The sequence below is a fragment of the Dipodomys merriami genome, unplaced genomic scaffold, assembly GCF_024711535.1.
Source record: "Dipodomys merriami isolate MVZ:Mamm:240054 unplaced genomic scaffold, mDipMer1.0.p SCAF_13, whole genome shotgun sequence".
Classification (NCBI taxonomy): Eukaryota; Metazoa; Chordata; class Mammalia; order Rodentia; family Heteromyidae; genus Dipodomys; species Dipodomys merriami.
In genome coordinates, this window is record NW_027202604.1 from 6,855,120 (window position 1) to 6,916,067 (window position 60,948).

At 43.9% G+C, this 60,948-nt stretch overlaps 1 long non-coding RNA gene and 1 pseudogene across 1 annotated transcript; one reads left to right on the forward strand and one right to left on the reverse strand.

Moving 5' to 3' along the window:
* Nucleotides 1–36,713: 36,713 nt before the first annotated feature.
* Nucleotides 36,714–38,016, reverse strand: LOC138824519 (isocitrate dehydrogenase [NADP], mitochondrial pseudogene; annotated as a pseudogene).
* A 322-nt stretch (nt 38,017–38,338) lies between these two features.
* Nucleotides 38,339–55,156, forward strand: LOC138824520 (uncharacterized). The gene is made up of 3 exons (XR_011371108.1): nt 38,339–38,410; nt 50,015–50,114; nt 54,770–55,156. It is a non-coding gene; the product is annotated as an uncharacterized lncRNA (long non-coding RNA).
* The last annotated feature ends 5,792 nt before the right edge of the window (nt 55,157–60,948 follow it).

Consider the following 60,948-nt stretch of genomic DNA (forward strand, 5'->3'; position numbering starts at 1 on the left):
TAAATAAAACAACTGGCATGTGATACTGTGGATCACGCCTGCAATCTCATCTACTCCAAAGGTAAAGCTCAGGAAGATCAGCAGTTGAAACTTGAGTGAGCAAAAAGTTTGCAAGACTCTCACCCCCATCTCAACCAATAAAAAGCTGGATGTGGTAGAACACACCTGTTCTCTTAGCTACACAGGAACCTGTATCAGGGGGATCACAGTCCTGGCTAGCCTGGACAAAAAGTGACTAAAGCAAAAAATGACTGGAAGTGTGGCTCAAATGGTGAGTGCATGCCTCGTATGTGAAAAGCCCTGAGTTCAAACCCCTCTCCTATAAAAACAAAACAGAAAAAAACACAATAACAAAAAAACCTACTACTAGGCTGCTAAAATAAAATTATACAACTGCCCCAAATTATTTTTTAAGATGAATATTTAATTTCAAAACTCACTGAACAAATCTAAATTGTGTCACCAATACCATTTTCTTCAGAAATTCTACTCAGAAGTAGAAGAATGGGTGGGTACCCTGAGTGACACTTGTAATCCCAGCAACACAAGAGGCTGAGGTCAGAAAAACATCGTTCTAAGCCAGTCTTGGCAAACAAATCCAAGAGACTCTTTAACTAGCTAGCAAAAAGCCAGAAGTAGAGCTGTGGCTCCAGTGGTACAGCACCAGCACAGAGAGAGAGAGAGAGAGAGAGAGAGAGAGAGAGAGAGAGAGAGAGAGAGAGAGAGAGAGAGAGAGAGAGAGAGAGAGAGAGAGAGAGAGAGAGAGAGAGAGAGAGAGAGAGAGAGAGAGAGAGAGAGAGAGAGAGAGACAGACAGACAGACAGACAGACAGACAGACAGACAGACAGACAGACAGACAGAGACAGACAGAGAGAGTAAGGGGGACAAGGACTTCAATTCTAGACAAGGAAAAGGGGTTTCCCATGGCAAAGAACTTAGAAAAGTTGTCATGAATTCTTCCTATAAATATGCAATATCAGAGTTTTTTACTTTTCCTGTTAGTAACCCCTAAACCATAGTGCCAATGTTTGCAGGTAAAGGTTGTATGGATCAACTTGAGAAAGTCCCAGATTGCAATGTAAATAAGGCCTGGAGAGAGGCTGCTGGCCAGATGGGGGAACAAAATCTCCCAGGTGATATAAAATGAACCACCTCTAAACCACTGTACCTGCTTATTTTAAAAACTTGGAGACAGGATGTTCTAGCCTTATAAAACTCTTGTAAAATAATTTGACTTGTTACCAAAGTGAAAAAGATAAAAGTGCGAACAATTTTGCAGGAACAACTGGTTGATATTAGGGATCGTGGAAGCATTTAAAATGATTTATTTGATATTTATATTTCACTTAAGATTTTAGAGGTGTAGAATTTGTCCTGGTAGCATCAGTGTCCCCGGGAGCTGGTTAGGAACATGGATTCTCATGCACATCCCAGCCCTCACTATCTGCTTTGACTGAAATGAGGAATCATCTGTGTGAACTGGCATTTGTCTAAGCCCAGTCGGGGGCTGATAAAGCCCCTTACCTTTGGCAGATGAGCAGGTAATGAGGGTGGTCTGCCCTTCAGGTTGGTGTTTTGTTTTGTTTGTGTGTGCGTGTGCCATACTGGGACGTGAACTCAAGGCCTGGGCACTGTCCCTGAGCTTTTGTGCTCAAGGCTCTCACTCTACTACTTGAGTCATAACTCCACTTCTGGCCTTTTGGTGTTTACTTGGACTTAGGAATCTCATGGACTTTCCTGCCCAGGCTGGCTTCAAACTATGCTCTTTATATCACAACCTCCTGAGTAGCCAGGATTACAGGTGTGAGCCATCAGTGTCCAGCCTGGTTGTAGATGTTGAAGACTAGAGTAATTCCTGGCATTTCAAAATATATTTATGTTAAATCAGATTTCTTGGAGTTGATGGAGCCCTTTTTTCATCTAATTCCCAACCCTACTTCATGATATCCCTGGCTAGCAGACACATGCTAGTAGTTAGACATATTCTAAGAAGGTTCTCAAAGGTAAAGATGTTAGAACTTGATGCTCAGTGTGGTGGCATTGGAAGGTAGAACCTTTAAGAAGTGAGCCTAGTGGAGGACCTGGGGTCACATGGGTACTGCCCATGGCAGGGACTAAGATACTTCTTACAGATCCCTGGATCTCTCTCTCTCTCTCTCTCTCTCTCTCTCTCTCTCTCTCTCTCTCTCTCTCTCTCTCTCTCTTTCTCTCTCTCTCTTTCTCCTTCCTTTCTTATGTAGTGCTTGTATCAGGGCTTGAACTCAAGGCCTCAAGCTCTTGCTCAGCTTTCTTGCTCACAGCTGGCAGTCTACCACTTGGGCCATACCTCTATTCTGGTATTTTGCTACTTAATTGGTATCTAATAGACTTTTCTGCCAGGTTGGCTTTGAACTGTAATACATAGATCTCAGCCTCCTGAGTAGCTAGGATAACAGGCATGAGCTACTGGAGCCTGGCTTAAGTAGTTTTATGATAACAACAACAACAATAGATCAGATGCAAGTGGCTCATACCTATAGTCCTAGCTAATTCAGGAGGCTGAAACATGAGGATTGTGGTTTGAAGCCAGCTGGTGCAGAAAAATCAATGAGACTTATTTCTAATTATCCAGCAATAAGCCAGAAGCAGAGGTATGGCTCAAGTGGTAGAGCACTAGCCTTGAGTGGAAAAATACTAAGGGAGAGCATGAGGCTCCGAGTTTAAGCCCCAGTACTGGTGTACACACACACACACACACACACACACACACACACACACACACACACACACACACACACACACACACACACACACACACACACACACACAGATGAAAATGGATGAATACATTAAGTAGCACAAAGCGATTACTACATGCCAGCAATTATCCCGGATTCTCCTGAGTTCATTCACTCAATCCTTCTGCAAGCCTGGGAGGTGGATCTACTATTACACACAGCTTACAGATAGGGAGGATGAGATCCAGAGAGGTTATTTGCTGTAAGGCACAATGCTAATAAGTAGCAAAGCCAAAACTTGGACCTTAGCCAGACTAGCTCTAGATCCTGAGCTCTCAGCCATTATGTTGCCCCTCTGGGGTATAAAATGTGCTCATCCATCCACCTATATGAAGGATGCATGCTCAAGCACTTTTATTTATGGGAACACGGTGAAAGAGTGTAGGGCTCATTAGCTTGGGAGATAAATTGAAGTGCTATGGTGCTAATCTGATCTACCCAGTTTTTCTGGGCCCCACTTCTTGGTCTCCCACGTTGAAACCTTGGTTCTGAACTCTGTCATCTTGGCCTAGCATCCAAGCAGCTCCCTGCAGTACACGTGCCACAAGACATCCCCTTCCTCTCCTTCCTGTTCTTCCCAGCCCAGTTCAGGGGTTGCTGGCCCTTTCTTGGCTATCTGACCTTTCCTGTCCCAGGACTATCACAGAGGGGCCCAGATACATGTGTTTTCTGCAGTCTTCTTCAGGAGGTGAGTCCCTAGTTTTGTAATCCGCTGATTACTTGTCTACTTCTCTTGAAGGTAGTGCTGCCTTCCATCTCATTTGTAACCTAGGCTGGCCACAGACTCTCAATCCTCCAGTATTAGCCTCCCAAGTGTTGGGACTACAGGCATGAACTACCACACTTGGCTTATCCTCTTTGTTTTTGTACATCCTGGTGCAGAGCATGGCACTTATTAGGTGGTTTGAATGAATGAATGAATGAATGAATGAATGAATGATGAGAGAAAGCAAACATTGGTGTTATTTGTGGAGCAGCCACCAGAGGGGGGCAGATGAACAGGTCCTGGGAACAGCATTCTTGTAGATCTCCTGCTCATGGATTTCTAGAATTCATCCAAGGATGCAAGAGATCAGTGGTCACACAGGCCACTATTACACATAAGGATTTAAAAAAAATCCTTCCAGTGAAGCACAGTGACACCTAAATTCTTAATTTTAAAAATATGCCTTTTGAATCTAGATAGAGTTCAAGTCAGAAAAGTTAGATCCTGTTTCTAGTTCTAACATTATTTGAGCTTATTTGATCTCAGACAAGATTCTGGAGTTTTTGAGGCTTATTTCCAAATGGGTACATGATGCATTTTGTCTACCAGGAGTGTTTGAGACTCACAGAGATTAATGCACACAAAAATGACCAGGCAACCAGTAAAGTATAATTAGAATCAAGGAGCTAAGCAAAAATGCCCTCAACCTTCCTTTTTCAAAGTTAGTTTTTTTTTTTCATGAGAATTGAAAAATGAGAGATCTTTCTAGATCAATGCTCATGAAGCTGTTGGGAAGGTAGGGCCGAGCTGAGGTTCCTAGCTATGCAGGGTTGGGGCATCTCATCCATTTGTCTCCAACGGGCAATCACAGACACATCTGCATCCTCATGCTGGTGACCCATACCTCACTCCATGCCTAGCTTTTCTTTACAAATGAGCATGGATGTCAGCACAAAATTACAATACAAATTCATATAAAAACATTTTTAATTTCTAGCCACATGACATTTTTTTGTTTGTTTGTTTCTATCAGTAGTGGGGCTTGAAATCAGGACCTTCTGTTCTTGCTTGGCATTTTCTCTCACAGTTGGTAGCTCAAGGTTGGTGCTGTACCATTTAAGCCATGCCTCCAGTCTGATTCATGCTGGCTAAGTGGAGATAAGAGTCTTTCTGTGGCCCAAAGAAGCATAGGTCCCATGGTTTCCCTTATTTGCAATATCTAGTATAGGTATGAGTCAAGCAGAAAAGGTCAGATAATGTGATGTTAGGAAAATGAACCCTTAAATATGTATTTTAATGTTTTCGTTTCCTTCATGCATATGTTTCTAACGCATTTATAAGATTATTTCTTTGTTGCTTTGTATGTCCCTCCCCCACAGTGTAACCCCCGCTTTCACTATATTTGATGTCAGTATAACATGTGGAGGAGATGGGGGCAAACAAGTCGTTTAAGGATTCAGGTGGACCTGTTGCAACAATGAGAAGTACAAAATGTCATGTCAAAACCAGCTTTACAATGTCGGTGTGGGGGGGGAGGGGGGTATAATTGGGTGGGGGAGGGGGGAGGCTGGGAAGGGAGGTGAAGGGTAAACAAAGGAGGAGGCTGCAATGCTTGGTAAGAAATGTATGCATTAATGCTTGGTAAGAAATGTATGCATTATTCTGCCCATGTAATTGTAGCCCCTCTGTACAGTATGTTCTCAAATAAAATAAAATACAATTAAAAAAAAAAAAATAAAAAAAAAAAAAAGAAATGTATGCATTATCCTGCCCATGTAATTGTAGCCCCTCTGTACAGTATGTTCTCAAATAAAATAAAATAATATTTTATAAAAAAAAAAAAAAAAGAGTCTTTCTGTGGACTGGGAAGGTGGTTCAGTGGTAGAGCGCTTGCTTTGCATGCGTGAGGCCCTGGGTTCGATTCCTCAGCACCACATAAGCAGAAAAAGCCGGAAGTGGTGCTATGGCTCCAGTGGTAGAGCACTAGCCTTGAGCTGAAGAGCTGAGGGACAGCGCCCAGGCCCAGAGTTCAAGCCCCATGACCGGCAAAAAAAAAAAAAAAGAATCTTTCTGATTTGTCTGCCCAAGCTAATTCAAACCAAGATCCTCAAGTCTCAGCCTTCAGAGTAGCCAGGACTCCTTTCTTCCTTCGTTTCCTTCCTTCGTTTCCTTCCTTCATTTCCTTCCTTCATTTCCTTCCTTCATTCCTTCCTTCATTCGTTCGTTCATTCGTTCGTTCGTTCGTTCGTTCCTTCCTTCCTTCCTTCCTTCCTTCCTTCCTGTATAGGAGTTTGGACTTAGGACTTTGCAGGCGCTAGGCTGGTGCTTTACTACTTGAGCCATACCTTTAGTGTGGCTTTTTGTTGGTCATTCTGGAGCTGGAGTCTTGTTGACGTTTTTGCCAGGCTGGCTGTAAACCACGATCTTCTGCATCTCAGCATCCTGAGTAGCGATAATTACAGGTGTAAGCCACTAGCACTAGCTTCAGTTCCTTTTTTATTTTTTCAACAAGGTCTTGCTATGTAGAATCCTTCTGCCTCAGTCTCTCACGTGCTGGAATTAGAGGTGTCTGGCTTTTAAGAGAATGTGTGTGTGTGTGTGTGTGTGTGTGTGTGTGTGTGTGTGTGTGTGTGTGTGTGTGTGTGTGTGTGTATTCTTGAGGATCAGACCCAGGGCCTTATGAATGCTAGGCAAGTGCTCTACCACAGAGCTATACCCCAAACCCTCCATTCTTTTTCAGGATGTGAATTTGAAGGGACGTCCACGCCACTTTAAACCTTGGTCTGGGCAACTGGGGGTATATCAGGTAGCTTCCAGAAAGCCACTGGTGCTTGCTTTCCTTCCTCCGAAACACTAGCCAGATGCATCCTCTCCCCTAATGTTACCTTGCCCTCTGACCTAGCTTTTGAGCTTCCTTTTCCTCTTGGCTGAGGCCAGCCTCTCTTGGCACTCTTGGCCTCTTTTCCTTGAAGTCCAGAAGACAATATTGGGGAGTGGGAGGGGTTGTTCCCTTGGGGAGCAGTCATGGCAGCTGTAGGCATGCGTGGCCAGCAGGACTAACTACTCACCCACCCACTCACTTGCTCAACTGGCATGCTTGAAGTGCTGTCCAGAGCAGGCTCCTCCTACCTGGTGGGTGAAAATGTTTTCTGTGAGGGTGGAGAGTGTGCAGCTTTGGACCTTTCCATCACAAGCCCTGAAAGAGACCACATTAGCGTTATCAGCTCTCCAAAATGCTGAGCAGCTTGAAAAACTGAGCAAGATACTATCAAAAATAGTGGCTTCCATGACTGTGGGTGGCTCAAGCTTTGATGGGTAGATTTTTTTTATTCCAAGGAGAACTTCTCCACACAGAGGGTTCATAGACACCAGAAGAGGCTGCGAAAAAATCTACTTTGGGGGGCTTTAAAAAAACAGCATGACTGGGCTTGGAAGGTGGCTCAGTGGTAGAGTGCTTGCCTTGCATGCATGAGGCCCTGGGTTTGATTCCTCAGCACCACATAAGCAAAAAGAAAAAAAAAAGCCAGAAGTGGCGCTGTGACTCAAGTGGTAGAGCGCTAGCCTTGAGCTGAAGAGCTGAGGGACAGCACCTAGGCTCAGAGTTCAGGCCCCACGACCGGACCCCCCAAAAAAACAGCATAACTTCTCTTTACTCTGAAATTGTCTGGAATGATATCCTGAACACAAAACAAAAACCCAAAACATGACAACCAGGAAGCTCTTCATTTATACCTGCCCATGATTCGAAGCTGTTTTAGATTTGCTAGAAGTTCCCACATTCTTCAACTGCCTGCACAATAAATACTAAACACATATGAAGATGCTTTGCCACATGCAGAAGCTCCAGTGTAGAGGACGGACAGAGGCATCTAGTGGGGAGATGGCTTGTGTGGAAAACAGAAATGGAGGCTCACACTCATTTAGGATCTCTCTCTCTCTCTCTCTCTCTCTCTCTCTCTCTCTCTCTCTCTCTCTCTCTCTCTCTCTCTTCTCTCTCTCTGTCTTTCGTGCATTGGTACTAGAGCTTAAACTCAGGGCCTCATGCTCTTGCTTGGCTTTTTCATTCAAGGCTTTTGCTCTACCACTTGAGTCACATCACCACACTTAGTTTGTTGTTGTTGCTGGCTAATTGAAGATAAGAGTGTTATGGACTTTCCTACCTTGGTTGTCTTCAAACCTTGATCTGCAGCTTTCAGCCTTCTTAGTAGATGGGATTATAGGCATGAGCCACTGGTTTCTGGCTGAGTTTTCTCCTGGTAAGAAGTGGTTGGTGCTCTACCAGTTGGGCTGTATCTCCATTTACAGCTTTTTGTGAGTATTGGACATAAAAGTCTCCCAGATTTGTCTGCCCAGGCTGGCATCAAACCTCAATTCTCAGATCTCAACCTCTTGTGTATCTAGGATTACAGGCATGAGCCTTGACTGCCTGGCTTATGAGAATTATTAATATTTTTATTATTATTATTGTTGGGAGTCATGGGGCTTGAACTCTGGGCCTGGGCGCTGTCCCTGTGCTGTTCAGCTCAAGGTGAGCGCTCTACCGCTTGAGCCACAGCACCACTTCTGGTTTTCTAGTAGTTTATTGGTGATAAGAGTCTCATGGACTTTTCTGCCTGGGCTGGCTTTGAACTGTGATCCTCAGATCTCAGCCTCCTGAGTAGCTAGGATTACAGGCATGAGCCACCGGTGCCCGGCCTATGAGAATTATTTTTAAAATGTGTGTTTGTCATTAGTGTTAGACACTGAGCAAACCAGGCACCTTTAGGGGCACCTAAATTAACAAATCTTCACAATGTCTTTTCTTCTAAAAGCTTTTTAGAGGAAGTTACACCTGTCAGAGATGCTCCTTCCATCATTATGAATGTAAGCAGAGCATGCCCAAAATGTTCCTTTCTGCCATTCTAACCTTCAAACACATGCTTCATGACCTTGAGCTAAACATGCCTTAAGATGTGTCTGCAGCAGTATTTCTTTCTTGATCTAGAAACTTCAACTGAGCATGCTCGGCAATGTGCTGGTCCCTGAAGTGCTTTTCTATCTGAATATATATGTGATCAAGAAAATCCCTATACTTCCATTCCTTTGCTTCAGAAATAACTGATGGAAGTTATTTATTAGCTGCTGCAGATAGCAAGTATCTCCCCACTCTTGATTTCTTGTTTTTGGCTTTGCATTCACCAAGAAGGGAAAGAAGGAATCCTGTGCATTTGGTTATAGTTGTGGAAGTCTGTGTGGTGAGCGGCTAATGCAAGGAAGGTCATGGCTATCTTCTTTGGGTGTGACTGGAAAGTATCCAATAATGCTATTTAAGGGGAACATATATCCTTAAGTTTGCCTTCAATTAGGGGGAATAAGGACATTTATATTGTGTTGCAATTAGGGAGCTCACATACTCAATAATGTTTCTCCACTGATGGACTCTGCCTCTGGACCACCTCCACTTGAATGGAGTATGATGGTTCCATTAGCAGAAATCTATGCAGGGCCTTTCCTGACTGTGGGCGACATTCCCAATGCAGGAAGAATAGAGGGGGGAATACTCAGATGAACTTTGGCAATGGGGGATTCATTGTAAGACTATAATGGAAACGAGAAGACACAGAACATAATCTCAGCAATCATTTCCTGAGTACTGACTATGTACAAGGCAGTGTTCTAGATTCTGGGGACTTTAGTAGGGGAACAAGAGACAAGATCCCTGCTTATATCCATGTGAGAGAGGGTGGATAGAATACAAGCAAAGGGCACTGATGAACAGGCCAAATACAGAGGGTGGTGTGGGAAGAAGATACCCGAGGGTGGAGGTGGGGCACTTGTTAAAGCTGGATGAGCAAGGGTACCATAAACTGGGCGGTCCTGGGAGAGCTCTGAGCAGGGAGCATGGTAAGAAGTCCTGAAGGCCTGGAGGAGGCAGCTGGGAAAACATGGGGGCGGGGCAGATACAACGAACAGCTGATGCAAGGTCCATTAACCACAACACAGGTGACTTGTGGGAGCACAGAGGTGACCAGTGGGTCAGGAGTACCCAGAACAGGATGAGAGTTAAGAGCTCAGAGAAACTGACCCCTCATGCTAAGTATGGCTCTATTCTTCCTAGTGCTGTACTCCATTTCCTCCCATCCTTTTGAATCTGTCAACCTCATGACTCCAATTTTCTTTCCCTCCTTCCTTCCTTCCTTCCTCCCTCCCTCCCTCCCTCCCTCCCTCCCTCCCTCCCGCCCTTCCTGCCTCCCTCCCTCCCTCTCTTCCTTCCTTCCTTCCTTCCTTCCTTCCTCCCTTTCTCCCTTCCTCCCTTCCTCTTTCTTCCTTGCGAGACTTTGAACTCAGGGTCTGGGAAATTTCTCTGAGCTTTTTTTTACTCAAGACTGTCACTCGACCACTTGAGCCACACCTCCAATTCCTGCTATTTGGTGGTTAATTGGAGCTACGAGTCTTGGATTTTCCTGAAAATTCAAGCTTCAAACCTCAATTTTCAGATGTCTGCCTCCTGAGTAGCTAGGATTGCAGGCATGAGCCACCTGTGCCTGGCTTTTTCCTGAGCTTCTCTTTCTGTTCCATCTCCATCCAATCTCAGTTCACTTTGTGCCAGAAATTCCCAAGAGTGGGGTCTGTGTGTGTTGGTTCATCATTCAGGAAGAAGAGGTCCTACCGGGTGCGGTTTGTACTAGGCGTCCTTATGGCCACTGGTCTCCCCACGTCTGGCTTCTCTGCCTGGACTCCTTTCCTTAGAATCAGGTTGTGCTCTGAGCCAAAATGAAATAGAACAACAGACATTTACAGAAGTGGTATTTATGGCCATGCAGGCAACAAACTGGATGGGGTTCTTAACACCTGGCTTAGTTCTTAGACTCACTGAAGCTCCCCAGGGAGCACTGAGTCAAACCCTTTACCAGCCACATGTAAAAGCTCTCCAAGGCCATCTCTCCCAACTGATTCTCCTCTTCTTCCTCCCCTCCTCCTTCCTCCCCTCCCCTCTCCTGTTCTCCTCCTTCCTCTTCCTCTCCCCTTCTCTTTCTTCTTCCTCCCCTCCCCCCTCTCTTCTCTCCCTTTCCTCTCCCTTATCCTTCCTCTCTGCTTCCCTTCCCTCTTCCTCTTCCCTCCCCACCCCTTCCCCTCTCTCCCACTTCCCTTCTCTGCCCTTCCCGCTTCCTCTCCTCTTCCTTTCTCTCTTCCTTCCCTTCGCTACCCCTTCCCTTCCCGTCTCCCTCTCCCTTTCCCTCCTCTTCTCCTCTCCTCTCTTTTCCTCTCCTGTCCTTTCCCCTTTCCTCTCTACCTTTCCTTCCCATTTCCTTCTTCTTTTTTCCTTTCTTTCTTTTTTCTTTTTTCTCTTCTCTCCTTCCTTCCTTCCCTTCCCTTCCTCTTCCCCTTTCCCTTCCCTTTTTCTTCCCTTCCCTTTTCCCTTTCCTTCCTTCCTTCCTCCCTCCCTCCCTCCCTCCCTCCCTCCCTCCCTCCCTCCCTCCCTTCCTTCCTTCCTTCCTTCCTTCCTTCCTTCCTTCCTTCCTTCCTTCCTTCTTCCTTCCTTCCTTCCTTCCTTCCTGGTCTTGCTATGTAATGAAGGCTATCCCAGTCCTCATAATCCTCCTTCCTTAGCCCCCTGGGTGCTGGGATTACAGCCATATGCCACCATGTCCAGAGTGCCTGATTGGTTTTCTTTCTGCCATAGATGGTCTCAAACTCTCATCCCACATGCTCTTCTGCATTGTGTCCCTGTGATCCCCACTCTTTGTATCCAGACTGGCTTTGTGACTGTCTTTAACCCGCAGAACACAGCAGCAGAAGTATTCTATGAAAGAGAACTGCTCCCACTTTGCCCATTGGATCCCCCTTATTGGACTTGAGCTCCTATGCTGTGAGGTCAGCTAGCTTTTCAGTGTGAGAGGAAAAGGGGGCCTTCAGCTCCCAGCAGAGCACCCTGCGGACACCAGCACCCATCCCAGCCATGGGAGCAAAGCCACCCCAACACCCAGCAGCCCAGCCAACACCTGAGGGGGCAGCATTTGAATGCCTAGTGAACCCACAGAATTAGGAGAGAGAAAATTGTTTGGTTTTCTGCTTCATTTTGTCTTTAAAATAAAAAAACAACAAAGCTCCCAAATTTCAAGGTAGTTTTATTCAGTAACCATTTACGTTATGTGAGGACATTGAACAGGTTATACACAAAGCTTCCTGCTTGCCCAGATAGAGTGTCAGAGACAGGTGCAGGTGACTGGGACTAGAGACCTGCAGCACGGGAACAGGATGTCACTTTGCTTGTCATGGCTTCTCTTTGGAGGATCACTAGGGAAGAATTCCTTTTGATGATGTGGCAAGCCACTCAGGCCACCCTGGCCTTGTCCTGATAGTGATGGTGATTTAGGGGGAGCCTGCAGGGAGAGCAAGGAAGGGAGAAAGGGGGTAGGAGGTATTCAGGTGTAGCTGGGTCACTCTAGTTTTTGACATTTCCCTCTGAAGACTCAAGAATTTGACCACATTGTTTCCTACTGGGTAAGCAAAGCACATGAATGATATTTTATGATTCAGCTGCTAATTTTTTGTGTGGTACAATGAGACCCTCTCGTCTCTCTCTTTCCTCCTCCTCCTCCTCCTCCCTTCCTGCTTTTCCTTCTCCGCCTCCTTCTAGAAGAAACAACAAAGAAACTAAGATGTCTAAACCCTGTTATTGAAATTCCAGCCTGAAGTTTAACTTTTGGGCTTTGCCCAAAGTCAATATTTTGGGAGAATTTTGAACTAAGCCATTCATACAAACTTGGATTTCAAGTATAAAAAAAATCCCTACAATTTTCTAATTAAGAAGAAATAAAAAGCCTTCAAACTATGTACCAAAAAGCTATCAAATGTTGGAAGCTGTCTGCCTAGCTTGGCTGGATAAAATGATTACCAGATGAGAAAATTCAAATCAAGCAGCCACGCTTGTAATGTGGTAAGGGCAGGTAGCCCAGAGCATGCGCAGAGCATGGATAGTAGACATCTTGGACCACCACCAATGGTCACTGAGTAGGGAGGGTCTCTAGTTGTCCAAGTACATGCCTAGAGAGACTGACCCCCCCAATCTCTTGTATAGATGGTTGTGGTAGTCCCATAACTAGCTTCCCTAATTTGTGTCTTTTTTTTTTTTGTACTGGTCCTGGGGCTTTAGGTCACAGCTTAGGTGCTGTCCCTGAGTTTTCCTCCCACCCCCTGCCCCATCTCAAAGCTAATGCTCTACTCCTTGAGCCACAGCTCCACTTCCGCTTATTTGGAGATAAGAGACTCACAGGCTTTCCTGCCTAATCTAGTTTCTAACCTCAACCCCCAGATTTTAGCTTTTGTGAGTAGCTAGGATTATAGCCCAAATGTTTTTAAATTACAAATTGAGCTGGTCGTTTCCATGGTTATGAACTTTCTATGTCTCTCCTTTGAACTCAGGACAAATCAACACTTCAAAACAGGCCTTAAGAATTGACTGGCCTGATCCAGCTCCCATGTTCTCTGCAGTCACATTTCTGGCCATGCCTGAATTCACTCCCCCTTCTAGTCTCGTTGTACTCCCCGGTGTTGCAAGAGTGCCCATTCTCTCCAGCCCAAGTCCTTGTACATGCTGTTCTTTCTGCTGGCTAGAACCACACCTCACTTCTAGCTCTTGTTTGTGCACCAAGAATCATAACACATCACCTCTTCCAGGAAGTACCTCTGGATTCCACAGTATTTGGGAATTTGTCATGCTGTATAATAGTCATCAGGTTACATGTATGTTCCTCCCACTAAACCGTGAACTCCCTAAATCTATATGGGACTTTTAATCCCTAAAATTTAACACATAGTGCCTGGCTTATGATAGGTGCTTAATAAATCATTGTTAATTTAAAAAGTAAATGTGTATCCATAAGCTCCCTCTATTTTTCCTTTTCTCTCTCTCTCTCTCTCTCTCTCTCTCTCTCTCTCTCTCTCTCTCTCTCTCTCTCTCTCTCTCTCTCTCTCTCTCTCTCTTCTTTCTTTCTTTCTCTCCCCCATCATGTGCTGGTCATGGGGCTTGAACTCAGGGCCTATGTGCTGTGTGCTGTCCCTTTTTTCATTCAAAGCTAGTGCTCTACTACTTGAGCCATAGTTACACTTCTGGATTTTTGCTGGTTACTGGAATAAGAATCTCACAAACTTTATCAGTCTGAATTGGCTTTAAACTGTGATCCTCCAATGTCAGCCTTCTGAGTAGATAGGATTATCGATGTGAACCACTGGTGCCTACCCTCCCTCTACATTTTTTATTGCAGAATAAAGTCAGAGAATTGTGGGGTAGTATGGTTTCAGGGGAGGGACTCATAGAATTGAGACTCATAGAGTTTTCCAAAGATAACCATACATCCACATCATAATTTTGCTTAGAATTAACTGATCCCTATAAAATAGATTCCATGTGAAGCTAAATCCTCACCAAGTCAGCATGAGTGTTCTTGTTTTTAGAAGTGCTTATGACACGATCTTTGTGTTATAGAGGTTTGGAATTGACTAATGAACAAAGATATTTTGAGCTCCAATTGAGCCAGGCCTTGTGTGTATTTAAACACAATGATGACATGCCTTGTTTTTCTCAAGGAGCTTGTAGTGGGGTGGGGAAATGGTCATGGGTTTGGCTTTGATTTGATGCTATTGTTGAGGGTAAGACTTCTAGAAGTTCTTTTAGGGAAGATCTGGAGAGCAGCCTCACTCACAGAGAACTCAGCCAACCAAGGCGAATTCTGTCCTAAGAAATGTTTTAGATATTTTTTCCTAAAGAAAAATAATACATAAAGCTCAGGCAAGAGATTAAATAGGGATGGCACCTCCCCAGTGGAAACAAAACATGCTTTTAAACAAATGACATATTAACAAATAAGAAGATCTGGTATACAGGCACTTAGAGCTTAAGAAATTGAAATTATGGGCTTCTGGCATATCTCCATCACAGAGAGGGGTACACGTTCTTAGAAGCATGCCTATAGGCATGACTTTCCCCAAATCCTTGATGATCATGGTCTGTATTATTAATTTTTTATGCTGTACTGGGGCTTAAAGCATCAGACTTAGCTTTTTGGCCCAAATCTGGTGCTTACCACTTGAGCCACAGCACTACTTCTGGCTTTTTGCTGGTTGACTGGAGATAAGAGTTTCTTGGATGTGTCTGCTTAGGCTGGTTTTGAAGTATGATCCTCACAGCTCAGCTTCCTAAGTGGCTAGGATTATAAGCCTGACCCACTGGTGCTCAGCTTCTTCCATGTATATTTGCCATGCATATTTGCTTGTACTTCCCTGACCTAGGCCTGTGCTTTGGCCAATGAAATGTGATAGAAATGGCAGTATGGCATATTTGAGTCTATGTCTGAAGAAGTAATACCCAATTCTGCTTGCTACTTCTGCACCTCTGCCATTACTATGAGAACAGCTCACTCTTAAGTAGCTTCTGCCTCCTTGCAACAGTGAATATACATGCATAAGACATAACCCCAAAATCAACAAGGAGCTAGCCCCAGCTGGATAGTCAGTTTGAACAGAGCCACCCAGTTGATGCCCGCCAAGACTATCAGACCATATACAACCCTAAGATACACAAACAAAAATTAATGATTGATCTTGAAGCCACTGAATTTCAGGTTGATTTGTTACACAGCAATAACTGACTGATACAGGCTTACTCTGGTTGGTATAAGGCAGCAGGGGGGTTCTAGCTTCTCAATGCCTTCCTGACTTTTTTGTGTAGTTTCTCTGAATCTTGACCAAGTGTCTGTGTAGCTCTGTGATGAAAGGCTCAGTTAGTGGGTCACCCACATGGAAGAGGTTGAGATGGTTGGGGGTTGAGATGGTTGGGGGTTGGGATTTGGGTTGCAGTTGGTCCTTATGAATTTCAGTTTCTGGGGCTGGGAAGGTGGCTCAGTGGTAGAGTGCTTGCCTCACATGCATGAGGCCCTGGGTTCAATTCCTCAGCACCACATAAGCAGAAAAACTGCAAGTGGCACTGTGGCTCAAGTGGCAGAGCACTAGCCTTGAGCTGAAGAGCTGAGGGACAGTACCCAGGCGAAGTTCAGGCTCCACAACTGACCAAAAATAGAAAAAAAGAATTTCAGTTTCTGTTACTGAATTCCTATTTGTCCTCATAGATTATAGATGTACTTGCTCTTCCCGACTTCATATCTAGATTCCCTTTAAACTGCCAGGTCTGCTGACCTATAGCATCTTCAGGACTAACCCTCTCTAACCCTCCTACTCTTCCATCCCCCCCCCCCCCCCCCCGATAATGCAGGGATGATAGCTTTAGCACAAACAGATTCATGAGCTACCCTTTCCCATTACTTAAGGCCCAATTCCTGTAGCAAACATGTTTTCTGTATCAGTCACTGTGCTAATGACTTCCTGATTGATTCATCCCTTTTCTGAATTCCAATTCATGAATTGGAAGGCAAGATGTTGTTTAGCATTGAAAGTTCAGGATACTTAGTCAAATTTTTATGTGTACCATTAACTCTAGACATTTTGGCTCCCAACCTCCAATATTCCTCCCCCACCATCTTCTCAGACCTTCCCTGTGGGAAGATTTCGAGCAAGAGGGATTGGTTATTGACTGCTGAAATAACCACAGGAAAAAAACATCTTAATTCCTGGCTTCAGAGAACCAATGGGTGGAGCTAACCATAGATTTCCATCTGACTTTAAATTCAAAGTCGTATATTTCCCTAAAAATATAAGGGAAAATACTTTTATATTACTGTTTTCATAACCTCCCAGAAAGAGTTGTAGAGAACAATACAAATGCTAGGGAGATAGACCCAAGTGCAATACAGAATCTTAATGTGAGGAGCCAAACTCAGAAAAGAGGCACTGCAGTACACTTTGAGACGGTTTTGCAGCATTGAAAACAAGCTTGGTGTTCATGTCAGATAAACAATCATAGTCATGGTTCTGGAGGTTTAGGGAGTGACTCATCTTCAGGAATGAAGAGAGTGAACACAGCAACCCTTTACCTCAGCCTTTGGCGGCTGACACAAACATTCTTTTTGCTTTGTGACTTGGCCACTGGTTGCTGCTGCTACAACCACATGTACCAGCATCCCCACTTCTACTGCACAGATGCTCCCCTCTCCTGTCCCATCATGCCTTGCCTTTTCTGCCTTCAGCCTCTCACTGTCTTCCAGAGTAGCCATTTTCTCAAATCAATACAGGCAGAGAAAAAGTACTTATGAAAGTCTCCCCTTGTAAGAAGGGCCCCTTGTTAGACACTTGGGTCTGAAATGCTATGGCAGAGTCCAGAGAACAAGCAAAAACAGTGGACCCACTGGGCACTGATGGCTTATGTCTGTAATCCTAGCTAGTCAGCAGGCTGAAATCTGTGGATCATGGTTTGAAACCAGCCTGAGTAGAAACATTATCTGTGAAACTCTCATATCTAATTAACCAAAATAAGCCAGAAGTGAAGGTGTGGTCATAGGCTTACATAGGCTTGACCTATGTAAGTGAAGCAAGAACACAAAGCCCTGCATTCAAGTCACAGTACTGGCACACACACACACACACACACACACACACACACACACACACACACACACACACACACACACACACACACACACACACACACACACACGACACTAACCCAAACCTGTTAACCAACAAAAGAAAAAAAGAACTAGAAAAGGAGATCAGACACTCTAACTGGAGAGAGGCTGCAGAGGAAGTCAGTGGGAGGAGCCTACAAACAGGAAGTAATGGCTCAGGGTCACAGTAGGATAGGGATGGAATCAGGCAGGAGAGTTGAGGATGAATTAATTTAGGTTGGTGCTGAGGCAGGCTTCATGTTCTGATACCATCCTTTCTCCTGTGTCTCAGAGTGGCTCGTTCCCAGGATTACCAGGAAGAAGGATGATGGTGGAGGCATGGCATCCAGAGAAACACATGCCCTTGTGTGCTGGACAACAGGGTTCCTAGCTGCATTTATTCACAACAGTTCAAGACAGGAGAGTAACCAAACTACCTCAGCTACATAACAGATCAGGAAATGCTGGCCTATTTGCTAGCAAATCATGGCTATAGAAGAATATTGTATTAGTTTCCTAGGACCACAAGCTAAGTAGGTTCAAACAGCAGGAATCGATTCTTTCATAATGCAAGAAGTATAAAATCCAAGGGTCAGCAACATGAGTCCTCCAGGAGTCTCTGAAGGAGAATTTGTCTCACGTCTCACTCTTCACTTCCAGTAGAAGCTGACAGTCCTTGGCATTCCTTCTCTGGGAGTTGCATCTGACATTCTCGACTTCTAACTTCACATGGTAGTCTCCCTGTTTATCTTTGTATTCATAAGGCCTTGTAATCAGTATAACAGTCAATAGATTTAGGGCCTCCCTAACATGACCTCATACTAACTTGCAAAGTCTCTGTTTCTAAATAAGTTTATGTTCTGAAGTTCTGGGTAGACATGAAATTTGAGGAGACACTCTTCGACTTAGTACAATACTATACAACCTTGGGACTGAATGAAGCTAGTTACAAAGACAACATGAATGACACAACATGCTAATTAGTGACAGAATTGAGATGGGAAAGAATCCAGTGTAATGTTATATCATAAAATTCAAAGTTAGTAAAAACCTAGATACAATGTTTAGGGTGCCTGCTTTGGAAATGAGATTATGAAAATCAGAGTCCCATCAAAGATCAGGTGTTGTTGGCTCACATCTGTAATCCTAGCTAGTCAGAAGGCTGAGATCTGAGGATCATGATTTGATTTTTAAAAAAAAATTTTTTTTGGGTCCGGTCGTGGGGCCTGAACTCTGGGCCTGGGCACTGTCCCTCAGCTCTTCAGCTCAAGGCTAGTGCTCTACCACTGGAGCCATAGCGCCACTTCCGGCTTTTTTCTTTTTGTTTATGTGGTGCTGAGGAATCGAACCCAGGGCCTCAGACATGTAAGGCAAGCACTCTACCACTGAGCCATATTCCCAGCCCAGGATCATGATTTGAAACCAGCCTGGACAGAGAAGTCTGTAAGACTCTTATTTCCAATTAATCAGCAAAAAGCCAGAAGTGAAGATGAGGCTTAAGTGGTAGACCATTGGCTTTGAGTAAAAAAGCCAAGTGCAAGAGCTAGGCGCGGATTTCAAGACCAAGTCCTTGCACAGGCAAAAAAGATTCCCATGAAGTTGGGATAAAAGTAGTCTCCTGGTGGGAGACAGGAAAAGAATCATGAAAGGGAGTGTCTGGGATGCTAGAATGTTCTGTGGTCTGGTGAGATTCACTTTTGAGTTTTCTTTAAGCTATTTTATTTTCTGTGTGCATACCTCTCTTCTTTCAGAGTAGGTAAGTTCCACATTTTGCCACTAGCTGTTGGTATTGGAATACGTAGTCGCTCAGGACTTCAATTTCCCTATCTTTAAAATGAGGATGTTGGACGTGATGATTTCTAAGGTCCTTCCCTAGATTTCCTTTCTGGAGGCATAACTCACTTGATTCTTTGAGGGGCAACATCACATGGGCAAGAAGAAGTGACGGAGAGAGGCTCCATGGCATCCTAATAAGAATTAGGAATTACCTACAAGTAGGAAGCCACTGGTCACTGCCACTTAGCTCACTTGGCAAAAGCTAAACAAATCAGATGAACCCAACACATTGTTCTTGAATACCTGTTGCACAGCCAAGCGTTTTCACATGTCATGGTTTCCTCTTATTTTTACCTCAATTCTGTGATGTCATTTACCTTTCTGAGTCTTTACTGACAATGAGACTGGGGTTAAGAGGGAAGGAGAAAGAAATATGGTCAAAATTGCTTGGTCCCTCTGGTGGCTTTGGGGACAGATTAGAGAAGAATGATGTCCATTAATAAAGGTCACAGCAAAGCAAGCCATAGAGGGCCCTGAGTCAGGACATAGAGGTCACAGGCAGGAACATAACAGTGTAGCTCCCTACCGTAATCAAGTCTTGAATGTTTGCAGCGTGAATGGTGATAGATGCTGTGGGTGGAGGATGTGAGGGCAGAGGGCAGAGAAGAGGGTTGGTGAGGTAGGCCGTCATGAGGGATCCATTCAAGGGGGTGGTGTGGAGATGGTCTTAGATGAGATTCCATTGGGTAAACAAGCCTCATTGTAGAACAATGTTGGGGAGGAGATGTCAGTCAACTGACACTGTGGGGAGAGTCTAGAAGAATGGAGCAAGGGCTGTGGGTAGAGCGAGGAGAATCAAAAGTCCAGCCTTGCTTCTGGCCCAGGATAGATGTGGGTCTCCCTGGAATCCCACTTTCCCCTGGAAAGCCATTAATACTTCCTGGTTAATGATGCCTCTGGGTTTTGCCTGTCCTGAAGCTAACCTGACAAGTAATTCCTCTACATGGCAGGACCCCAAAAGAATCAGTGCCTGAAAACCAACTACAAGTCAAGGCATCCTTTAGATCTAGCATTTCTCATTCTAAGGATCTTAAAAAGGCCATGCCAGAGACAATAAACACCTGGATTTGCCATATTCCAGTACTATTCACATCTTAGCATTCTGTCAGGAGAGGGAGGGGTACAGGAAAACCCTGAGCAATAGATAGCAGTGGAATAAGTTCAAAACGGGAAAGCCAGCCAGGTGCCAGTGTCTTGTACTTAAAATCATAGCTACTCAGGAGATTGAGCTCTAAGGATTACAGTTTGAAGCTAGCCTGAGCAGGGAAGTCTGTGAGACTCTTATCTCCAATTAACTGAAAAAAAAAAAGCCAGATGTGGAACTGTGGCTCAAGTGGTAGAACACTAGCCTTGGGAATAAAGACTCAAGGACAGTGTCCAGGCCCTGAGTTCAAGCTCCAGGACTGGTGTGCGCATGTGTGCGCGCACACATATGCGCGTGTGCATGCACATACACACACATACACAGAAGGCAGGATAGGGGTACAGGTAACAAACCTCACATACATCAACATCTGAATGTTCTCTTACTCCACAGACATCTCCCACCACATCTCATTGACTTACCTGACATCCCTGTGCCTCAGATTGCAATGCTGTTTATTTATTTATGCAAACAGAACAACCCATTTTACCACAAGAAAACTGTACCTCAAGGGGCCATTTGCTTATGCAACCAGTGATGCTAGCAGAAAATGATGGCAACACATCTGCAGTGATGGGCTCAAATCCCTAATTACTCTCTGGGTGGCTGTAGGAGACATAGTCCACCTCCTTCTGCAGCTGCTTTCTCTTTTTCCTCAGGTTGGGTAAAGGCTGAAGGGAAGATTCTCAAGAAGGGATCAGTGCACTGTAAATGCTAACAGTACAAAAGTCCTGTACATAAAAAGACCCTGTACATACAAAAGCCCTGAATGTACAAAGATGGAACAGGAAGTCTCTTGTGTGTGTGTGCATGTGCATGCATGTGCACATGCACACACACACACAGTCCCACTGGGATTGGTGGAATTGGCAGTTCTTGATTTTTTAAGTGTCTATCCTGAAGTCAGTAAGCACAAGAAGTTTTATTCTTTGGCTAAAGTCAGAGGGATGGCATCTTAGGAAGAGGGGCATGGAGATGAGGCTAGATTTGCAGAGCCTGGACTGAAGCCAGGCTTATGAACCCTGTACCAATGCCCAAGGAGGCCCAGCACCCCAGAACAGCAGGAACAGTGTCTAGAGCCAGAGAGCAAGCTGACCCGCCTAAGTCAGCTCCACCTGGGCATAGAAAGAAAGGCTAGTTGGCACCATCAGCAGTGAATTCTTCAGCAGCAAAACAGCCACCCCATTGACAAGGGGGCCAACTTTTTGCCAAATACTGGGGAGGTTTGGGGAACATTCCAGTCAATCCCACTGGCCCTGGGGCCGGCAGGTCTGGCTGGGTTCTGCTTATTTGGTTTTATAAAGCTGGAGGGGATCTAATCCAAAACTGGGTATCCACTTCTAGAGGTGTTATCAGGGGGATCAGCTAAAGGAGTCCACTAAAGAGTTTCCTTCATAGCTCTTTCCACAAAAATGGAATGAAAACGATGAGGTCATCTAGCCCCTGCTAGAGGCTTCAAGGCCACAAGGCAGGGCTCACATGGTCGATTAGCCTTCACACAACCTCCATATATATATATTTTTTTTTGGGTCCGGTTGTGGGGCCTGAACTCTGGGCCTGGGCGCTGTCACTCAGCTCTTCAGCTCAAGGCTAGCGCTCTACCACTTGAGCCACAGCGCCACTTCCGGCTTTTTTCATTTTGCTTTATGTGGTGCTGAGGAATCGAACCCAGGGCCTCAGGCATGCAAGGCAAGCGCTCTACCACTGAGCCATCTTCCCAGCCCCACAACCTCCATATTTTCTACATGTGTTGCTTCTGCTTGGATGCCCAGAATTTATAAAGCTCACTTCTGGGGACTGGGTTCAGAGACTTGGAGAGTTGTTCTTGGGGTCCAGCTGTGGGAGGGCCAGCACTTTCCTGGTGAAAGGACCTCCCTCTGTGCTTGGAGATGCCTCCTTTGCCCGGTCCTGACAGAGGTGTGCTTTCCTACCCATGCTTAGCGTGGCGTTAATTTTGTATTACTTGGTGAAATAGTATGCAAAGGAAAGATGAATAGAAAAATCTTAATTCCAACTGCCAGGAAAAAATTTCCCCCTGTCAATAAGACAGAAATGAATGCCAGTGAGTGGTTTGAAGAGGAGGCTCATCAGCCCTATGTGAGCTCAGCTTCTCTTTCTCCTAAGCAGGTCTTTTTATTTTATTTTATTTTATTTTCCACTAGGGGATTCTCACTTGATGTCCTGAAATAGTTCAGATCTGTTAGCAAGGGACCTTTATCCAGTGCTCATTTTGTGTAGGCCCTGAGCTGGCTGCTGTCTTTTTTAGAATAATTAATTAATTAACCTGTGCCAGTATTGGAGCTTGAATTCAAGTCCTTGTGCTCTTTTTCTCTTGGCTCTTTTGCTCAAGGCACTTCTGGTTCTTTTGCTGGTTAATTGGTGATCAGTCTTATGTTCAGACTGGCTTTGAATCTCTATCATCAGATCTCAGCTTCATGAGTAGATAGGATTACAGGTGGGCAGCCACTGGTACCTACAAGGAGTACTCATTAACTGTATTTGCTTATTTAGGTGGTACTGGGGTTTCAACTTGCTCTTTCCTTGCTTTTGTTAAGTAAGTACTCTACCACTTGGGCTCATCACTTTTTGCTTTAGGTATTTTTCTGCTTTGTAAGAAGTCCATAGTAACATTCTATTTTATTCGTGTATAAACAGTAAAGATGAAAAACACTGTTAGGCAACATGAAAATAATTCATTATTTCACTAATATAATATTAATATAATACAATGATTTGTGCTATACTTTGCTCTACGACTTGAGATACAACCTCCTTTTTTACTTTAGGGTTTTTTTTGTTTTCTGTTTTTGTTTTTGTCAGTCTTAGGGCTTGAACTTAATTAAAGTCTAATGTTTTGGTCCAGGCTGGCTTCAGATGGCAATCCTCATATTTATGCTTCTCATCATATAGCTGGAATCATAGACACATGCCACCACTCTAGGCTTGTATTTTGAAATGGCATCTCACTAACTTTTTGCTCAGATTCACCTTGAACAGTTATCCTCTAACTGTTATCTCGCTCTCCTGAATCACTGGAATTACAGGTATATACCACCGAACCCGGCTTTGGTTTATTTTAGTCTTTAATTCAGAGAGTCTCATCCTAGCGAGGGAGGAAGGAATTGAAGGTTCAGACATTTTGCTTGGCTGTGCATTTATCTGGGAACTGGTCCATAGCATTCATTTAATTCAAAAAGGGTTCATGACTCCAGAACACTTAAAAACCACTGCAGTCAAATTTGATTTTTGAATGTGGGTAAAAACTATTGAGCTAAGAATACATTAAGTATTCTCATGTTCCTGGAATCATATTAGGAGTGATTTGAACAAACACAACATTTTCCTTTTAGAAGTTCAAAATGTAAGTTTGGTCCAACTTGTGCATGGATGTCCTGTTGTATTATGCCATGGGACAGATGATGCTGGGTTTGGCCCCTGTGGAAGGATATGAGACATGATGTGGAGGGGCAGAACATGGACGTATCACAATAGCCTTTACTGAAAAAATTCTGGATTTCTGGAGTGATGAGTATATTATTGTACATGATTTCATGAAATGTGCAGATGATATCACCTTTGTAACCTTGTTTGATTTATTTCTTTGGTTTGTACTCTCATTAAAAGCATAATGTTCTATAAATAAAGAAATCACTTAACAGCATTAAAGATTCAATGTAAGTAGATATTTATTTTGTTTGTGTGAACTAAGGGTCTCAAGCCCCTGATTTGCTTTTTCCATTCAAGGCTAGCACTCTATCACTTAGGCCACAGCTCCATTTCCAGATTTTTTTTTTTGGTGGTTAATTTGAGATAAGAGACTTATAGATTTTTCTGCACTGACTGGCTTCCAATAGTGATCCTCATATCTCAGCCTCCTGAGTACTAGGATTATAAGCATGAACCAGCCACCAGTCAGTGCCCAACTATTCACTTTTTAATTCCATTTTAACTTTTCTCCCCAAAGAAAACCTAATATCCAACCATTTTGGAGTGTTTAGCCTGTACCTGGTGGTGGGTTGTTGTAAATGCTTTATCCAGTGGATCCTACATAGGGAGGACGTCCAGAGATAAGGCTCTATTTCTCTTAGGAGGAAGCTGTGATTCAGAGAGGTTGGATGACTTGCCCCAGGTTACACAACTAATAAATGGCTATTTTTAAAATCAGGGATTGTGCTGGAACTTGCCTTGGAAAGTGTCCTCATTCCTTTGGCACTTTCTTCAGCCCAGAGAAGAGCGCTTCAACTAAGATGCTAAGAGTGATAGCAATCCCTGCTTGAACTCTACTCTCTCTCTCTCTCTCTCTCTCTCTCTCTCTCTCTCTCTCTCTCTCTATATATATATATATATATATATATATATATATATATATATATTTATTTATTTATTTATATCTCTATCTATATATATGCATACATACTAAGATTTGAAAGGGCCTTATGCTTGCTAGGCAAATGCTCTACCACATGAGCCATGCCCTCAATCCTTTGAGCTGTATCTTATCAACAGGGAATATTATTTTGCCTTGTTAGTGAGACCAGAGGTTCAGTAGACCTCAAGTAGGACATGGGAAGGGGGAAGGGCTCTGCTCTTCCTCTCTGAGATACTCTTGGTCCTGTCACCTCCTCATGCTGACTTTGACCCAGGGACAAGCAGAATAGAGGTTGGAGGTCGTTGTTTGTTAGGCCCAGCCTTAGCAGTGTCTAGAGGAAGAGTTGGGAATGGCCCCTTCTTGAATCTAGGGGACATAGTTCTCAGAGACCCATGAAAATTCTTATTATATCTCCAAGGCAAGAACCAGACAGACTCTTGAACCAACAACTGCTAAGGGCTATATATTATTTGAATGTCCCCACCTCCGTGTGGGGTGGAAACTTAATCCTCTTACTATAGTATTGAAGGTAGAGTTTAATGATAGATGTTTAGTCCAAGAGGGCAGAGTTAATGGAATTATCATGAGCATAGGCTCATTATAGTGGAGGTAAATTTATTGTCAAAGAAGGAAGTCTATACCCTTATTCTCACCCCCCTTCCCTTTCTGTCTTTCTGCCATGTGATGCCTTCCATCTTGTTATGATGTAGAAGAAAGTACTTCACAAATGCTGGTCTCTCCATATTGGGTTTCTCAGTTTCTACAATGATAAGAAATACATTTCTGCTCATTACTAATTACCCAGCATCTGGTATTCTGTTACAGCAGCACAAAACACACAAAAGCAGCATGGAGTGTCTGTGCTGTGTTGACCTACCAATGGAGGTCTGATAGATGTTAGAGAGTTAACCTTTCAAATAGGCTCTTTTAAACAAGAAATTTGAGAAGAGGGCTGGGTTAGTTCCTTCAATTTTCCTGAATTGTACTTCAATTTCTTCATTTGTATAATAACCATAGTATCATGTCCCTCAGGGTTGTCCTAGGAGTGGTTGAGGTGGTAGTTGTCCAGATGATATTGCTATTGTATGGTAAAGTATTTGAATAGTTCCCTGAGGAACCTATGTCGTTTGGTAGAGCCCTCTATGATAAACCGGGGCATGTGACTCGGAATAAACCAGTTAGATCCTTTTATAAAAATTTGTATCTTTAATTGAAAGACTATGGAAATAGCAGGATCTGACTCACCATGAGGATGGCACACAAAGATTACCACCCCTCTATTTCTTCCCTGTACTTCCTAGAGTGGCCATGGGTCCTGTCCTCTTCCCAATGTCCTTTTGTCTTAGGTGGGATTTCTTAGAAATAGACCCCGAGGTGAGATTGTTTGTGAAGTCTTAAGGAAATGAGGGAGACAAGATAAGTAGAGAAAGAATTGAGTGGAGTTTATCTCAGCTGGCCTCTGACCTCAGCCCAGGAGACTGAGTATGAGTTGTACCTGAATAAGTTCTACCATTTGGCAGAGCTTCAATTTTTATCAAATGGGAAGTGGAAGATAATCTTCTAGGTGAGGGGTCCCTGTTGACAGCAACATTCTCAGTGGCTGGTAGAAGAGAGCACCGAAGGTAAAGAGGAACTAGGTGGAGAGATGATCTCATCTTCTACAATTCTCAGTGTCTTCCTTTTCTGCTTAAACTAGCCAAACCTAGTTTCTGTTGCTTGTGACCAAAATGCTCTAATGTGTTCTGTAAGATGAAGGCAGTTACTATGATCCCTGCTGATTATGCTTATTATTGTTATTGTTATTATTGTTATTATTATTATTATTATTTTGGTCAGTCGTAAGGCCTGAACTCTGGGCCTGGGCACTGTCATCAGCTCTTCAGCTCAAGGTTTATGCTCTACCACTTGAGCCACAGCACCACTTCCGTTTTTTTTTTTTTTTTTCTGCTTATGTGGTGCGGAGGAATTGTACCCAGGGCTTCATGCATGCAAGGCAAGCACTCTACCACAAGGCCACCTTCCCAGCCCTATGCTGACTATTATTGTTTTGAATGTCTATGCCCTAAATCTACCTGGTAAGGTAAATTACTTCTAAAGCGTGAGAGAAGGTTGCTGTACGTCATTCATTCGGCAACAGATCATTTTTGGAGAGAGACAGAGAGACAGAGACAGAGACAAACATCCACAGAGAAAGAGAGAGAGAGAAAGAAAGAGAGAGAGGGAAAAGTCCTGGAATTAGTCCCTCAAAATTTACTGATGTTTGATAAGGAAAATGGACATGAGAAAGGAAGCTGAGAAATCTTTGGCTCTGAAATAACCCCGTTCAAGCCTCTCTCCCATATACTGTATAGTTCAGTGATAGAATATACTCTTCCTTCACAGCAGAGAGTTGATATGTTTGAATTTTCAGGGGGTCAGAAATTAAAAAGCAAGTATTACTGTATTTAATGAATTCAGCTACTAATTCTTCTGCAAATATGTGTTTTGCAATTTCCTTACATCACTTTTTTCCTATTTGTGTGACTGCACTCTCCTTTTTCATTCACATATAACCTACATTTGGGTCTTTCTGCTAAGCAACGGAAGAGGAAGAGTTGAATCACTGTGACTTAGCAGTGATAAACTTACACGCTAGGAAAGAAAGTAACACCTGTACTACCTAAGAGAGATATAGGCCAAAGCCTCCAGAAGACTCCAGAGAAGGACTCGGAGAGGGCTTCCATTTTGTGCTGCCTCCACAACTAGTGGTGGCCACTTCCATGATAAGATAGCACTGAAAGCGGGGAAGGATCTAGAAATTGGAACCTTAGTGAGCATGTTTTGGTGTCCTGATTGTTAGGTCTGCCGGGGAGATCAGCTCTCCCCTCTTCATGAAGGAAAACACATAGTAGCCCTATCAGAAATCACCTGGCCTAAACTGGTAATCACATGTAACTATTAATCACCAGACCATATGTCAGCAAATGGACCCCATGCTCTGACTTCCCCATCTGATGCAGCCACACTTCCTCCTTGCTTTTCCTGACATAATCTCGCTCCTTCTCTGCCATCAGTTTGCAGGTTTACAACCATCAGGTTGCAGCGCACTATCACTATGCCCACACCCTATATTCTACACTCGGCACAACTACATCTGGAGCAGGCTAGCAGTTTGATTCTCCTAATAAACTCTCTTCCACTTGAACCACGTGGTAGTCTCCTTTCTGCAACTCTTTCACTAATAAACTTCTCTGAGCCATCAAGAGGAGATCACTCTAGAGGCACTGAGGTCTGAGGTAGGAGTGTAGCTACACCATTGAATCCATTAGAGCTAAAGAACTCTGGTATTTCACCTCAATAGAGAAGTTCCTTCTTCAAGAAACTCAGCCAGGGCTGGGTACTGATAGCTCATGTCTATAATTCTAGCTACTCAGGAGGCTGAGATCTGAGAATTATGGGTCAACATTAGCCTGAGGTGGAAAGTCTATGAGACTTTTATTGCCAATTAACCACCAGAAAACTGTAAGTGGAGCTGTGGCTCAAAGCAGTTGAGCACTAGCCTTAAGCAAAAGAGCTCGGGGACAGCATCAAGGCCCTGAGTTCCAGCCCCACGACCAAATACACACACACACACACACACACACACACACACACACACACACACAAAACAACCCAGCAGCCCAGCTTTACCTAGATGCCCAATGGAGTACCTTGAGCTCTTTTCTGTCTTCAATTGTACAAACTGACTATCTGAGAGAGCATGAGCAAGCTCTATGGCTTCTCAGTATCTCAGCCTCTCAGCTACAAGCCAGGTTAATAGGATGTACTTCAGAGAACTACTTTAAGAAATAAGTGCATTAGCCTAGGATGTACTTCAGAGAACTACTTTAAGAAACAAGTGCATTAGCCTATACAAGATGCTTAGCGCAGTGTGTGCCAGTCTCCCTATTATTAGGTTGTATCCACACTAAACTTAAGTGAGAACAAGTCAGAGTGACAGGGGGATGAGACCCATTTGCCAGGATGGAGCATCCTGGCGGCCACTGGAAACAGCCAGGCCCACTTGACACTTGGTGCTGGAGGGCAGAGGTCCCTTTACCAGCCAGAGCCTGAAGCTTCCCTATCAACATCCCATTTCAACTCTCATTTAAAAATCAAAGACGAAATTAATACATGCACGATCAAGTTCACATTCAGACTGCTCATCTCCACCAGACAAGCAAATGGAGTGGTTTTCTTGAAAGACTTTTTTAGACAGAAAAATCTCCTTGGAGGAGATATAAAATTTTAGACAGGGAAGTATGTGAAGTGGAAAGGTCTTAGTTTAAAAAAATCCTGGTTTGGGTACAGTATCCTCGGGGATACAGAGACCAATCATCCTCATGAATGCACTGTTAAAGGTCTCACTGTCTGAGTAGCTCCAGAAAAGCAGGCTCTGACATCATTAATGGAAAGTGAGAGAAAGTGAGAAGAGGGTACCCAGCGATGCTTTAAGATGAACATTTTTGCTGACTGTGGTTGACAGGATTGCTTCCAGCCTTGGAGCGTAGAATCACAAGACTTCAGAAATGCCTGAGCTTTGTTTTCCTGCAGGCTAGACACTGACCTACTTCTTATGGTCCATTCTCCTCCTGAGATATGGGCATGCTTTGGAACTGACATGTTCCTTTCCAGAGCTCTCTGGGGGGAGGGTGCATGGGGGCACAAATGCTCACGAAGTAAAAAGCATCTTCACTCTGCACATCTTATAGTAACATCTGTTATTATAAGGAATTGGTATTTGAATTCTCTCTCTCCCTCCCTCCCATCCTCACCCCCCTCTGTTATTGCAGGAGAGGCTGTAATTAAGAAGTCTTGTCCCCAGGCATGCAAAGTCTGACTTTGTAACAGTGGTCTTGGCCTTGATAATTACCAGTGCCCCCCTCCCTCCCTTTATCACATGACCTGGTGTCCTAGTTTGGGCCATAAATTATATGCTCATTTATTTGTCTAAGGAGACAGAGAAGAGAGAGAGAGAGAGAGAGAGAGAGAGAGAGAGAGAGAGAGAGAGAGAGAGAGAGAGAGAGAGAGAGAGAGAGAGAGAGAGAGAGAGAGATAAAGAGAGAGGGGGGGTTCAAGTATAAGTTATTTATTTGGAAGCACATGAAAATTCACTGCTAGGAGACAAGAGATACTAGAGAAGGAAAGGAACATTGCTAAGAAGGTGTGGGTATTCAGCCAGTAATCACAGTGGGTAACTGGACCTCAATTCAGGGAGGAGACTCTGGAAAAAAGGTACAAAATGCATGCCTGCTTCAGAGTCTAGGCAAGGAAGCCCAGGTATTTATACATCAACTCAAGAATCAGAGAGCTTCTCCTGAGGATTATTAATGATTATTAACTCTATTCTCTGTCTTGCTCTCTTCATGGGCAGAGTGGCCTTTTGTAGTTCTTATAAAAGAACTCTGGGAAGTGGAGCTGTGGCTCAAGTGGTAGAGCACTTGCCTTGAAGAGCTCAGAGACAGCGCCCAAGCCCAGAGTTCAAGCCCCATGACGGACAAAAAAAAATACAAAAGAACTCTGTAGAGAAGCAGAGTCCACACTGGAAAGTGAACAGGAACTCATGATGAATCCAAGGAATGTGGGTGGTCTCTGACAGCATCAGCTTCTTCACCATTCCTGTAATTTCCTTTCTCTCTAATGTTTATTTGGCATTCTTTCCATCTGTAAGTTCATTGATAACTTCTGGCTCCTCAAATTCAGTAGATTTTCTCTTCAACCTTTTTTTTATGCACTTCTGTCTTAATTCATTTTCTATTGCTATAATAGAAGACTTGAGACTAGGTGATTTATAAAGAAAAGAGGTTAAAAAAAAGAAAAAGAAAGGTTTTTGCGGGGGCTCCTAGATCTAGAGACCAGTCTCCTAAGAATGAGAATTTAGACTTGTGAGAAAAGTCATTCATGAGAACTAATTCATGAGAACCAATTCATCCTCATGGCCCAAACATATCCTTTTGGGCTCCACCTTCCAATACTACTACAATGGCCATCAAATTTGAATATGCATTTCAGAGGGGACAGTCACATTCCAACCACAGCAGCTTCTCTTCGACCCTGCTTGTTCTTAATTCTTTATTGTTCCTATTATCTTTAAATGATTGATCATGAGCATCTTGCAAAGGCTTTTCTTTTCCTTGATAATTTTCTGGATCCACAACTTTAACAGTTACTACCATGCAGATGCTCCCAAATGAATAATATTCTCTTAAACTCACACAAAAGCCCATTCTCTTTGGAGTCCTTCATCCTCATGCGTAGTGCCCTTACACTACCACTGCATTGGCCGTGATTTGTCCTGTGCATCTGCTTCCACAGTTTGGCTCTATTGATATGTCCTATTAACATCTCACATTCTAAAGGCTCAAAGCTTTGGTTCTGCTTCGCAGTTGAGCTATGCCAACCCTCAATGCCAGAAATATGCTTGTAAGTGACCTTGTAAGAGCCACCCTTGACCTCTGTTAGGAAAAGGAGAAGGTGCCTGGCTCATTGAATCAGCCTGCAGGGAAGGCAGAGACTACTGAGCTTCTGGTACAGCAGGGACCAAGTTCTCCTGTGTCATCAGCGCCCTCTTGCCCTGTCTGTCATCTCAGCTATCTTCTTTCAGATCACCTGCCTTTCCTCACACCTCATGCAAACAGGACAGCTTTTCCCCCCTTGTTCCAGTGTACCAGTTCTGGAGCTTGAATTTAGGACCTGGGTGCTGTCCCTGAACTTTTTTTTTTGTTCAAGGCTAATGCTCTATCACTTGAGCTATTGCTCCTCTTCTGGTTCTTTGGCAATTATTTGTAGATAAGAGTCTCATCCTCAGATCTCAACCTCCTGAGTTGCTTTTGGGATTACAGGTGTGAGCCACCACTGCTGGCTAACTTGATCATTTTCAGAAACCCCAGTTCCTCCACGGAGCTTTGTCCAGGAGTCTAGCTTAAATGTGTTTTCATCCTCTCAAAGGCTCCATATTTCCTGATATTGACCATGTTTCAGTCCCATACTGCCCTCCCTTGCCTTTTCTCTTATTCAAGGAAATGAGTACTTTACTATTTCATTTCTTTTTAACTGTGCAACTATTTAGATTATTTTGTCCTTACTATCACTGTTCTTGGACTATAAGACTGTTTTAGTTTATTTTTATCCCACAAAACACCCAGTTATAAACCTCTCTGAGACTGGGCTCAAAATCAGATTGTCTGAGCTATTCCTAATGGGCTGTCATGCATGCTAAACACATACAACCTGGGAGGTCTGGCGGAGAAAAGCCCTTGTGCTGAGAACCAGGAGACTTCCCTTCTGATTTCCACCTGAGCCAAGAGACATTTGGCCAAATAGCAACTCTGTTTCATAGATTTTCCATCTGGGAAATAATGATAGTAAAATGTGCCCTAACTCTTCAAGATTGTTGTGAGAACACACAAGGGAGCAATAAAAGGAAATATGCTACACGTTATATTGCTTTACATTGGTAATTCAAAGAAATGAGCTTCAATGTTACTAGTAAAGGTATTGTTTTCAGGTGCAATTCTTGCTACCAAGTTTGCATTTATACAACTATTTCTTTTCCTAGTTAAAACTACTCAATCTGCTAGAAACACATGAACTAGTGGTTAAGCTAACCATATAATTAACTTTAAAAAGCCTTGTGGAATTTTAGAAAAAAATCTAATAAGAAACTTTGGTTTTCCAAACTTTCTAATGGGAAAACTCATTTCTTTGGTCCCATCTGGGGATAAAAGTGTAAGCAGGACACACTGGTGCTTCAGTACCTCAGCCTGGTAGGTGGATAATGCACAGGGGCTAGGTTCACAGTTTATGGACACATCGGTCATCTGGTCACTTGGGCCAGCTTAGAGACAGCAGCTGTTTTCCAGCCATGATATGCACCAGTCAAAAGAGAAGAGTATCTCAGGCAGATCGCTAGCTGCCTCAGCCCCAAGTGGTATACTCTTTTCACAAGTGGTAAAAATGCAGTGATCAGGGTCACATAGCCAGTATGTGGAGAAACTAGACAGAAGCACAATCTGTTTGATCCAGTGCATGCTCCAATCAGGTGACAGGCTTCAGGCCATGGCAGGGCTCTAAAAGCAACATCTGCTCATTAAATGTGTTTTCCCCTAATCTAGCCAGTCTAAAAAGTTGGTTTTGCTGCTGCTTTAACTATCTGGCTTGATTTTCTTCCCAGCTCTTGGCTATGACTTAAGAACTAGCTTGCTAGTTTGCCATAACTTTCTCCTCCTCCAGATGTATCCTAGTACTGGATACAGTTCCCACTTAGTGACACAGAAAATAAAGAGCTGGGGTTAGAGTTTTCCTGACTGCTGCATGAATAGCAATTTACACCTATACACAATTATAACATTTTATGATTCTATTTTCCTCAGGCTAGTACATGGTTGGTGTTCACAGATAGATAAGGATCTTAGAGTTTGGACCCAGATGATGACTTAGGAGTTTGGTAATGGAATCTATTTTGTGAGCATGATTTGTTCACAGGCCTCTTTAGAAGCAACAAGACAAACATGTACAATGGACTCTTCATCTTTGAGTTTTGGATGAATCCAAGCCAAGAGCGGTGCTCACATTCATGCTGGCTAACATAGATATATTAAATGGTCTCCTCCATGAACCCCGACACACTGCATTCTAGTCACACTGGCTGCATAACAAATTTTCTCCAAGCTTAGAAGCTTAGCCATGCCACAGATGTGTAGACCAGGAATTCAGTGTTAGCCCTGTTGTGGTGGTTTGCATCTGTTTTCAGATTTCTAGAGCCTCATTGGAACCTCAGAAGCTGAGGGTTGGGGTCATGTGAAAGTTTATTTGCTAACGAATCTGATGGTTTGTAATGGCTACTGGTTGGGGGGCATCCGCTCTTCACATGGGCTTCCCAATCCTATCTCTCTAAATGGGCAAGTTGGGTTTCCTCACAAGCATAATGACCCAGTTGCAGGGATGAGCACTGAAACAGAGAGAGACAAAGAGACAGAGACATAGAAAGAGACACAAAGAAATCTGGAGCCATATTTCCAACCACCTTCAGAAGTCAGTCTTTAATGATGTGGTTACCAAGTCCTGCCCAGGCTCAAGGGGGAGGAGAGATACACTCTACCTCTTGAAGAGGAAGAACAGCATTCTGAGAGCATGAATAGGACTTGAAATATTGTGGTACATAGTGATCTTTGGAAAATCCAATGTCACATTTCAATTTCTTTCTGATCCTTCACTGAGACTTATAGAATAGCTGTCATGTTCTTGGTGTCTATGGATGAGGTACCTTGTATTCATCAAACCAATCCCTGACTCCAACTCTGCAAAGAGGCTCAACAAAGTAAACTAAATTACCAAAAGATATAGGGACAACAAATGGAAAAATCAAGTTGTTAGCTAGTCTAGTGGTTTGCAATGGTTACTAGACAGGCCAGGCTAGCTGTCTCCAGATCCCATTCACTTTCCCACAATAGTCCCTATATGATTCCCGACAGAGGTGACTCATTTCTTTATTGAAAGGAAAGCTTGGCCGGAGAAGCTGGATCAGTGGATAGGGGGTAAAGGGAAGTTCAGGCACTTTGAATTAATGGTAATTTCCATGAAAGTGCTTGTTCTCATAATTTCCAACCTTCCAGAATCCTCACCTTCTTAAAGCTCAAGTGAAGTGGACGTAATTCAAAACTTGTTCTGGTTTCCAAACAGCTGTTATACATTTAACTTTGATTCTCCCGCACATATAAAATATTACCCAAAGACCACAAGGCTGTATAATATTAATGGACAACGAATCCATCCTTCTATAGGCAGGCCAAAGAGAAACCCTGATCAGACTTTCCTAGGATGAAGAAAGTGTCCATTGTTCGAATCCACTTTTGAAAGTGAAGGGTGCTCTTAATATCTGCCCTGGAGGAATGCTTTCCATGATCTCTGTAGGGTAGTCACACAAGTAAAAATAATCATGCTGTAATCACAAAGATGTGTGCATTACTAATGTTAGTTATACCCCTGTCACAACAGCAATCTGGAACAAAAGAATAGTAACTATGCCAGGACCACAAGCATAAGCAAGTTTCTTATTGGGCAAACTGAGCCATATTGTCACCCCAGCTCTGACTCGTTCTCAAGCTGGCATCACTGGACCTGAACTAGGAGGTATTTATATTTAATAATGGTTGACTTTTTAAAGTCAAGGTATTTTAAATTTTAGCTGGGTGCTGGTAGTTCACACCTAAAGTGTTAGCTACTCAGGAGGCTGAGATCTGAGAATCAAGATTTAAAGCTAGCCTGAGTAGACAAATCTGAGAGACTCTTACCTCCAATTAACCACCAAAAAGCTAGAAGTGGAGGCATGGCTCAAGTAGTAGAGCACCAACCTTGATCAAAACAGCTAATAGAGAGTGCAGAAAGAGTGTCAGGCCCTGAGTTAAAGCTGCAGTCCTGGCACCAAATGTTAAACATTCCTAAAATTTCATCTTTAGATCTCATAGTAAATACTCATACAACACATATTCACCTACACTCTCGCATTCACACTCATATGCACTAAGTTTGCATATACATAGCATGTTGGCTGACACTCATTCCATATGCTTACATCCACACTCATATATCCTCCGCCACATTTTCACTCCCACTCCTCTTCACACTCAGACTCACACTACTGTCCTCCTCCCCCCAACCACATCCCCTCACACAACCTAGACTTATGCACTATGATTGATCACATGGTCTCATCACACTTCCCCGAGAGATTCTGACATTCACACGCACACTTCCGCTTACAAATTCACTTCTATGTATATACAATAGACATAGGCCCATCCCTCTTGCTCACACTGTTACCACATTCAGCCTCTTATGGAACTCACATTCCCATTTCCCTCACTCAGATGCTACCCCGCCTCTCCCCTTTATTTAGCTTTCTCAAGAAAACTCAGCTGGCATAAAAATGGGGCACACCAGAGCTATTTTCTCATGTTTTACTGCCTGGTTAGCTGGTTTAGTGAGTCTGTTGTTGCTCAATTATTTCCTTTATGCTTCAAAAGAACCCCCCCCCCCCAAGGCTTTTTGTTCCAAAGTAAAGATATTCAAATCAAGACATATATATTTATATTGCACATCATGTCTGCATAAGTACAGGAGGGACTTTTGCCAGATAAGCAAGTGACAACCTGTAAGCCATCCAAAACTCCTGTGCCCACCATGAGGTGCCTTTTCAACATGGGTACCTCATGTAGTAATGGTTCTCATAAGTCTGCAATTTTGATACTGGAGACTGAATGTTTTATAAAATAACAATTCCTCTTGGAACTTTGGCCTAACTTGAAAGTTGGACCTTAGGGACATGAGCATGTTTGGGGCCTTTTCTGGGTGCTCTCCCTTAGCTTTTTTGCTGAAGTCTGGTGCTCTACCACTTGACCCACTTCCAGCTGTTTGGTGGTTAATTGGAGATGAGAGTCTCATGGATCTCAGCCTCCAGAGTAGCTAGGATTACAGGCATGTGCCTGGTCTAGATCTTACTCCTTTTTAACCTGGAAATGCACCTCCAGGTTTAAAAGGAATCTATGTTTTGCAATGAATATCTATTTTAAAAATATTTATAAAAGCCTTCTTTCGCAATATGTTTTGTTGGAAGAGCTTCCTTTTGTGAACAAAGCCTCAGGTCTTCCTCAGGGAATTGATGCTGGGAGGTTCCTGCCAAGTCTGAAGACTGGAAGCAAGGTCATCATGAAGCAAGGGCTGCTGGGTAGGGCCAGATAGACAATGGGACAATTTTAGAAAGTAAGGGGACAGGGGGCTGGTTTTTTTTTTTTCCCAACTCCCATATGTATTAGGGTCACACTTCATGAGAGGAGACCAGGAAAGCCCAGAGTGCCTTTGAAGTAAAACACAACTGCTTAAGTCCAAAGGAAAAGGAAGAATCTTGCAAACAGTGAAGGGAAACAAGAGGGCAGGGAACGTGGGAAAGAGAACAGAGCTGCAGACCAGTACTGGGATTGAGAGCTGGGCTGCAGTCACTCAAGCCCTGCAATCCTGGCCAGCCACAGTTACAACCTGGGAGGAAAACAGATGCCAGAGACCAAGGAGTGGCCTTGTTATACCACTGGCTCTTTGGTTTCCTGAGCAGGCTGCGGCTAGTACCATCCTCCATGCAAACACCTCCTCTCTGAGTTTTCATGGAAGGTTATTTTTGTTGTTGTTGTTGTCTGTGAAGAGCTAAATATGACCCCATGGGTTCCAGATGCTAAAAATGGCAGGGTGTGGAGCACACTGGCTGAGGTAAAGCACACCACGGGGGACAGGCACTCCTACTTTTAAGAACATCTTATTGAAAACCAGTTGTCCCCTAGAAAGGCCTCCAGAGCTCGGCTGTGAGGCTGAGCCTTCCGCACAGGAGTGGAGGACCTGCGGCCCCGGGCTGGTCCACACCTCGCGGGCGGGCGCCTCCCTTAGAACTCCCCAGAGCTCTGTCCAGGTTGCTCAGGATGACGTCCAGGAAGTCGGTGGTGTTCAGGTAGTGTTCAATGAGCTTCACGTTGCTCAGACCGTGGATGCAGCCGGTCCTTGGTCATGGCTCCGCCCTCCACGGGCCCCACGCACACCTTCTCCAGGGTCCGGGTGAACATGACGAGGTCCCGGTTCCCGTCCAGCTTGCCCCGGTGCTCCAGGCCCCGCGTCCAGGCAAAGATGCTGGCGATGGGGTTGGCGCTGGCAGGCCGGTGCTCCCAGTAGTGGCGGGTGACCGTCCCGTGGGCAGCCTCGGCCTCCATCGTCCTCCCGTCGGGGCAGACAAGCACGGACGTCATCAGGCCGAGGAGCCAAAGCCCTGCGCCTAGATGTCCGACTGCACGTCCCCGTCGTAGTTCTTACAGGCCCACACGAAGCTGCCCGAGGACTTGGGGACCTGGGCCACCATGTCGTCGATGAGCCGGGGCTCGTGCCAGAGGCCGCTCGGGTGGAAGCTGTCCTGGATGAGGTCCTGGAAGCGGCCGTCGCGGGCCTTCAGGACGGTGCTCTCGGTGCTCACGGTCAGCGGCCACGTCCTGTGGAGCGCGCACTGGAAGCAGCTGTGCGCCAAGGCCGCGGCGGATGCGTCCGTGTTGTGCGTCCCAGGCCCACGCTGAAGGTGCCCGCCCGGCCCACCGCGAGGTCCGTGGCCCTGTGCTGGGCCCCGTGGGCGTGCCGGCCGATGGGGATGGGCCGGATCCAGCCCTGCGCCAGGCGGGGGATGTTTCTGCAGATGATGCGCTCTCGGAAGACCGTCCCCCACCAGCAGGTCCGGATGGTCGCGATCGGAATCGGCCACGCTGAACCTGCGCGTGGCCAGTGCGGCGCCGATGGTCACCTGGTCGTTGGTCTGGTTGCGGTTCGGAAGCCTGAGGTCGAAAGACTTGAGCTGGACATCCACGTGGGGCAGGATGAGCTGTTCCTTGATAAACTGCCAGATGATTCGGGGCATCTCCATCCATCTCCACCACCGGCTGCGCCACCTTGATCCTCTTTGTCCCCATTGGGTCGCCGCAGCTGCTCCAGCAGGCCGGCGGCAGCCGTGGTCAGGGCCTCTGGCCCCCAGCCAGGCCCGGACCCCGGGGCCCTGCGCAGCCCGCGGAGGACCCGCAGGCAGCCAGCCATCCCGAAGGGGCGACGAGGGACCAAGATCCGAGTTTTATGAGGGGGAAAACATGGAGGTAGGGGAGATGTGGGGAGGAATGAGATGGGCCACAAGGGACCCCAGCCTCCCTTAACGGCCTTGGGCCTCTCCGACCCGAGAACACAAGGCACAAGGAGACGGAGACAGGAGACAGGGGAGAGGGGGAAGGGACAGAACTCCAGGGACCTTCTCAGGGAGGCCCTGTGCACCCTGGGAGAACCAGGAAGGTGCCAATTGGGGGGGGGTGCTGTTTCCATAGTGACAGCTATGTTGTGACAGCAGCACCGGGTACCACTTTCCCATCTCCCTGTGGGGCTGTGGTGAGCCTTTCCTAGCGCACCCCAGGAAAGCTGTGCTGACGACGTCTTGTTACCAGAGATGAAACCCTACAGGTGTCATTTGGGCTGGGAAGAAAACAATATATTGGGTCTGACTTGATAATAGGATGGACACCAGAATGAAGGTCAAGTACAAATATGGGAGGAGATACGGAGTACATTTCACCATCAGGAAGGAGATGGGAGCTTGTATACTATCATTTTTCATTCTTCCCTACTCTTTATAACAGGAAAAGTACTCAACCTTGTCAGAGCCCATCCATATATCAGTCCTAGAATTATTCTTTCACTTATTCATTCAGTAATTACTGATTGATTACCTCCTATGTGGTGAGAAGTTGCTAGATGCTGGGCATATAATTGATTAATCATAAAAACCAGTATTTAAGCTGGGTGCCAGCTAATTAGCTAGCTAAACTTGGGGACAGATACAGGCGAACTGCAAGGTCTTGTGGTAGTAAGATGGGAGTTTCTCTGGCGATTGCTCCTTCTATTTTTCTCAGCAAAATATGAATCCCTATCTGAGACTAGAAAAGAGGAGGGGAGGTGGACAGTTTGAGGACAGAAAGGAGCCCACAAATGGTGTGTTGGAGAGTGGAGGCGCATACACTGTGGCAGAGCAGGCTCACCAGGCAAGGCCTGCTTGCTCAAGACTTGGGAGACCAGCCGGAACAGTTAGGATTATGCTTCTCAAGTGGAGGAATGGATGGGGTGAGTGATTAGATTTGAGTTGGAGTGAGGGTCAGGAAGGTGGGGAGGCTGCCAGGTAGTGAGGCAGTGGTGTCATAATGAATCATACCAAGTGGCGATTTTTGTCTTCCATGCCTAGGTCACCTCTCTCCCAAGTGGACCCATGTGCCTCCCCATAGGAAATACTTAGAACTGTCCACAGTTCTCCAGACATTGGTATAGTGTATGTGCATAGCACTGCGCACCTCCCTGGAGGATGGCTATCATCCATTACTAGTGGTGCATCCCTGAGTGCCCTTGCATGTCCATTTGACTTCCTCAAATGGTTCAGTCCTTCAGCCATAAAGACCTAGCCATGGGCCATCCCAGAAACTGACCTATTTTGGACAAAGGAAAGACACCTATGACTTGGAAATAATTGATATTAAAAGCTACCCTGTGGGGAAAATCTTCCTCCCAGAAAACATCTTTAACTGTGTGACCTCATTCTTAAGGATGGCTTTTATGCTTGCTTCTCTTTGTTTACTTTGAGACCCAAGGGAGTAGTAGTTACCACATCTGCTTTCCAGTCATAGGGGCTAGGAGTTCTAGACAGAGGGCCCTCAGACAAAGGGTTAGGGCTTGGGGCTTGGAGCTTGGGAAGAGAGACCTGAACAGGAGGCTGAAGCCCATGGCAGAGCCTCACTGCTGGAGGAAGCAGCAGAGGCAGCAGGACTGGGCAGCAAGCAGCAGGACTCCACTGGAACTCACCTGACATTCACTGGAACTTGCTGCTGACACCTTGGTTCTCATGTAGGGCAACTCATTGTGGGTAAGCTTTGGCTTTTGGGGTCAGATTGGCTGAACTCCAGTGGCTGAGCAAGGCTGATAAATCTAGAGGGATAAATAACTACTTCGCGTCTCTAGGGGTACATGACATCACTGTAACAGCTAACACAGTCCAGCCCAACTTTCCTAGAGTGCAGGGTGAAGTTGTCTCCCAGGTCAGGCAGCCTGGAAGGAATCAGGAAGGAGGTGTTTGGTGATGTGGTCAAGGCAGAGAATCTATGTGAGGAAGGGATAGTAGATGGTGACCTCTATGGTAATTTGTAAGCCCATTGGCTATGAGACGAGAGAAAGGTAACCCAGAGCCAAAATTCAGAAAACCCAGAGCAGGGAGATAGCAATAAAGTTCCTTGGGGATGCAAGAAGCAACCTGGTACCTATGTTTCCATGGCAACCTGTTTAATGTGGGAGGAGCCTCAGAAGATCATCATCCAGGTTTCTAGCTAGCTCAAGTCACCTAAAAGCCTTTCTCTTATTGGATTTGGAATCTGAAAGATCACATGTCCATCTTAAATCCATCTCCATCCTTATTCCCATCTCTATCTTCATCCCTCTTCTCATTTCTACTTCTACCCAATTTCCATCTCCATCCCCATCCTCCATCTCCATTCCACCCCCTTCTCCCCCATCTCCATTTCCCCATCCCCATTCCCCATCTTAATCTCCAGTGTAGTCCAGCATGTATGGCCCAACTCAAGTTTTTATATATCTTACAGGGTTCTTGAGAGAGGGAAAATGAGGCAAATAGTATAAAAATTCCATACTGAAGAGTTCTACAAAATTTGCATCTTATTTGTAGTCATTATTAGTGTCACAATTAGAATATGTTCTATTGTATTTAGTTTATAGTAAATAATCTCTATTATATGTTATCTTACAACTTTGTGCCTGAATCCACCTTATCTCCTCAGTCAGATGATGAACTGAGGGCTGGCACTCTGTTCTGTGTTAGTAAGTAATGTCCTACAAACACATTCCTAAGTAGGAGGTAACTGTGAGATTGATTGGCTGATTTCTACCCCTCAGCAAAACAACCCACTATTAGATTGTCTTGAGCTGACCATCTGGAGATAAATGTGGCTCTCAGATCTGTAATATCATTGGGCCTTTAATCTGAATACCACTGAATTTTCTTGATCCGACAGTGCTTCTGGTCTTATATGTGTAACTTATTCTTCCTAATAACTTGGCACAAGTCAGAGATAATTGCCTATCATGAAAAGTCTGTGCCAGGGGCTGGGAAGGTGGCTCAGTGGTAGAGCACTTGCCTTGCATGATCAAGGCCCTGGGTTCGATTCCCCAGCACCACATAAGAACAAAGCCGGAAGTGGCGCTGTGGCTCAAGTGTTAGAGTGCTAGCCTTAAGCTGAAGAGCTGAGGGACAGTGCCCAGGTCCAGAGTTCAGGCCCCACGACTGGACCCCCCCCAAAAAAAAAGAAAAGAAAACTCTGTGGCAGAATAAAGTATATTAATAACATTTTTTTCTTTGAAATTGTGGTGTGTGTGTGTGTGTGTGTGTGTGTGTGTGTGTGTGTGTGTGTGTGTGTGTGTGTGTGTGTGTGTGTGTGTGTGTGCACGCTAGTCCTGGGGATTGAACTCAAGGCATGGGTGCTATGACTGAGCTTTTTTTGCTAAAGACTAGCATTCTACCACTTGAGCTACAGCTCCACTATTTGCTTTTTGGTGGTTAATTGGAGATAAGAGTCTCATGGGGGACTTTCCTCTCTGGGCTGACTCTGAACTTCAATCCTCAGATCTCAGTCTTCTGAGTAGCTAGCGTTACAGGCATGAAGCACAGCACCTAGATTAAGCACTTTGAGTTAGTGTCTTGTTATGTTGCCTAGGCTGGCTTCAAAGTGGATAGTCAAAATATCCTAGAGGATTCTCTGGGACCTTAGGCTGATTTTAATGTTGTAATCTAGAAACAGGGTGTTTAGGACAGCAGACACCAATATAAGTCCTAGAAATGGAGACTTTTTAAAATAATAAATGACACTCTAGAGTTTATCAACATGTTTCTTTTTTTAATTTTTTTCTGGTTGTGGGGCCTGAACTCTGGGCCTGGGCGCTGTCCCTCAGCTCTTCAGTTCAAGGCCAGAGCTCTACTGCTTGAACCATTGTACCATTTCTGGCTTTTTCTGCTTATGTGGTACTAAGGAATCAAATCCAGGGCCTCATGCATGCAAGGCAAGCACTCTACCACTGAGCCATCTTCCTAGCCCCTCAACATGTTTCTTGTCCTGGCAGTTCTTATATGAACTGGCCTGCAGACCTCCTTAGTCGTATTTCATTCTGTCTTTATTCTAGCCACACTGACTTTTATTCTTGCCAAACCTACACATCTTGTAGCTGTCTTAAATTGCTGTTCCTTCTGACTGGACATCTTTGTCTCAATGTTTGCCTGAATGCACTGGTGTATTATAGTAAACTTGCCTTATTAATGGACTTAATACATGAGGTATTGACCAAGCTCAGTCAAAATCAGTCAGCCACCCAATCAAAATCTCAAAAGTGAGCTTTTGAAATTGCCACCAGCAATCCCATCAGTCCCAATTTATCTATCTACTACCATCTGTCTGTCTGCCTATCTATCTATCTATCTATCTATCTGTCTGTCTGTCTGTCTGTCTGTCTGTCTGTCTGTCTGTCTGTCTGTCTGTCTGTCTGTCTGTCTGTTTATCTATTTAGCTAGCTAGCTAGCTATATTTGCCAGTACTAGGGCTTGAACTTGGGGTCTAGATGCTGTCTCTGAGCTTTTTAACTGGTATCCTACCAGTTGAATTACCCCATCCACTTCTGGCTTTTGGTGATTAATTGGAGATAAGAGTCTGTTAGAGTTTCTTCCCCAGGCTACATTGAACCAGGATGCTCAGATCTCAGCCACCTGAGTAGCTAGTACTGCAGGCATGAACCAATAGTACCCTGTATTAGTTGTAGTTAAATCTTAAGTTGTGCCTCCCAGAAATTCAACCCTGCTCCAAGAGCAAGGGAATTGCTTAATTGAAGTGAAACAGTGAAGATTTTAGTTTTTTTAAAAGGGTGGAGTGAGTATATTTAACACAAGTTGGGTAGCTCTATGGGAGAGAGAACAAGCATCTGCAGTACAGTATGCATCCTAAGCATTTTCCTCCACTGTAATCTCTTTAGAACTGTAGACCTTTTGGTACCAAGTATATAGTACTGTGTTTAAGTCTGAGCCTAGATGTGGTTTTCCCTTAAGGGATAATCTCCTGCCACGAAGCCTCTCTTCCTGTCTTAGCCTCTCTTTATCTCAGCACAATGTTTCATTTTTTTATTCCTGGCCCTTATCAATATGTGAAATCATAGTTTGAAATTTATCTGTTTACTTTCTTCTTATCTATTCCCCTACCAAGGGTGGACAACTTTTTCCTGCCAAAGGCCATTTTTATAACATCATTGGAGAGCCAGATGTTCCCCACCTGTTTGAATTTTGTCTGCTTTGTTCAAGACTGTTGTCTTAGTCCATAAGATGATACTTGATAAGAGAACATGTTAAATACGTAAACTGAAGTTCTCACTCAAGCCTGTCATTAAATGGACTTTCCTGAAGTATCCCATATCCAGGGACAGAAGAAGGAGAATTAGAGATATAATCCTCATAAAGGCTGAAGAATGAGACCAAAGCCACATCTACAGGACAGTCTCTGAGTTTTGATCATTGTGATTGGAGGCAAGTGAGATGTCAATTAAATCTAAAACAAAAATCAAAGTAGCTATGTAAGACATGTGAAAGTCAGACATGGATTGTAACCTCCATATGATTATTTACTTCCCAATGGTTATTTACTGTGTTGGGTGAATCTGAGCCTATCTGTAGAAGCCACATGAATGGTCTGGATTTGATTCAGTCAAGCCATAATGGAGAGGTTTAGGGCTCAGGGCCAAGGGTCTGATGTCCATTTGGCTGTAAGCACCTCATTGCTTTGCCATTTACATTTCATGAGCTGATGTCTATCTTCTTGGAGTTGTGTGGAAGGAGTTGAACTCTGAGTTGGTTTCTACCATCTAATGGAGTGAGCTGCAAGATGGATCACCAAAGTTCTGAAGTACAGATTAACTTCAGATCAGAGTGTCTGGGCTGATGACATCTCAGCTTGTGTGTCCCTTGAGTGTGTTGGCTGGTGACGTGGCTACAAGCACTCTGCCTCTCAGCCCAAGAGTGTGAACAGTGCTCCTTGCTTGAAAAGTGGGGGATTTGGGGACAACAATGTCCACAACCTTAAGTCCTGCCTAATTCCTGAGTGACTTGGAAGACAAGAATGTCAACAATAATTTAGTCATTCTGGAGAACTTTCCTCAAAGAACTCTAGGTTCTTCAGAAATTTGACAAATGTTGGCTCGATCTTGATGGAAATGTGGAAGTTGACAATTCGAAGATTATCTCCTTCACTTTCTGCAGAGCAAGAATTCACTTACTTTGGAGATAGCCAAGATTGGGGAAAAGAAAGGGGAGGAGAGTTTGGGGCCTGGATCTCTGTTGATTTGAGTAATATCTTTCAGTGGAAGAGACTTAGACCACTGATAATTCCCCAGGCTGATGAAGCTTTACCAGAGATTGCCCGGTACCCCGAAGAGGAGTGCTTAAATAAGGGCAAAATTTTCTCTTAGGAATACTGAAGAAATTTTCAGCTACCTATTTCTGTTTCTTCATTTTAGTTTTTTTTTTTTTGGTTGTTTTTATGATCATGGGGCCTGAACTCTGGGCCTGGGCACTGTCCCTCAGCTCTTCAGCTCAAGGCTAGCACTCTACCACTTGAGCCACAATGCCACTTCTGGTTTTCTGAGTGGTTTATTGGAGACAAGAGTCTCACAGACTTTTCCTGCCCAGGCTAGCTTTGAACCAGGATCCTCAGTTCTCAGCCTCCTGAGTAACTAGGATTACAGGTGTGAGCCACCAGGGCCCAGCTTCATTTTAAATTTTTAAATGAAATTTTTATTGTTTAAAACGTTTTGTTGCCAGGCGCCAGTGGCTCATGCCTATAATCCCAGCTACTCAGGAGGCTGAGATCTGAGGATCGCCGTTCAAAGCCAGCCTGGGCAGGAAAGTCCATGAGACTCCTATCTCCAATAAACCACTAGAAAACTGGAAGTGGTGCTGTAGCTCAAGTGGTAGAGCGCTCGCCTTGAGCTGAAGAGCTGAGGGACAGTGCCCAAACCCAGAGTTCAAGCCCCATGACTGACCAAAAAAAAAAAACTTTTTGTTGAAGTGTAATGGACATATTGAAAAGTATATGTAAATATAATATATATATGTAAATATAATAAATATAATAATGATAGTTTTTCATAAACTGAATACATTCATATATGTTCAGTACTAGATCTAAAACCAGAATATTAGCACCTCAGAAGCTTACACCTTCCTCCTCCCACTCACTATCCCTGAGACTAACTGCTATCCAAACATCCAGCACCACATACTAATTCCTCCTTCTATTACTCTGCCTTCTTGTATATGGCATATATGAGACTCACTCATATGGTAAAATACAGCAGTAGTTTATTCATTTCCATCACTGTAGAGAATTCCATTGTGGAAAAAATACTGCCAGACTTTTGCGTCCCATCAGCTGAGTTGTGAGTTGCACTTGCTTTGTATGCCCAGACCCTCACTATTACCTGTCTTTTTCACGTTAGCAACCCTTGCAGGGAAGTAGTGGAAGCTGGGTTCATATTTTATATACTTGTCCTTTGGTCTTCTTTTTGTCGATTCCTCTGTAAACTGCCTTTCTCTGCTCCACTTGGAGGAAGCCAGAGTTTCACTTCCACTCCTGGTAGTTTATATTGAGTCTATCTCAAACCAGCCCAGCCAAGAAGATTTTTTTTTTTCTCAACCTCCAAGCAAAGGAAAGGGAACCTGATCTACCCACTTGGGTTCCATATTCAATCACATTCCAGTCCAGACTGAATTCCCTTCCCAACTCCAATTGATGTTTTAGTCCTAATCCCCACGGTGACTGTGTTTGGATATGAGGCCTTCAGGGTAGGTGGATGGGCATCTTTATGAGTGTGGGAGAACACTTCCGATCCTGACAGCATCTTGAGCTGGACTTCTAGTCTCCAGATTTGTGAGGACATAAATTATGTTGTTTAAGCTGTGCAGCTTGTGAGGCGTGGTTAATGTCTAATAAGTTTCTACCTCATTCTCTCAATTCTTCTCCAACTTCCAGGAAAAATGGGGGAAGTTCTTACTGCTTAGTGCAGTGTGTACAAAACGTTAAAGTTTATCACAAGCTTTGAGGAGACTGGGAGCTGTAGGGTCTCTTCTTCATGCCCCTTCCTAGTCCTTGCCTGTAGTTCCCTTGGAGGAGCAAAACATCATTGGAGATAGGCATTCTGGTTGAGTGTTGAACTTGCAGAGAGGGAAGTAGAAACATCTGGGAGAGCCAGGAATGTAGACTTCTGAGGTACAAAGAATAAGATAGACTGCAGTTGACTCCAGTTAAGAGACAGAAGCTCCTAATCCAGTGGAAGGACATCTTGTCCCACTTGTTCCCAAAGTATAGAGAAGATACCGAACATCTGTGCAGTGGATAGCGCTTCCAGACCAGCCCATTCACCCTTCTGGGCAGCGCTCTCCAGGTCCCGTATGTGGTAACACGGCAGACAGGAGAGCAGCCAAAGTCCTACACTGGTCAGAAGTGTACCCTCCTCTCCAAGACCTCACCTCCTGCTGGGAACTTCAGTGATGACTAAGTGAGGTACTACCTTCTTTCCCTGCTCTGGCCAACTTCTCTATCCACCACAAACCCCACACCTGGTATTTTATTCCCAGGATGCTTTGTCACAAATCTATATCATCTATATTCTCCACAAGATTGTCACTGAGCCCCCAAAAAGAGGCTTGGAAGAAAAGGATATAGCGCTGTAATAAATTTGCCTCCACAGTTTGGAGACAAATTCAGGAAAAAGGGAAGACATCCCAGCCAATAACTAATATAAATTAATATAGAGGTAGAAGACAGTGGGTTTTTCAGAAGATTGCAGAAAAATTTCAGATTTCCAGAGTTGGAAAAAAGTATGTGAAAGCAACTTAATAGTGTCTGGTATGTAATAAGTATTCAATAAATGGAATATTTTTAAGGTCTTTTCTGCTAGTCTGAAATGCAGCTGAGGCATAAATAATTTTATATCTCTCTTCTAGAATCTTCTTTTACTATAATTGATGTAAACTATATTTCCCTGTAGTCTTTCCTCTTATTGTATCCTTTTTCTCCTTTTAAAAATTAGCTTCAAATAGTTGTACAAAGGGGTTTCAGTTTAACATGTCCATTTAGGAGTACAATCCATTTCCATCCGTGTCACCACTTCTTTGTTCTCCCCCATCTCCCATTTGTATCTATTTTTATATTTCTTATTAGATCTATTCTTAGGGTCTTGACAAATCTTAGCTCCTTGCATCAAGGCATACTTTGAAACATTTGAAGGCAGATATTCTCTTCAAGATAAAAGTCCCACAGGGTGCCAGTGGCTCACACCTGTAATCCTAGCTATTCAGGAGACTGAGATCTGAGGATCAAGTTTTAAAGCCATCCCAGGCAGGAAAGTGCAGGAGACACTTATCTTTAAGTCATCATCAGAAAACCAGAAGTGGAGCTGTGTGACTTAAATGGAAGATCACTAGCCCATGAGTGAAAAACTAAGGGACCCACACCCTGAGTTCAAGCCTGAGTTACCAGAATATATATAAAAGATAAAACTCTCCAGGGTTTTTAGCTATTCTGCTTATAAACTTCATCATCCTGTCCATTAACTCTGAATATACTCATATTTATCTCTGTCCCTCCCAAAAGCTGCCATAAACAGGTCACTCTATTATGAGGATGATTAAACATAAATAAGACAAGACTACCACATTTCTTATAATTTGTGCAAGCTTGCATAAATCCCCAATGCAACAATGTTAAAGGATGGAATCTTTGAAGGCTCTGTCCTAATGAACAGATCTATGCTGATTATAAAAGTCCAACCTCTTGCCCCTCATGCTTTCTGCCATGGGATTATCCTCTCTGGATGTGAGCCCCCAAGATCTTGGATCTCGCAGCTTTTAGAATTGTAAAATATCTATTCTTTATAAATTACCTAGTTTTAGGTATTCTGTTAAAGCAGCACAAAATGGACTAAGACAACAACTGCTAGCATAGTTGCTAATTGTTATTGAAAGCTGTTTCCCCCTTCTTCCATGGTAAGTAATAGTTGGATTCATTCTTGCTAATCTAGAGATTGTATTTCCCAGACACTCTTGCAGCTAGGTATAGTGACTACATTCTTGCCAGTTTTTTGAGTGTAAGTAGAAAAGATGTAGGTATTGTCTAAACTTCTGCCTTTAAATATTGTCTAGGTGTTTCTCTGAACCTAAACAGACCAAAATGCAGATAAGGACAATATTCAAAGGATTAGTGGAATCACAAGATGCAGAAGATTGGGCTTCTAAACAATTAGTGGAGCACAGCACTGACCAACCAGGAGCTCTTACATTATTTGTATCAGTCAGGCTATCAGTTGCATAAGAAACAACCTAAAAGTATCAATGACCTATAGCAAAAATAAATCATAGGTCTGAAAGTTATCTATGGCTTGGCTCATCTGGGAGGGGCTCGGCTGGGGAACCTTTCTGCTCTACATGTCTCTATCCCTTCTGGGCCTGTCAAGTTTTCTTTTGGCAAGCCATTGAAATAAAATAGGAAGAGCAGAAACATGATATATGCTAGCAAGTTGTTTCTAGATATTATTTTTACGGCCACCTTGCGCCTCATTATTTACCACTGATTCTTTAAAAAAAATTATCACCTTTGGCTTAGCCGATCATTTTACAATTCTCTCAGGAGTCTGGGACATAGTTCAAATGATGTAACTCATTTTAAAGTATACAAGAAGTCTTATGTGGTTTGCTCATATAATTTCTCCATTGATTTTCTTTCATCTTTGTCTATCATTTAAACTTCCAAAATCACAGAAGAGAGCAGTCCAGTGAAAGGACTGATTTTTGCTAGGCTCAAATGTCCACATAAGACAACTTTGGCAGGAGGGGGGAATCAGGGAGGTGGGGGAGGGAAGGTATAGAGAACAACAATGCTCAACAAAAAATGTACTTACTACCTTTCTCCTGTGACTGTAACCCCTTTGTACAGCATCTTTACGATAAAATTTTTTTTAAAAATTAAAAAAATGTCCACTCTGTTTCACTCTGGTGGAAGGGGGAGGGGGAGAATCTTGAAATAAAGGTGCAAAAATCTTACTGCATTGTTGGTGGGAGTGTAAACTTGTTCAACCACTTTGGAAAGCAGTGTGGAGGTTCCTCAAAAGACTCCACATAGAGCTCTCCTGTGACCCAGCAATCCCATTTTGGGGCATTTACCCAAATGATCACAAACACGACCACACTAAAGCTACCAGCACAACTGTATTTATTGCAGCATTATTTACCATAGCTAAGATACGGAACCAACCCAGATGCCCCTCAGTAGATGAATGGATCAAGAAAATGTGGTATATATATATACGCAATGGAATTCTATACCTCCATCAGAAAGAATTGACATTGCCCCATTTGTTAGGAAATAGAAAGACTTGGAAAAATTATATTAAGTGAAGTAAGCCAGGCCCAAAGAAACATAGGTCCCATGGTTTCCCATATTTGCAATAACTAGTATATGTCTGAGTCAAGCAGAAAAAGTCAGATAAGATGATATTAGGGAAATGAACTCCAAGATAAGTATTCAAATGTTTTTTTCTTTCATGTGATTGTTTTTAACATATTTATAAGATGATTTCTTTGTTGTTTTGTATGTCCCTCCCCCATGGTATAACCCCTGCTTTCACTGTATTTGATATTGGTATAATTTGTGGAGGGGAAGGGAAAAAAACAAATAGTTTAAATAGGGATACAGATTGACCTATTGCAACAATGAGATGTACAAGTCGTTATGTCGAAAAACGAACTTTACAACTTTGGTCGGGGAGCGGGGGGTGGGGAGGGAGGGATGGGAAGGGGAAACAAAGGAGGAGGCAACAATGCTTGATAAGAAATGTACTCATTCTCTTGCCCATGTAATTGTAACCCCTCCATATGGTATTTTCACAATAAAAAAAAGATGCAAAAATATAAACTCTTATCTTCAGCAGGATCTGAGGACAAGAAGCAATTTCAAAGCAAAGGATGGAGCTAGATATACGCCCCCTGATCATCCCAAGCACCTAAGACTACAAAGTCAAAGACCAGGTACTAGGTTGTGAATCCTTACCTAAGCCCTGACAACAGGGAAGACCCAGCCTGTGCGGCTGTCCTGCTTTCTTGCAGTAAATTGGTGATTGCCTGTGAGCATCACCTCCAGGTAATGTGTTAATGTGTGTGTGTGTGTGTGTGTGTGTGTGTGTGTGTGTGTGTGTGTGTGTGTGTGCGTGCATACATACACATGCATGTGTGCTGAATTCAGGACCTACGGGCTGTCCCTTAGTATTTTTGCTCAAGGCTGGTTCTCTGCTACTTGAGCTCTGCTCTGGTTTATACACACACACACACACACACACACACACACACACACACACACACACACACACACACACACACACACACACACACATTCAGAGGCCAGATGACTGGAGATAAGGATCTCATACTTTTCTGCTTGTGCTGGCTTCCATCTGCCATCTTCAGATCTCAGCCTCCTGAATAGCTGGAATTACAGGTGTGAGCCACCAGCACCCAACTCACTTCCCTTACTCACCTCTCCACTGACTGTAGGCTTGACTCTGGGACTTGCTTTGGCCCATGATACATTGGGTTGTTTGGGACACATTGGGGCTTGTCCTGTTGAGATACTCCTTCTTGGAAGTCAACTGCCATAATATAAAGACGCTTGGACTGAACTACAAAAGAGTGAGAGGCTCTGGAGGACAAGATGCACTCTTAGATGTCTCGAACCCAGTTACATTCCCAGCTGAGTAGTTTCTGGGTGGCCTCACCTGCCCCATGTGGAACTGAACTCAGCTGATAGCAGTCAGTCACATAATCATGAAGGAGAAAGTTGTCTTAAGTCACTGGATTTCTGGGGTTGTTTGTTAAACATAAGAGATAATGAAACACTTCCCTAAAACTCTGCTTTACTTCAAAAATCCATCTGGAAATCCAGATGTCTGGCCCACAATCCTTGAGGAAACAATTTTGACAGTGGGATATAGACAACAGACTATCCACACAGAACCTGAAGATGACTTCTTTCTCTCCTGTTCTCTTGCAATTAAGACTATTCTACACAAGGGCTAAAAAAAATCCGAACATAAATAGATCATAAAAAAGTTCTATGTAATCAGATAAGACCAGACACATATACTTCTCTTCTGTACCTTGTGTCTGTCACAATAAATACATCAACATGAAGCAAAAGCAATAGATTTTTCTAGCCCACTCTGGATACCAAGAGAGAAAACTCTGTAAGTCTCTTGTTCTAGTTCTCAGTCTTCTATGAAGAGGCTAGTAAGATAGACCATGTATCCTTAAAGACTAAAGGTTAAACTTCTAGTTCGTGCCAGGTATGGTCACCCTGAGGGTAAAATTACCATTTTTCTGAGGTTATGAAAATAGTCCTGGCTATGATATATCAGGGACATTGTGGGTCCTTCTAGCAGACACTTGCTGCTTTTGATGAACAACAACTCTGTCCTTTGCCTTGTCTTCCCTTCCCTTTCCTTCCCTTCCTTCCCTTCTTTTCCTTTTCCCTTTCTTCTTCCCCTTCCCCTTTCTTCCTCCTCCTCTCCTTTCTTTCTTTTTTTTTTGAGAACTGGGATTCATTCTTGTCTTTGGGGTCTGGTCTGATGAAGCCATTCTTCTACAGAGTGCTTAGCACGATCCAAGCCAGCCCAACTCAATGTTCTCACTGTGGATTTTAAATCAAAACAGATTAGTAAAAAAACAAGTAGATATTTGGGGATTCCCACATCAGCCAGACTGTTTTCAACTAGGACATTTCATCTTCTCTTCCTGGTTTCAGAGCTCTTACTCTAGCTTGTTTCCAAGCACTGTTCTCTGGCTTGACAATAAATGCCAGATGTCTTTCCAATAAACTCCCTTTTTCTTAGATTGGCCAGACTGGTTTCTGTTGCTTATATCCGAAATATCCCGAAAGAAAAATGAGATATAGGAAACAGACATGACCCAGTATTCAGAGCCTGTCAATTTGGTCAAGAAGGCATGTACTAATTACAACTTACACTGTAATTAGAAATCGTAAAATAAATGAGAGAAAAACACGGATGAGCCAAATGAGACTATGGGGTCACTGTGAGTTTCAACTGAGATCTATAGATTGAACAGACAAAGAAGTGAAGGAGAAATAAACTTTTCTACAAAGGGCAAAGAACAAGCAAAGGCCCTATTTGTAGAGGAGGAGTTTATTTGCATTCCAAGAACTTTGGGAAACTAGGATCTCTGGGAGAAGTAGGTGAGCTGAGGCTGGAGAGATGGGCTTGAGTCTGACCAAGAATAGTCTTGTGGTTTATGGAGAGAATTTAAATTTCATTTTAAAGATAATAGGAAGAAACAACCAGAAAGTATTGTCTTGCAATCCCTTTTGGTGCTGTATAAAGAGCTGGCTTGTGGGGGAGGCAGGAGGTAGAAAGCTCTTGAGGGGTTTGGTGGTGAGTTGGGTGGTTTAGGCTGTAAGGGAGACAAAGCAGATACAATGCTGTAGACAATGCTGTAGACTGGGAGGGATTTGGGTGCAGAACCTGTGCACCACATAGCATCTGCATTGTGGGCAAGATTGCAGCCACACAGCACCTATGTAGCTTGTGCCACTGTCAAGTCTCACAACTTCCAAAGTGCTCAGCTTCTAAATCTCGTTTGATCCTTGTACCAATCCTAAACGCTATAAAAACAGAGTAGCTAGGGTTGAGGCCCAAAGGTTTTGTGTGTGTGTGTGTGTGTGTGTGTGTGTGTGTGTGTGTGTGTGTGTGTGTGTTTTGTTTATTTGTTTTTGCCTGTCCTAGGGCTTGAACTCAGTACCTGGGCACTGTCCCTGAGCTTCTTTTTGCTCAAGGCTAGCACTCTACCACTTGATCTACAGTGCCACATTCAGCCTTTTCTGAGTAGTGTATTGGAGATGAGGGTCTCACAGACTTTCCTGCTCAGGCTGGCTTTGAGCTGCAATCCTCAGATCCCACCCTCTTGAGTAGCTAGGATTTGACAGGCATGAGCCTGTCTAGGTGCCTGGCTAGAGGCCCACAGTTTGATAGCATGGCACACAGGTCATATCAACCAAGCCTAGCCTGAAGTCTACTCTTCATAACCTGCTGCCCCAACACCGACATACTACTTATCTGCTAAACTTCCTGGCCCCCAGAATGGCCTGTGGACAGGAAGGCGATCTGGGAAGATGAACATCATCAAAGGAAGATATCCTTTGATAGCCATTCCTGTCCTACTGAACTTGGCCTTGGAAAGATGCAAAAGAGGCTCATTTGCATGTATTCTGTCACTCACCCAGTGGCTTTGTCCAGCACATGCTGAGCACATTAGCCAAGCCATCACAAATTCCCATTGCCTTCCGTCTCTCTCTGCCTGGATCTCCTTCAACATTATTTGATCATTTCTATTACCTTCCCTATAATGCCTACTTTCCTTTTCCTGGATTAGCAAGTATCTGGACTAGCCTCACTACTTGGCAAATTGTTAGAAATGTAAAGTCTTGAGCTCTACCCCAGCTCTATTAGATGGGCAGCCCTGCTATCTGTGCATTAATAAGCCTATCAGGTGACTGCGATGCAATCCAGGGTTTGAGAACCACTAGCCTAAATCTTTCCAGGAACAGCCCCTCAAGCTGCAGAGCGCCAAGTTCAACTAAAGATGTGTTTTATATAAACTCATTTAAGAGGCTGAAGTCACTGATGGATCTTACCCAAGGGCTGGGGCCACATAGTCAAAAGGTGATGACAGCACCAAGTTAAAGAATCTAAGCTGGGAAGGGTCTCAGCTGCCCCATTGCTTATAGGGCTGAAGCTGACCACCAAAGAGGAAGCTTGGAAGAGGGTAAAACAGACCCCACCCCCACCACAGAGACATAGACAGACCAACACACACACACACACACACACACACACACACACACACATACACACACACACACACACACACACACACACACACACACCCCTTTATGCTGGTTCTCAGGACCTGGGTTTTGTTTTTAAGCATTTTGCTCAAGGCTGGTGTCCTACTACTTGAGTATAGCTCTACTTCTGGCTTTTTGGTGGAGATGAGCATCTCATAGACTTTCCTCCTTGGGCTTACTTTGAACCTCAATCCTCAGATCTCAACCTCTTGAAAGGTTAGGATTACAGGTGTGAGCCACCAGGGCCCAGCTTAAAACATTTTCTCATGCTTACTGATTGAAGCCAGGCTGGTGCAGTTTCTTGAATACTGGGATCAGTCTGGTAGGTAAATTATTCCAAGTAGAATTGCTAAGGATTGTGTGTGTGTGTGTGTGTGTGTGTGTGTGTGTGTGTGTGTGTGTGTGTGTGTGTGTGTGTGTATGCATTAGTTTGCTGAGGTTGCAAATACCATAGGCTGGGTAGTTGAAATAATTGGATTTTATTTCTTCATCATTCTGGTTGGCTCCACTGTTTCTGGTCTATAGTAAGACAAGACATCCTGGCAGAAGGATGTGGTAGAGCAGAACAGTTTACTATAGAGCACCAGTTGGTGGCACGGGGCAGTAGTTGTGGTCCTGGACTTCCTCCTTTCACTTTTTCATATTAGCCTATTGGATACTATCCATGTTCCCGGTGGGTCTTTCCCCATCAGTTGCTGTCCTCCATGCCAATTTTTTCTGGAAACATCCCCCAAGAAACACCTGAGAATGTTCTTTACTAATCTCCTAGGTGTCTCTCAACCTAATCAAGTTGATAATTAAAGTCAACCATCACAGTTCCCAAGAGGAAGACATTCAGGAGATCTTCGGGGAGAGCCATAATAACTGGATAGAACAGGGAAGAGAAACACAATTCTGAACCTTAGGAGTAAAATTAGGAAGCTCCTCTCATATCTTTGCTGGTATCTGAAAAATATACAGCCAAGGTCTCTCTCTTGCAGTAATGGTGCAAATACTGGGTCCAGCCTGGAGTGAGAAACTCTGTGTGTCTCTTGTGGCCTTCTCTACCCGTGGTGTTTCCTTTAACTCATCTGCACACCAATCAATGGCAATTATGCTTGTGGACTGCTCATATATTTTAACCTTCAGACTGTAATGGCAAATACAATAAATCTACACAATGGTTACTAAATATTGACTCTTCTGCAGAAATATCGGCATCTCAAGTCATGAAGCTGAGGATGTAGGAAGGTTTGCTTGAACAGATCTGCGAGTGCAAGCCAGGGATGGGTGAGAAACTCTCAGGAAGAGTTCTTACCTATGTGCAGTGGCCATAGAGAAACTGTAGCCATGGTGGATGGAAAATAGGGATAAGGTAGACTGTACTGGGTGGAAGGTTTTGGTGTACAGGCTTTGGGAAATGATGTTCTTTTATCAAGCTTTGGCTTTCCTGTGGTATTTCCAGGCCTGGGATAGAGTTATTGTCCCTAGTTCACCATGTAATTTCCCTTGCACTTAGTAGGAAGATGCTCTACCACTTAAACCATGCCCCTGGCCCTCAGAATAGCTCTGAGGTGTCAGATTACTTCTCTCCATTGACAACACTTGATGGCTTTGGTCAGAAAATTCTTCCTAACATTGATCTGACTCTTCATGTCTTCCACCCAGATTATGGGCTGACTTATGCTCCCCTCCCCTGGAAATACATATTATTTTTATTGTCAAGGTGATGTACAGAGGGGTTACAGTTACATAAGTAAGGCAATAAATACATTTCATTGTCAAACTTGTTATCCCTTCCCTCATTTTTTCTCCTACTTTCCCTTCCCCTCCACCCCCCCCAAGTTGTACACATCATTTCCAACATATTGTCTTGTGAATATCACTGTTACATTGGTTCCTTCCTTGTCCTTTGTCTCACCATTCTGTTGTTCCCTTCCCTTCCTAAATTTAAATAAATGTATATACAATACCAGGTTACCAAAATCAAATACAATGACAACAGGGGATATACCATAAGGGGAAGAACGTACAAAAGAAACCAAAAAAATCACATAGTACATTAAAAACAACAACAAAGAAAAACCTCTTGTGTCCATGTCTTGGAGTTCATTTTGCTTAGCATCATTTTTAAAGTTCTAACCCCAGCACTTCTGAATAAATGTTTTCAAAGATGTAACTAAAAGTGGCTGGGAATGTGGTTAAGTGGTAGAGTGTATGCATGAAGACCTGGTTCCTCAGTACCACATAAACAGAAAAAGCCGGAAGTGGCACTGTGGCTCAAGTGGCAGAGTACTCCTTGAGCACAGAGAGGACAGTGCCCAGGCCCTGAGTTCAAGCCCCAGGACCAGCAAAGGAAAACAAGAGGTAATTAAAGGTATATGCCCCAATCCAATTGAACTAGCATCTTTAACACAGGTGGGGAAGACAGCCATCAAGGCTAAGGGGAGAGGTCTCAGAGAAAGCAGAAGAGCATACTGCTGTTGAATGAACCAGCCTGTCTGCAATAATTTGTTGTGGGAACCCTAGAAGACTAAAAAGGCTCACTAGAAAACTAGTCTCCTCCCTTTCTCCATGGCACACCTCCCCATATTTCATAGGACACCCATCAGAGCAGGTTGCCAATGTCTACCCTCTCTAACCCTGAGACTTTTGTGTCTTCTCTCACCAAAGCAGCAACATAGAATCGGGGGTTTCATTTGCTGTGTGCAGGTCTTTCTTTTTCCCCAAGAAAATAATTACATTGGACATCCTGACCTTGACTGGTATTGTTAATAACAGACCTGATCTTACTGATTTTATTTTTCCAGACCATGTTTTAGCTCTTACAAATAAATAATAGTCAAATGGGATTCATTCTATTCTTGCCCAAAAAACTTGCCTTGGGTGGGCTTATGTAGATGTCTCTAAATAAAGAATTTTCCTCCTTTTGTTTGTGATTTGTTTGTGTGATGATCTCACTTTAACAAGATGAGCTGTATATTAGTCAGCACCCACTACAAGGTGCTATGTAACAAACTAAATTGTGTGTGTGTGTGTGTGTGTGTGTGTGTGTGGTGTGTGTGTGTGTGTGTGTGTGTGTGTGTGTGTGTACCCACATGGTATATATTGAACCCAGGGCCTAATGCATGCTAAGCAAGCACATGCTTTACCACTGAGCTGTACCTCAAGCTTTCAACTAGATTGCCCAAGGTAGCTCTATTTCAAGATGGAAACCAAGTTCTTATCTGCTCCACATGTCTCATTCTAGACTTGAGTTCAGGGGCAGTGATGACCTGGTCCTGTCCTTTCAGATTAGAGGCTAGAATTTCCCAAAGGGATAGACAGAAATATAATGCTGCTTTAGGGTTCAGCTTGAACAAGCTCCTGTTCCCATCCACTTACATGTCCCTGGACAAAGCAAGTGACATGGCCAAGCTCTCAACATCAGAGTGTGTATGTGTGTGTGTGTGTGTGTGTGTGTGTGTGTGTGTGTGTGTGTGTGTGTAGTGGGGGAGGGGATGAGTTGATATCCTTCTTCCAGTGAGGCAAGGATGAGGGAAGGAATATTTGTTCAACAGTAACCTGATTACTGCAGGAATCCTGGGGATGGAGAACACTGGCATGGGGAAGATTTCATCAAATTGGGGTTGAGACTCTGGGGAAGTGGTTGGGAGTGGCTGATCCTGAGAATCAGGCAATCTCTGAGCAGTGTCAGAGCCAGAGAATTCAAAACAGTGGTGAAGTCCAAAAACACAATGGCATTTCCATGAACAGGAGTCTGAAAAAAGACACAATTGTCCCAGAGCATCTACAGGATTCTGGTGAGAAGGTGATGTATCTGTTGGAATGCCCTAGGGTGGGAGGTAGTAAAAAAAAAACAAAACAAAACAAACTCCCAAAATTCTTCCTTATCCCTCCTCCCATTATAGCTCTTCCTCATTCTTGCTTTTTGCCCTTCCTTTTGCCCTTCCTCCTGGAACCACTCTCTCCTTCTTTACCAGTTCTGCTTCCATACCCAAAACTTCTCTCATCTACATTCCTTCCCCCTAAAAGGTCTACACAGCCTTCCTCAGCAAACGGTGGGTTTCCTTTAAAGACACTAGTCATTTGCAATTTGTGTGAGTGAAATAATGTGGCTGGATGGTGTGTGACTATCTTGACTTGGAAGCTGGGGATACAGAGTCCCTCGGAGTATCTAGCTCGCAGCAGGCCCCAGAGTCCCTGATATCCATGCAGGGCTGGGACTATCATGGTTTGGGGCTCATTAATGGTGCTGCTGAGGAACACATCCTTTTCAAGCTCTATAGCTGGAAACAAGATATATTGCTTCTGTTGGTATGTGTGTCAGCTTGGGGGTTGGTGTCACAAGCTGGGCCAGGTGGCTATCTCTGCACCTGTCTGTCTAGCTCACGCTTGGCTAGAATAGAGGGTAGACTGATTCAAGATGGAGCTGTTGGAAGTGTTCTGCTTCTGTGTCTTCTTTTACCTCCCAAGAACACTCTTCCCCAGGTAACCACAAAATTCAGCAGCACGAACACATACTTACAAGGCTTCTTGAGGTCTAGACTCAGAATTGACAAGCTGTCTGTAGTTCAGGGCTCCCCAAGCCCACTGTAGGGCTGGTATTCACTAGAAGGACTCCCAGAATTGAGCAAAACTGTCACTCATAGTTTGCTAAAGGGAATGTGGCTCAAATCAATAAAGGCAAAACAAGTTTGTAAGGTAAGGTCTAGGGGACATCAGCTACAAACTTCCATTTGTCCCCTTCTAGTGAGCTGACAAAGGCAGTGACTGTCTTCAAGACAAAGTGCCTGGAATGTCACCGACTGGCAAGTTCACCTGAACCTTTGGGTCCAGAGTTGCTTTGGAGGGTGGTCCACTGTGGTCACATAGACATGGCTGCCATTATACTGTAGGCCTTAGTTTTTTTAACTTAAAAGCTTTTCATTATTATAAAGGTGATGTACAGAGAGGTTAGGGGTTACAGTTACAAAAGTCAGGTAATAAGTACATTTTGGGGGGATAATGTAACCCCTTCTATTGCTCTCTCCCAGTTTTTCCCTCTTGCCCTCACCCACAAATTGTGTAGTTCATTTTCAACAGTGTCTAGTGAGCACCACTGATGCATTTGTTTACCCTTTGTCCCTCCATTTCTGTGACTCCCTCTTCACCTCCTAAAGACAGATAAACAAGACAGAAAAGAAAACAAAAATAGCAACAAAGAAAAAAACCTCTTGTTTCCATTTCCTGGGGTTCATTTTGATAAATATGATCAGAAGCACATATGCATTGCACCTTTGTGTTCCTCTCCTGAGTATCCTCTTTGAGACTTTAGTGTTTAGCCCTTCAGAAGTTGGCACCACATAGCCCAAATTCCTCATCATACACCATATTGTTGGTGAGGACTAGCTGACATGGCCTAAAGCTTTACCAGTTCCCAAGTGAAGGGGATCTTACCAGGCAGGATACTCTGAAGATGTGGAGGGTGCTTCCAGGAGCCAACAAAGCCTTCTTTGAAATGTGCTGGGTTTAGACAACCCAACCTCTGTGAGTCCTTTATTGGTAACACTGGATACCTCAGAGGATGGGATGACCACTTCCAGGACAAGGGTAGAAAGGGATCAGAGGCTACATAACAAAAGAATCAGTAGGGCTGGTAGCTAGTGCCTCACACATTTAATCCTAGCTACTCAGGAGGCTGAGATCTAAGGATTCCAGTTTAAAGCCAGCCCAGGCAGTAAAACCCATGAGACTCCTATCTCTAATTAACCAGCCAAAAGCTAGTGGATCTGTGGCTCAAGTGGTAGGATACCAGCCTTGAGTGAAAAAGCTAAGGAACAATATCTAGGTTCTGAGCTCAAGCTCCAGTACTAACACAAGAAAGAATAAGAAAAAAGGAGGAGGAGGAGAAAGAAGAGGAAGAAGGGAAGGAGGAGGAGGAAGAGGAAGAGGAAGGGCTTAATCACAAGGGCAGAAGGAGAGACCAGGGCATCAATAGACTGGCCTCCAACTAATGTCTGTGACAAAATGGCTTCCAACTAATTAAACATGGAAAAACCTCCTTTAGCAAAGATAGTCCTATTGGATCAACTTGTAAGGTTTTTTTCAGCCTCTTAGAGTTTCAGTTAAAAGCTCTTTTAGCAGATGGTGAATTCTAAGTCATAAAGTTAGACTCTCTGGCAACCATATGTGCTTCTGGTTTCCTGGGGATCCTGGATACATATGGCCCTGGAAGAGGTGTGAAGAGGTACAAGAGCTCTTCCCCAGGAAGAGGTGTGAAGAAGTATAAGAGCTCTTCCCCAGCACATGATGGAGAGGTCCTGGACCATCTGAGCACTCCCACAACACCTGAGCACTCCTACTACACCTGAACACTCCCACAACACCTGAGAACTACAACAGGCATTTCAAGATGATCACTGGGGTGATTGATGGGAGCAGCTTCTAGTAAATTCAAAAATTAGGGGGCCTTGACATCATAGTGTATCAGGACTGAAAGAGAACTTGAACATCATCTAGTACAAGCCCTTCTTTTTACAGAATGGAGAAGCCGAGGCTCAGGAGATGTTTTATATCTATCTAAAGTTGCCTAGCAAGGGAGAAGCAGAATCAGGACAGAGATTATGGAGGCATTTCTTGGCTTACTTTGGAGACTTCATTTATTGCTTGTTTCTATCCTTACATTCATGGAGTCCTTAAGAGCTATTTTACCAAAGACCCAACAAACTGGCCAGGAGAAAGCCTTGGAAGGGCACTTGTCCACATCCTGCTTCATTACAGGACAAAACTAGGACTCTGAATCCACTCTGCTCTTCAAGCTTTTTACTAACATGGAAGTCACAACTTCCCTTGGATACCATCAAAAAGCAATAAAGCCAGACACTAAGGGTCGGAAAACAGATTTAGTCAGTACTATTGTGATAGAGGAGAGATCAGAGGACCTCTGAGGTCACCTCTACTGAGATACAAGGTAGAAGGGGCGAGCTA